The following is a 60948-nucleotide window of genomic DNA, read 5'->3' as shown; positions in this document are numbered from 1 at the left end:
CTCAGCTACAGGGGTTGTGCTCACACTATAGACTGGCAAATGCACACAGAGTAATCTGTAATTTTCCACTCACTCACAACTCACAAATAGTTCAAGTCCAGGATGTGGTATAGCAGCTATGTATTTGCATGATGTTTTTAAGCTTGAGTATTTGGTTGCTTTAAATATTTCCAGGTTACAGGTAATGAAATGATAGGATAAAACCATTCTTATATGTGTTATACAAGAACCTTACCACATAACCTGGGTGTGTTTAAAAGTGTAAAAAGCTTAGCATAAGTTGCTAACTGTGGAAGCTAACAGGTGAGTTCAAATTCGTAAGCTACAGAAAAAAAAGAGCTGACTGTTTCTGTGACCCACTGTTATCTTTGTATTCTGGTGTCTGCCTCATACTGTGTTAGCTGGCTGTAAAAGCTGTTAAAGTAGCGATTATTACCTATTGGAAATGTTAGCTACTTTAGCTACACGATGCACATTAAAGTAAAGCCTTAAATTGCATTTTAATTTTTAATTGGAGAAAACAGTAATGTTTATCTTGGCTTAATAATCTTTAGAAAAGCTGAAAATAAAAATTTGATTAATTCTACAGCCTTACTCTTAGCTTCAGAAAACAATTGTGCATTTTTCTAATATAATTATACGCAATGCAAGTGGATGAAGACTTGATATTCATTCATTTATATTAGAGCCTAAGGACCTTAGTTATTATTGTTTTCTTACTCTTGATTACACATTAAGAATGCGATTTATAAGTTCTTAGAGAATGTGTGGCTGCTCTCCTTTTCCTCTTTAATTGCTCACTGAGGTTGTTAAGTTCATTTTTCTTGCCGTCAGTTTCAGTTTTGCTGTACAAAACATACTGCAGCTCACAAAAGCTGCATTCAAACACCATCAAGTGCATCTCATATAAAAGCAATGTGTGCTCTTTTCAGCATTAACCTCCTGGCCCTTCATCATTTTCTCCACCCTGCGGCCCTCCTGACTCATCTCCACTGTGACTCCCTGTGGCATCCACGGTCAGTGTGCTTTGTATATTGCTGATCTCTGTGTTTACCAGCCATACACGCAGTGTTAGGCAGAGATGTCACTTACTGCACTCACTGAGAGATTTAACACAAGCGCAGGAACAAAGGAGGGAGAAGTCTTTTTTGGGGGGGTTTGTGTTTGATAAACAATTCAGGGGAGATAAGTAGTTGATAAGACATCACTTTCATTTAGTCAGGAGACTCGTTTGCATCTATTGCCCGTGAGCTGAGCCCGACTCACAGGCTTTGTATTACCATATGCTGAATTTTTAATCCATTAACTTCCTGAAGGAGAAATGTGAAAGTGCAGATCTGCTCCTGTGGGAATATAGGGCGCAAGGACAGTTCTCCGATATCTGCATATGGCTCATGCTTGCACTCTTATGTACTCTTACAATGTTTACTCCTATATGGCTTGAGAGACTGTCAAAAACTGCTGTCTTCTCAAATAATTAGTAGCTCTGACCACTCAGACAGCTGGCCAATTAAATGTGCTTATAGCTGCTGCTGCTGCTTGATGTCTGCTGGGCTTCACACAGAGGTGTAGATTGGAGGACAAACTCATTTCTCTGTAGTGGGGGGGGGAGAGATGCCAGGAAAGCTTGGCTGTGTCTGAGAGTGTCTGTGTGCTCCTCAGCTGGCTGTGTGAGCAGATAAGAGAGGAGGCAGAGGGAGAGCTGCTGATTCTGGGTTTATACCACCCCCCTACCTCTTCTCCCAGTCTGTCTCTCTCTGTGCAGCTGCAGGTCTGAGAGCTGACCTGCATTAAGACATCAGAAACTCCCTGACAGGCTAATGGGAACAGTTTTCTAGAGCATCTTCAAAAGCTTGTTAAAGTGTGGAGTTTTGGCAGTGATTTAAGGAAATCTGCTATTATGGTTTAAATAGTTCACCTAATCTGTGTTGGCAGATTAGAAATGCCTGGACACCACCCAAACACTTTCTTGCTAACTGATGACTCTGTCCCCACAGCAATGTATTCATTGGACATGTACAAACACACTTTATCTGTGAATGAATGAAGCTCAGAAGCTAACATTTCTTTAGCCCTATTACGTTTCATGTATTTATTTCCACCAGTGGCTATATTGTGCATAAAATCAAACCCTCTTTGTTCTTCTAACGCTTTGCTTTTTGTTGAAACATGCCCAAAGGATTTTTCCGTTTTACTGTAACTATTTGCTTTTATTGTTTTCGGTAAACCCTCTGATGCTGATGGAAAAATAGGTTTGGGGTGGAGTGGTCTAGCCAGTGGGCATCTGACAGTGATTTGCTGATCCTTTGCAATTGCATGATGGCTCTCATCCTCTAAGGCCACAGGGCCCTAAGGGCTAACCAATCACTGCCCCTCAGCTTTCTGCTGTTGGCAATTATAGGTCAGCGTGTGTCACGACATCATTGTCTTCCCTTTGAATGGCTTAGTCCGAGCTCCCGCTACAATCAGTTATATTTTTCTTTTTGCTGTTTAAAGTGAGCTAGATATCCAGTCACCACTGTGACCATGGTTTCCTGATTTATTGCAGTTTGGGTTGCTTAGCAAGTAGAAACGCCGAGCCCTTTTCAGGGCTGTCAACAAATATTTAAAATTTCATTGTATAATCAAATATTCAAAAAAATAGACGTTTGATTGTGAAAACTGCTGTTTGATTGTGAGAGAAAAAAAACATCACCTCCAGCAGCGCACTGTCTCCCAAGAAGCACAGAATGCAGGGCTGGTTTTCTGCCAGAAAAGTTGTTTAACCCTGCACTGCTGCGGGTTTAATGAAGCTCTTTCCACTCACAATACCACATACTATTTTTGTCAGAGCGAGAGCAGCTGTGCGGCATACGACTGGGGGCTCTCATTTCTTCACACGTGTAGAGAGAGTAAGGGAAGTGAATGATGTAGGCTAACATAATTAGTGGACATAAGTGGACGGATATCAGCTGAGCAGTTGAATGTAAACGGTGTTAACTCACAACATTTGTCTGGTTCCTGTTTGTTTTCCTTATTTTTAAAGTCCTTTCATTGTAATGACTCTTTCAGGCTGTTTTTACATGTGCAAGTAATGGTTAATGATAACAGAAAGCTAATTGCATACATGAGCTATCTTAATGGTTTAGCTTGTGTCTAAAAGTTTTGAAACTTCCACTGTTCTTTTTACTAGAGGACAAAATCACGTCTGTAGAACGTAAAAGTAGAAACACACACAAGGCGTGTTTTGCTAGATTTGAGCCTTTCATGATGTTTCAGTGTTCACAGAGAGCTCTGCCAGCCATCGTGTCACCCAGACATGGAAAGGCAAGATTTTATGACCCTATCATCACCTAATCTGACGTGTTTGTAAGCTAAAACTATCATGTGGTGCCATCACATCCCACCAGAACAGCTTGAATGCACATGTGCCAGTCTTCCTGGAGCTCCACTGGTTGGATGAACAGCATTCCGAATGGATAAAGGCACTGACATCCGGTAAAAAAACACTTCAGTCAATATAAAAATGTTTAATCGATGGATAAAGTTAATCAAGTTGGTTTGCTGTAGTCCTACCCTAAGGCATAAAGCGTGCCCAGATTATGCCAATAAATGACAGCCACCACATACCCTCACTGTGGGGAAGTGGTTCTCAAGCTATGGGGCAGGTCCCTGCAGGTGGGATAACCAGATAAAATAAAATGAAGTGAAAAAATTTGGGATATATCTGGATTTAGCAAAAATAAACCAAACACAGAGTTTAATAATTGTGCTATTGTGCTGAACTTTAAGTAAAATTCATCATGAATCCTTTTTTATTGTTCATGATTACTAAAATGTGTGTTTCTTAACGTGGTCATGCCAGAAAACAGTGTATAACTACTGCAGTGTTATGGCTCAGGTTTGTCCTTTAATGTGTGGGAGAGTCATAGCTAACATGTGATGTTACACGTGTGTCTGTTTCCTTTGTGGTTAGACAATCATAACAGCTACATTGGCTAAATGTGGCTATTAATGCTCAATTAGCCATCCTTCCATAAATATTATTAGCTTATTCCAACAAAGACATTCAGCATCTTCTTCAGCAGTCAGGTGCCAGATGTTGGTGTCGGTCTTTGAGCATCCATTTGGTGAGGAGATTTGGAACATCGACGCCTCGTCTGTGGTCACATGGTGGCCCATGAGGCAGAGCGATGCCTTCCTCTCAGCCTTCAGAGACCCAGCCCCTTAACTACCCCTAACAAGGTAATAACACCGCATGTATCCCCTGATCAGCAGCAAATTGTTTCTTTAACAGCGTTGAGTGAGAGGGGAAGAGGAGCGTGCTGACGTGGAACTCATCAACGATCTCTTTAAAGCCCAGGATGTGTCTTTAGATAATCTGTGCCATGTGCACAGCTGATAAACATGTTGTTTTGGGGTGACACCCGTGCGATCTGCTTACTCACATCCTGACACTGAGCACGCTGGGTGTAGTCGTGTATGTAATCTGTTTTGTTTTTTTGTTTTCTTTTTAATGGTTGCTAACACAAAGCTTCAAGGACAAATGGATGTTTTTGATTTTGGTTTGAAGCCATTGTTGTTAGAGCTATAACTTGCAGGAAGGCACGAGGAAGTTTAAAGGGTATGAGAACCCTTCCTGTAGAAAGTCACTGCTCACTGAAAACTTTCAGGGTCCTTTTAACATGAAAGCACAACACAATAGCTTCTTGCAGCTTTGCCAGGTCACATAGAGTCCTTTAAGGTGTTTACCACTTTGTACATGACAGCCAAGCTTTCACTAATGCATCTATATCGCTTCACAGACACCTTTGTGTTCATATAAGCGCCATTAAGAAAAGCTATCAGGGAGATTTGTGAAAGGTCAGGAGATGTCCTTTTGGCCCCCAAACGGGACACTAGAAGAAAGGCTTTATATCCAAAGACTGTCAGTCATCAAAGTGTAACGCTCTAATGATGGGAAAGTTATGACCCTCATTATATTACCCTATGGGCCAGTGCACTTGCTTTGTTCCTGGCTTATGAGCTAAAGATAATGTGTCTAATCTGAACAGTGTAGGTAGAATAATCCGAAATGAAGTCTTGGCTCATTGACAAAGAACTGAAGTGAAGAGAAAGGTGCAAATTCACTTGACACCGTTCCGACATCTTGTTTTCCTTGTTGAGGTTTTAAAAGAGCAGGGGAAGTTCAAAATTAGAGAAAATCCCAAACATGTGTACAGTGGAGGGGGAATTCTTGGCAGCTCGCATAGTCGATTCTTTTTTCTCTGTCACTTCCATCCCAGTCTTGCGTTTCTCTACCAGCTGCCTGCCTCCATGCCCTGTGTTTGTGCTTGCTTTGTTTTTATGACCACTCCAGTGATCCGTCGCCACTGCAGAGCTGCTGGTGTCAACACAGCTGAGGTGCATTACGCGGCCTGGAGTTCCTGCCTCTTACCTGGCTCCAGGCGTTGTTTTTGTGTGTGTTCACTTGAGAAGTAAAAGCAGTTTCATGCATGCACTTTCTCTTGGTCCACATACACAGGGTTTGGACCTGTGTATGTTTTGGGCTAGCCCCACTTCTGGCCAGCCAGTTATGGCCTTTTGAAAGGCGTCTTTTTATGACAGAATTTGTGGATATGAAAGGAAAAATTAAGCACATGTGTACATCTCACCTTGCTGTTGCTTACATAATATAAAACCTTGTTTTCATGGGTTAGTTTTTTTCATTTGTTTGTTTTTTGGGTTGAAATGGTTATAATTTTATGATGACACAACTTCTGTTAAACAATTGGAGGCTAAATTATGCATATATGTTTATGAAATCTATATGTATATATATTTTTCATATGGGGTTATGTCATGGACTGGTTTGTATGTACCTATTTTCTACTCTACCTACACGCTCAAAGTGCCTTGTACAACGTGCCTCATTCACCCATTCATGCCTATTCATACAACCACCTTTTTCTATGCTTAATTGCTTTCTAGCTAACATTCAAACTATAGTGTTTAGTATCGTGCTCAAGGATATTTTGGGATTGAACCACCAACCTTCCAATTAGTAGATGACCTGCTCTACCTGGCTACAGCCACCTCATGTGTGCAACATAACGGGCTTATTTGTGGTGGTGTAGTGCTAAGATGTCTCACCTTACAGCAAGAAAAGTGTGAGATAAAATTTACTGGAGGTCATAAGAGTTTGCTGAGCTTCTCAAGTATTTTTAAACCAAATTTAGACATGAAATATCAGCTGGCACACTGGCTTTTCTCTTTTCTCTTACATAACCCAATTTTAATGTTCTTAATTTGTGTGACAGAGTCGTCTCTTAGTTTTTGTTGAATCAGTCGTGTCACAAGAGCCTCTCTGTCCATAGCTTTCATTAAAATCAAAGGTTCTTAATACTTTGACAAAAAGCACGACTTCTTTTTGCTATTTTTGCCAGACGCCCAGAGTAATGAGTGTGTTGGTTGATAAGTGATCTTGCATCCGGTAGCACATCATTTTCCTGTCCTTTACATAGCTGGATAGCAAGTGAGCGCTTGCAGACATTTAATGCTAGCTGACAGTAAATAATAGTCCCATGGTTATACTTAAGAGCACGTCATATATCTTAATCGTCTTAATGTCCTAACATTAGCTAACATAACATGGTAGCTGAAGGGAAGACTTTGAGCTGTGGTGGTTACTTTATATTACATTTATCGTAAGCTTTGATATACGATAATTTGAATATTTAACGCTTTTGGGTAATTGTGATGGCATTTTTTGCTATGTGGTGATATTCTGTGGTGGACCAGAATGCCTGTTTTCTGGATCAGAATGGTTTTTCAGGCAAGGTTGGTCAACATAAATACTCAACACATGTTTCACATTATTAGGTACACATTGCTAGTAGTGGTTTGGGCCTCTTTTGCCTTCAGAACTACCTCAATTGTTCGTGGTGTAAATTCAACAAGGTGCTGGAAACATTCAACAGAGATTTTGCTCCATGTTGACACGTTGTAGATTTGTCAGCTCCACATGATAGGAATCACCTGATTGAATCACATCCCAAAGGTGCTTCATTGAATTGAAATTTGGTAAACATTTAGACTATTTGAGTACAGTGAACTTCTCATGATCAACAAACCAGTTTGAGATGATTTGAGCTTCGTGACATGGCATGGTATCCTCCATAACATCCAAATGTTGCAGCTGAAATCAAAACTTGTCACACCAGACAAAGTTTGTCCAATCTTCTATTGTTCAAAATCTGTTGTCTTCCCATCATCTCTTCTGGTCTCTGACACCAACATGACATTTTCACCTAGGGAACTGCTGCTCACTGGATATTTTGTCTTTTTAAGACCATCCTCTGTAAACATTAGAGATGGTTCTGTAACATTCTGATGCTTAATTTGAACTTGAACACCCGGTTGTCTTGACTGTGTCTATATGCCTGCATACATAGGTTGCCTCTGTGTGTCTGACTAATTAGATATTTACATTAATAAGCAGTTAAACCGGTATACTTAATAAAGTGTCCAGGAGTTGTCGTAAGTTAATGAGCCTGTGTTACCTTACTTAGAAGCATTTTCCTGTAACTTTTGGCTTTTTGATAATCAAAAATGTATTATACTTTAAAAATAGTTTTTTAAAAACGCTGTCCCTTTTAACAAAACATATAGTTTGGGCTGGATCAGGTGACCCTGAATCCTCCTGTAGGTATGGAACAATATGCCTAGGCTGCCGGGGGGTTCCCATGATGCACTTCTTCGCTGCATTTCTTCTTCACTCACCTTTTTTTCCACTCACTGTGTGTTTTTACACCACTCTGCATTTCATTATTACTTATTGTTAATCTTTGGGTCTCATCCACAGTGTGTCCTTGTCCTGTCTTCCTTAAAGTCATCCCCAATTGGTCGCAACAGCCTCCCTCCCTCAGCTTGGTTCTGATAACAAGAGGTTTATCCTGTTGAAATGCAGTTTATCCTTCCCAAAAAACACAAACTTGCTCCAAAGGGTGTCATCCAAATGTTGGGGTTTTTCTTTGGTCATTTTATTTTTGGCCAGGGTTTAAGTATACACTATCAAAAACACCTTGATGTGACTGTTGTTGTGATTTGGCGCTATATAAATAAAATTGGAATTGAAATGAATTGCAGACCTTTTGATTTTCCTTTGGGAAAAGGCACAATTTTTTTTAACTTTATTAATGCAGTAGCGTTGTTGATTATGACAAACTGGCATTAATTAAGTCCTATTTATTTAAATACTGCAGGACTACTCTTTGGGGATGTTGCTAACATCATTTCCGCTAACAGTACAGTTCTCAGTAGTTTTGCACGTTGTGTGCCTTTAAATAGCTTGAGGAATACCACTCCCTTAAACTCTTGGCTTAGACACTGCATACCTCCCTTTGAATCATGGAGTTATTGCTACGTAACGACAGAATAACATTTATAAAACTAATCAAAACACTTTGCAACACCTGTTTGTTACATATGTGCTTAATTTGCAATCACAGTCTGCACAGCCTCTATAATGTGAGTCTGTGGATCCAGGTGGTTGAGAGACTGCAGAGAGCTGGGTAATGTCCACCAGTGTGGGTTTGTCAGCGGTTCTGTGGGCTATGTTGGTGGTACTGTGGGAGAGCCAACTGCAATAAAGGTTTTTATGATGTGGTAGAAGTTGATGGGACTCTGCCAAGAGCGATCCAGATGTTACTTGCAAAGTCTGTTTCTATGGTATACGTACTATACATCGGGGTACAGAAGGCACAGAACACTACACATTTCCAGTATGTTTGTTATCTAGCTGAGGAGAGGCTGTCAACAATTTTAAGAACCTCACGAAAGTTTGGAACTGTGTCTGACACTCATTATCCACAGTGACTCATCCATCATTTTGAAAGTTTTATGCTTTTCTTACAACAAATCCCAACATGCAGTCTCAGTGTCTCCTTCACCCACTCTCTCTGTTCCAGCAGTGTACTGGTGGCTGGCAGGCAGTGACACACATTGAGGCAGCGTCACTGGAGCCACTCTCATTCATAGACCTTGAACTCTTTAGAGGGACGTCTGGCCTCGCTGTAATGTTGTTGTGGACCTCACTGCCCGGCTATATAAATAAAACTCTATAGCCTCATTGTCACGACCATATCCTCCTGGTTCCTTTGGGAAAAGGCCCAATTTTATACAGCTGACCCAGGCTTGATGACAAACTGGGCATTTTTTAAGTCTCTTTACTCAGTGGGGCACCCCATACTCTATCATGACATGTCTTAACATCATTTAACCAGACACTTCCCTGAGTGGTCCCAGTGGGAGTTAGGGGAGGAAGAATGGCTCCCAAGCAAAGCCCAGTGCATTTCATCAAATAGCCTCCCCAAGGAGTGTTTTTTGGATGAAATATATGATGAAAAAGCATTGTGTGTAAAAACACGTCTAAAAGTATAAACAGAAAACCAGGAATCTGAATGTTTGGAGACACTATGTCCTGAATTTTTAATTCTTACTGTCAAGAATTCAGAGCTGGAGGAGCCTCCCTTGCATGTAGATATGACATGTATGCACATTGATCTCATTGCATGTACACACATGTATACTCTCCATGCATGCTCAGCAGCTGTGCTGCATTAATGTTCTCCATGCTTAGTATGCACTATAAACTCTGGGAAGGCTACCTGTCACCAATGAAGTGTTCCTCACTGGATGAAGAGTGGATTAACATTTCCAAAGGCGTACTGTAGAGAATAAATTTCTATACAAGATTCAGCTGAAGTGAAAGGCTAATGGTCATAGCTGTCAAGAAAGCATGATGGAACTGTTTTACACTCATTATCCCGAGCTGACTCAAAACACTTGAAAAAGTTTGAGTAAATCAAATCCCAACATGCAGTCTCTGTAAATTAAGTGGGGGTTTCTCAGATTCTAGTTATGAATTAAGTTGAGGTTCAGATTCAGACTCTTACTGCGCCAAGCAAAAGGGGTTGACAGTGTCTTTGTTAAATGCAGTTTTTGCTGTTTTGTGCTGTGATTTTGAGATTTTAGTTGTAGTTAATTCTGTGTTTCCCTGTCTTCTTTTTCAGTGTTTTTTCCACATCTTTGGCATTTGTCTTTTGATTATTTCGGGTTAGTTTTCTTTTGTGTCTTGCATTAGTTTTAGTACTTGATTAATTGATTTACCTGTCTTGCTCATTACTTGCTTCCCATCTTTTATTAGAGTGGTCTCTATATATAAAGGAAGAATCTCTCTCCCACAAAGCTCTTCAGTGATATTTTCAATAAATGCCAACAGTGTTTGTGTGTGAAATATATGATGAAATAACTGCTGCTGTTGCTGGTTGCTTAAGCTGTTGTATTTATTTGCATTTTATTAATGTACCCACCCATTAGCTAAAAGAGAAACAACTGACTTCCCTGTAAACCGATGCAGTTCTGTGATACTTTGATGCTGAAAATTCATCAACTATTTAACTAAATAAATGAAATATGAGCTATTGTATGTAGGGTGTTAGAACAGACAGGCATAGAAGCACATATTACCAGAGTAATGCATGAACAGATGTGTACATATTAATCTCCAAGCTTAGTAAGCACTATAAACTCTGGGACTACTGACTTCAGGCAATGAAGTGTTGCCTGGATGTCAGTAGTACATTTTAAGGCGTACTGTACACAGCTGGATTTTTAAAGAACTGTTTGAATATTGAAAAATGTGGTTCACTATGTGAAACATACCAGTATTTATACAGACAGTGGTTAACCACTTTTTTCCCCCTCTGAACTCAAAAAGCCGAGCAGTTCTGTAAATTAAGTGGGGTTTTCAGCAGATTCTCCAGAATTACCAGGAGGTTCAGATTCTGGCATCCTGTTACATGGATAACCCTGAATTTGTTAAATGCAGTTCTTGAGTTACTCATCTGAAAATAAGATTTCAATTGTAGTAAGTTCATGCACTAGTGATTATTTTGCTGTTTTCAGTGTTTTCCACAATTTATTTGTCTTTGATCTGTTTGTCAAAGTTTTGCACTGTAAATCGAACAAGTTTTAGTACTTGATTAATTGATTTACCTGTCTCGCTCAATGCCTTCCCATCTTTTATTTTTAAGTCAAATAACTTAAAAGTTGAAGCTTATCAGAACTCCAACATTTTGATTACATTCGACATGTACCTTTTGACTAAAATAAAATAAATATAATAACTAGAACTTAAAGTTTTCAGTCATGTCTCCCATGGGAATAAGCTGACATAACTTAAAAGGAATGACTACAACAGACTGACTTTTTTAGTTTAGCAAAACTTAATGTTTATTGTACACTTTTGTAATCCTTTACAATTAAACAAATTTAAATTTTAAATTGTACATATACCACTGTTACGGTTCTGTTATTTTTCAATGCCTGCATGGTTAACATTCAAAAATGAAATAACCAACAACAACAAACAAAACAAGATACAGTGATCCAGACGCTTGAGTCTCTAAGTTAGCTAACAGTTTACCAGCATCCAGTCTAGTGTACTCTGAATGAATACAGTATTGTTCAGTCCCTTGGGATTATAGCAGTCGTAGGTCCAAACGTGACCAAGAAGTTCATCAGCAGTTCTTGGGAGACTTCCACAAAGTTCTTATGAATGATTTTCACAGACTGGTAATGAACTGAGTTGTTCATGGATTACTATAGCCAGTGCCACAGCATCTTCTCAGATCTACCCCATCAGACTCATGCTGAATGAATGGGAGCAGTAAATTCATTATTTCAAGGGTAATAAATTGTTTTTTAAATGTTTAAAATGTTGATGCAATCTTACAAATTTTTTTTTTTTAAAGTAACAAAAAGTATTTTTTGAGTATCAGGTACTTAATATGCAAAATAGTTAAAAATAATAAGTGAAACTGACTCAAATGGAAAAAAAATGTTAGCTGATCTTGTGTTATTTGAGTTAGTAGGACTATTCTTAAAAATTAAGTTTACATCACTTAATTATTTGATTACTTTGAGTGTTTGGGTTTGCAGTGTGCTTCTTCTATACTTATTTACATGATGGCTTCTGTCTGATTTTTTGCATCATGATAGCGACTGCTGGAGCTACAAAGCCAATAAACATAATTTATGTAGTGCTAGGAACCATGATTTCAGTTTGATTGTCAGTTGACCACCACTGTTATGCAGATTGAAATATCTCAATGAATACTCAATGGTATTATGTAAAAAGGGGGCTATGAAATTCATAGAAGCCTGTGTGGGTTCTCTGTAACACTTTCATCAGCTTCAGATTTTCATATTTTAAAGAAATATTTCAACTATAATTTGAAGTATTTCATTACAATTAGACAAAGGATATCCACAAGCACCAGATATGACAAGAGTCTAAAGTTTTTACTTATTTTGAAAATATTTAGCCTTACAAGATCAGTTGATGGGGACATTTTGTACAGGAGTTTAAATTTGTCAGAGGATGAAGTCTGATAATTTTGGTGATTAACTGACCTTTCAGCCAGCATCCACAGGAAGTTGAAAATCTTCACTTCTATGGAGTTGAGTTAAGAACATCCAATAACAGACATATCAGGATAACACAACTGTGTCTAAATCCATGGCTGTAGACTCTTTGTCTTATTTCTTCAATGTGAAGTTTTCCTTTAAAAAAAAGCACAGGACACAGTCTTTTTCTTAAAATAAGATTTTTAATATTACTTATTATCATAAAGATATATTTACACACTTTACAGAAATAGAAAATAAAAACACAAAGCTACGCATGAAAGGAAAAATAAAATAAGTACTCCAAGAGCTAAAGCTTATCTTTTATAAATTAGAAACCAAAAGTTCAAATATGTACACAGTATTTCAACCATTTCTGATACACTTGTTTTATTTATTTATTTATTTATGTCATTTATTTTTGCCCAGTTCAACATCAAAACAGAGACAGGGACTGTACATTTGGCCTGGTGAGTAATATGAGCACACACCATAAACAGGATATAAGTTTCAGAAGTAATACATCGTCTTTCAAATGGTATCTGCTTGAGACCTAGTAACACTGTTGCGATGGTGTGTAAGCCTACACACTGCGTTTCTCCTAAGATTGTTCTGAATGTAGCTGATTTTTGACACAGTGGTTACATAGATGGAGAACGTGTCACAATCAAGGCAGGAGGGGCCTGTGCTATTTTGGGTGTAGGAAGTCTCATTTTGAGGCTCCAAGATAATGACAGATCGTAGTCATTTCTCACGGGAGATAAAATCTAGTTATCCTTTGGATTGCCCAGCCAGTGGAAAAACTGTGAATGCATTGGATTGAATATCAGCCACTCGATCCTGCAGACACCCACTCTGAAGGCCAACATGATACAGTTTGATGGGCTAAGGTAAAATCATGGAATGTGCTGTCTGCCACTTCCACAATGAGTGAAATGTTTGGTTCAGTGTAGAGGAATCTTAAGTTTAAAAAAATAAAAAAACGTGTGTTTTTTTCCTGCAATCTTTTTGTGCGTGAGTGTGTGTGTCGGGGCAGGGCGGTTTGTGTCGATAGCTATTGGAGATCAATGGCTAAGCTCATATTTTAAAACCTGTTTCTAGCTTATTCTCATTTCCACTAGTAACACATATCTATCTCTCTGCTCATCCCCACTCCTTACACACTCCCAGCCAAATGCATTTGGACGAAAATAACTAAACACAGAGGGGGCAAGTTCTCAGAACAAACATTTTTCTACCAGGAAAACATGCTAACAAGTGCATAGGAACATTACTCAGGCCTTGTGATGGTCACAGAGAAGAGGAACTGGAGAGGAAACATTGAGAGGATAGGAATCGTTTCTCTTGTGTAAGCCTTGCTGGAAAAGACCATTAAGGAAAATGGTTTTGCTCCCCGAGCATAATGTATTGGTTTACCATTTCAGTTTGAGCCTAGACGTGCTTGTCCTTCCACACCACAAGGCCCATTAACCTGATGTGCAGGGGAGGGCTGTGGGCTATGATCTACAAGAAAAGAATGCCTGAAAGCTTTTACGTGTCCACGACATATTGTGCTGCAGACTACTTTTCTATTTTGTTACATCCACAAAAGATACAGCTTCTCACACTGTATTCAAAAAAGTAAGCTTTGGACAACCAGCTAGACAAGAATCAGACAAAAAAAAAAATAAAAATGTCACAATACACTGGAAAACCATTCCATACCAAGAGACTCTTGTTTTCAGGGTGTATTTTTCCAGCAGCATAATGGAATTGCAAAAGTGCAGCCTTGCAAACCCATGCAGAGAAGTGTTGGAGCAAAGCCACGTCTATTTGTTGGGACTCATTGACATCGGAGGCTTTGGATCAGTGGGATATTTGGCTTTTGATTTTTGTCTTTTTTGGATTCAACTGATAACCAGGCCGAGATTTAAAAAGGGTTCTGTACATAAACATAAACATTGGTTTGCTCTGGTCTCTGAAAGGGCAGCGTGGCTGGTGCGAATGGTGAGGATACATTCATGAAAAACAGTGCGGATACAGACGTCGCTCGGCTCCGTAACAATAACTTCTGAGATGGGGAAATATTGATTTGAACCCCGTGTCATGACCCAGTCTACTTCCAGCATCCCAACTCCTGTGGCTTTGAACTTTCATCCTCAGCTCATATCTCCTTACTATCATCCCCAATAATACATGAGACATCCTGAGCAAAGCTGTCTCACTCCCGAGGAGCATTAATGAAATCTACATCTCTGTCTGAGAGGGTATGAAAAAATAATGGTGGAACTGAAATTATTACACTTCACAGTGCCCTAGGATTTAATACATTTTTAATCAAGGTGAGCTTGGCTGGGTGGATTACCACTGTGATTTTAGATGCTCTCTTAATAAAAGCATCTCATGCTGGGACTGAGAAGTCTCTGCATTTTATTATAATATTTGCATGAGACATGGCGAGAGGGAAAAAGTGTTGGAAATCTAGGTTAATCAGTTGCCAGTTGCTTATGTGGTCAAAACTGATTTGAAAGAAATGAGTTTGCTGATTGAACTGGAGCGGATTAAAGAAAACAAAAGCAATTAGCAAGTTGCTCTGCACAGCTAATACACAACAACAAAGGATTGTAAGGTGTCTTTTTCTACAGGTCACAGTCCTAATATGTTACATGGTTACACACTGAATCAGCAGGGGGTTCGGAGATTGCAAAGGGGGAAGGGTGCAGTTTCTGTCTAAGCCAATTTAACAATGAGCTCAGACTAAGTGGCCCCGGCCAACCTTGGGGAGATCCATCTGAGAAAGATTAACTCTAGGATTTAATGAGTGTAATGATCAAAGCCGTGACCACCTGTGCTGTGGAAAGGCAGACCAGGAAGGCAACTGTACCCAACATAATGTAGGGAAAGGATCGTGACTAAAAATGACTGAATCGGAATAAATCATGGCTATATTGATGTATACATACGAGGGAGAGTAAAGATACAATATACGAAAATATGCTTATATACGTTTTAAATGTATTGTATGTTTGTGTCTTGTTAAATAAATGCACAAAATAGACTGCTCTAGGACAAGCCTCTATCACAGCACCCTGAGAAAAAAAGAAATCAAACTATAACACAGAAATAAACATAAACAGTAATATATTCCAGTATGATGGAAAGGCATAGCATTTTTGTCAGTGAAAGATATTGGCCAAAGGGTCAAACCAGCCATATGCTGAATGTTAAAACAGCCAGAGCACTACTGGTAGGCTGATCATGGTGGCATATTAACTGAGCTCTTTTTGGTCTAATTTAACTTGTCCTCCTCGTGTTGGATTTCTCTTTGCAGAAATTTAAAATGCATAATGTGTCAGTGTATCAAGACTTCAAACAAGAGGTAATGTGTTTCTCGTTTTCGCCCTAACCTTTCATTGCTTCGCTCCTGGCAGCATTGTGGAGAAGGTTATTATTTGGCACTTCATTAAAAGGCAAGGCGGCCTGTCGGTGGAGCAGACCGCCACTGCCAGTTAACAGTCGTGTAGAGCAGCTGCACGGGGGGCAGCAGTGTGGTGAGAAGGCTGGGGATTGGGGACAGGATTGGGATTTGGGGTCAAAGGTGGGACATGTTACAGAGCACGTCCGTAAACCCCGCCTCCCAAGGTGTTAATGAGTTCAGAAACACCAGAATAGCTTTGGATTAAAGAATCTCCTAAATGAAGGACTTATTCTGTCACTTTACTAGATTGTTTTGATAGTATGTGCTCTCTTTTTAGTCCGTCTTTGCTTTGCATGTGGACGTACTGTCATAAGGAGGTACAAAGCACCATTAATAATGATAATTAAGGGATGATAGTGATGTTATTAAGTTGTGACGCTTTTGCTCGTCCGTTTCAAACGCAAAACCTTTTTATTCCTTTTTCGCATCAGACGTTAAGAGTATCACAAGCGAACTTAATATTTGCCAACTATAAAAACTGACACTGCCCCGTCTGCATGATCAGCGCCCTCACCCGACAGTAAAGCCGTTAAATAGCTACACAGCAATGAAATCAGAGGCTGCAGGAACCTTGGATCCGAGACGTGGGAATACCGCATCGTGGAGAAGGGATGGATGCTTTAGGATTCAGATTGTTTTGACCAGGCTCCCTCTCCACCACATGTCATGCAAAGTGTGTGAGACACTCAGGGAGATTGCTATGATTGGGCTCTATTAAGCAAATAATAAGAAAATTGAAAAGAAAAAAAAAACACTTGGGAGAAGACAGAGATAGATAAGTAGTCAGGGAGAGAGAGAGAGAGGGAAAGAGAGACAGAGAAATAGAGTCTGATAGCTCGGGCTCAATACCCCCCACCCCCCTTCCCTGCCCCCAGTTCCTCCTAGAGCTGAGGGTGAGCGGCTTGTCCTGATTTTTTTTGTGGACAGAGTTGCTTGGAGAACCAGCAGGTGCTATGGACATCACTCTTCAGGCTGGGCAAGCGTAGGCCCTTCATTGCAAGGCCCCCCAAGGCAAAGGAAGAGCATAGAAATCAGAACCTGGGGGAGGGCGCTCAAAGCAGTGCCTGTAAAACAGGAAGACGACACAGAAAAGAAAGTTCATGAGCCCGTGCCATCTGTTTTTCCTAAAAATAATTCAGTCATGCAGACATTAACTTAAGACTATCGCAACATTTTGCCTCAGTTTATTCAGCCAGTGAAGATGAACGCACAAAAAATATTGAGTGATTAACCAATTTCTTTTTTAGTTTTTGTTTTATTTCGAAGGGATAATTCACTGCGACGCAGGGTTACTTCCATTTTCCACTTATTTGACATTTTCAGTTTAGTGTTTGATAGTTTACTCTTAGGCCTTTTGATTAGGATAATTTTAAGGGTGTTTGTCAGGAGTAAGATATCACACCACTTCGTGGAAGCAGTTTTCTCTCCGCCACGTTTACATTCCAGTCTCAGTAAACATGCACCAAAGACTCAACATGTCTGTTGTGTTGGGAGATTTGACCAAACTGATAATTGACTAAAATTGAATATTTTATATTGTTGTAGTCTGGTTTACACATATACAATGTCATTTAAATTACTATTTCCTCATTCAAAAACATATATTTCTAATAGATTTATAGATGCTTTGACATCTGGTTTAAATTTGTAATTTTTTCTATTTATGTTCTATGATAACGATATTTTGAACAATGCTGTTAACAGTGTGCGCTACCTGTTAAAATCATTTTTAATTTTCAGTTTTACTATTCTGTAAATGCAGGATGTATTATTATTAGCAAAATATAGGCTCAGGAATTTTGGCATTAAATCCATCCATGTATTCATCAAACCTTATCATTTTCTGTTGCTAGTACCAATATTTTGTTAGTCTTAGTTTTTGATAATTTTGCTCTTTGTGCCAGATAAACAGAGGTATCTTCATGATAAAAAATGTATTTTAGTCTTTCTGTATATATTTTTATGTACTGATATATTCCTGAGTTTAAAAAGTGTGTTTTTGGCAGTGTTGAAGGTCATCACACTCGATTTCTTACTACTTCTGAACTCACGTGAAGACATTTCAGTTTCTAAAACCTTCTCTGTGTCATACCTTGTGTTATCTTCCGCTTGATAAACTAGAATATAAGTCTGTCCCAGACATGTTTCAACCAGGTTTCACTGCCTTCGACTGGAAGATGCAGCAGGGAGTAAGAAAAACAATTGTGTATCTTGCTGTGAAACACAATCCCAACGTTATACTGCGCTCGGGGCATTGGATCACTTCTTGACAATGACGAAATCTTTGATCTTCCCACATCTTTTATCTTTTCCTGGACTGTGATAGTTTCAGAAGGCTCGGACAACGAGGTTCATTCACTGATAAGAACCTGTTTTTGTTTTGTGATAGCATTTTTCTGAGGTCATGCAATGCCTTGAGACCTGATGTATGGTATATCTAATCACCACTGAGCTGTACTGTTGTTTGTTGTTGTCGCCCCGCTTGGTGTATGGTATGATCTCAGTACAGCAGCCCTCTTGAAGTCATACTCTACCACATAGTGAGTGTATGGGAGAAGATGCAGACCTGATTTACATTGTTTTGATGGGAAACTCTTTTAAAAGATTCATTCACTGAGCTTTCTCACACTCAAGGCCACTAGGGGTTTTCACAAATTGCCTCTGGCTTTAAATCTAAAATATCCCGTCGTCTTTTAGACTGTCACTGGCATGGCTTAGATCCAAGAGTTGTAATAGCATGGTTTGATCTGAGCCTACTCAAAGAAGATGACCCAGGTCGCTCTCTTTCTTCTCAGAGTGGTTCACATCTGGAATGTGTAATGATGAGAAAATCCAGCTTTGCCTCTGGTGTCATAGATAATAAAAGATGAGCTGTTGTTGACAGTGAAATGGGGTGATGTTGCTAAATAGCTCAGAGCTGGAGGATGGATGATGCCAGGGCAATAACTGTTGTTAATCTTTGATATAAATAGTCTGGTAATGAAGTTTTGGCCAGTAATGACAAATCCATAGACAGTCTGCATGTGTAAGAGTCCTGTCCTCAGCTGGATATATCCATTGAACTCGAGCTTTGATCGAACAAACTGCAACTCCAGCTGCTGCTAGAGGTGGTTTTCCCATCATCAGCACAAACTGAAGAAGAAAGCAGGACACATGAGGAAGAGCAAAGCCTTTCAAGCTGCTTGTTGGATAGACTGATGTGAGACATCAGCTCTTGTGAAGACTTAATTCCTTCAGTCAGGCTGTGAACAAACTGGGACTGAAGAACTTCAGACTTAGAGCTCTGATTTTCTTTGGATCATTTACTCAGTGAAGGTTGGTAGTGCTATCACTAAAATGCTGGTAATGGACAGCCCGATTCCCACTGTGGGGGTGGATTGGCATGGTATGTGGGGAGCAATCTATGAATGAGGTGAACTATGAACTCCGCGAGAATGAGGGGAGCCAGAGAGGGAAGTGAACAAAAAAAGGAAATCTTCAGCTTGTTGTGGTTTAAGTGGTGTTTGCGGAGACGGCATTGTGACTCACTGAGCCGTTCACTTTTACAGAGCTTCACAACTTCCTGAAGCTCCCCTCATTATCTGGCCAGAACTCTGGCACTGAACATAAGCTCTGACCACTCAACTCACAGAGAGGATTCTCACATTTTATTGGCAGACCGAGGGAAGTTGTAAGACCCATGCTGTCCTTCAAGTGCAAACTACTTTGGCTTGGTCCTTACTCATTGTTTTCACCTTTAGAGTTCTGGAGTGAGTTCAAAGGAAGTCTAAATCTAGAAAAGTACAATGAAAAATAATCACCTATGATTCACTATAGATTGTAAAAATGGCTACTTTAAAGAAAAGAGCTTCCAAACTTCTGCAGCTTTGATCCTTTTTTTTTAAAACTGATCAACCATCCATTGACACACTCTGGCTGCAGCCTCCCCTCACTACAGATTAAATTTATGGTAGACCTCTGCAGGTCAGTGTTGTATAGTCGACACCTCCTGCAGGGATATTGTGTCTTGTCTCTCACGGCGTCTGAGGCAGCCATGTGGATGCTGTGACACGCTGACATCAGTGAATTTAAATCTGTATGTTCTGTAAATTTGATCATGTTATTTAAATGGCCGTGGTATATTTTAGTTTCCCATTGAAGCTTTATCTGGTTTTTATTGAAACACAGAGTTTGTTTTGGTTCTGATCAATGTGAAAAAGTGATAAGTATAATGTTATCTCAGATCTTGGATGAAAGCTTTTTCACACAAAGCCTTGTTTTATCTGACAGCAAGTTAAACATCCCCTCGCAAGAAAAATGGTGCCACCCACAAACCCAGCTCTACAGAGTATTATTTTTGAGGAAAATGTGTTTTAACTGACTTAACCAGGTGGACAGTAAAGATTTGTTCCAGCTGAATTCGCTCAAAGGTAAGATTTCTAAGTATATCTTTCTACTGTATGAGGAAATAAATGAGGTACACTTAAAAACCACCTTAGTCATAATAGGAAATCATGCAAGCTGGTGGGCTAAGTCTAATAATCTGCTTGCCAACAATAACATCCTTGTGTTGGAGCTCAGTCTGGCTGCCATTAACAGAGTCTTCAGTATTCCTGTAAGAGTTTAAGTTTCCCCTTCAATCCAAAACATCCAAAGGGATTCTGCCAACAAAGAATTTCAGGACTCAAAATAACATTCCCCCTAGAAATTCCTCTGTGAAGTTGGGTTTCCTCACTAGTCAGCAGTTAGAATTTAATATATCAGGTGTATTGGCTCATATTCTCTGGAGAAATGTGGAGCTCTGACTTGACAGAAAATTGGTCTAATGGGCAAACACAGCAGAGATTAGCACATTGTTTCTTTCCACAAGATATCCACAGAGAGTAGAAGCCTTTTACTGCTTGAAACTCAACTGTTTTACTATGGGTTTGTAGCAGCATTTCGTCAACAAAGCCTAATGAGTGGTCAGTTAAAAAACTCACCTTGCTCTAGAACGGCATGGGCCCCTTGTGGGAAAGACGGGGCCGTGGGCGTCTTCTCTTCGAGCTGGTTGGTCTGTGGGTCTGACCGCCCCTTGCAGAGTTTTGCTGGACCATTTTTCTCACCATAGATGCATCTTGCAGCTCTCTGCCATGCACCGTGGAGGCCATGGGACCTGGAAGACACACACAGAGAAAGGACCAATTTAACACCTGAAAATGGTCTTGATGATGGTTTTTCACAATGTTTTTTCATTCAGGATGTCTGCCAAGTCCATCAGAGCCTAAGAAAATATGTCACCGGATGCAGAGAAGAATCACATTGGTAATAGATGAGGAAAGAAGAGATAGACATAAATAAGTGTGTGAGAGAGTGTGTGTGGCCTTCTCTAAGCCCACCCAGTGTTGTAGTTCATCAACTCAGTGTGGTCCAAAGGAAAGCATAACAGATACACAGCCCTGGCAGAAGCGAAAAAACCCCTCAAACCCTCATGTCTCATGTCTCTGTCACCCTCCCTCAAGATTACAAACAAGCACCGAAACTCGTGGAGGTGCATCTCGTTGCAGTGTTTGATCCATTCTTGGGGATGGGTTTAACAGCGTTGGGTCTCACAGAGTGCGTGTGAATGTACGTTTGAGAGTGAACCCAGATGTTTTCAGTCATCTCTCAATAAGTGTGGCCTGATCCCCTTAAGCCACCCCCCCCGTGCTTCATCCCCCAACTCCATTTTTAATGGTTTGGTCCACCCTAAGTGTCTCTATGACCTTTCAACCTATTACAAACTAGCAGAGATCCCCCCATCCCCCCATCCCCAACCTCTTTTTGGGGATCAAGAGATCTTTTCTTTAAAATATTTTGCTGCATATCTTTGTGTGTAACATGATATTTATCATGGGTGATCTTTCACACCACACCCAGTTTGTTCATCCAGTAAAATTTGAGTAAAAGCAGCAAAGGGCTTTGGACATGTCAAAGTGATTAAATGTCATACCAGCAAATATTGCAGGTATTACATGCACAGTGATGCATTTTTCATTTTAACTAACAAATGGATGTGTGCAACCAACCATTAATTTCATATAATATTAAGTTACTGAAATGGAGCTGCACACTGATTGCATGGGCACTCTAGAGATTTCTGACTTGTAAAGATTGAAGGACTCACAAAAGGCAGACTCACATTTTTTTTTAGAATTGAAGCAGAAGATGAAGATATTGTGAGTTGTAGTCTGTAGTATAGGTCATACTTGAAAAACTCTAGGTCCTTCTAACCAAACACAATAGTTTCTTTCATTAAATCCCTCCCCTGCTTCAAAAATAACCATCGCTTATAAACTCTATACCACGGTGTAATCTTAAACTAAAGCAGAGATAACCCCAAAGACATCTCGGGGGTTTTAGAGTGAACCTTTCTTGCTTTAGTAAAATACTTTGTTCAGCAACCTTATCTAACCATAAGACAAAGATTTCTTCAGATCCAAACTGCCAACCTTCCTCCTTTCTTTGGGTGTCTCTCATCAAACAAGCTGATTGACATTATTCACATGAGGTCATGACATTCCCGTCTCCCCTCCTCAGAGAGACTGGCACCATTTTTAGAATTCCCCAGAGAATGACCTTCCCTGCCTTTACAAGAGCTGGGGTGAGGACGCAGCTTAAGATAAGTCAGCCAGTTGACTGCATAGGCTTGTAAAAGAAGAAAATACACTGAGGACAGCACTTGAGGAGCTTAGAAAAGCCATGATGATGCTAAGTTCCCTGCTTCCTTAAGACTGCTTCCATCGGTTTGGTTGCGGCACAGTCATGATATTAAATGAAGAAGGCACAGCTGTGACCCCGAGGATTTTGTCTGTCTGAAACTTTAAAGACTGCCTCCAGAACATCGTCTACTACATTTAAAACCCTCAAGTTTCTCTAATAGCTAAGATCAGTGTGGTTGAATAGAGGGCAACTTTCTTCAAGAGCAGCATTCAAAACAGTCTTTCTGCAGCCTTTATTAATTAATGACCTTCAGCTGTGGCTTTATGAAGACATTTTAAAAGACCAGCTTCCACTGAAAAGGAGGAAATAGAGAAGGGTTTCTAGCTTTCAGGTTTAAATAATGGTGTATAGCGTGACTAAGCCAGACAGCTTGTTGAATGTTTTTAATGTATATCCCTGAAACACCAGACATCTCAAGTTCCATTTCCATGCTAATCTTCTCCAGCAAGCATATTACACAGTATATTTGTGCGCTAACAGTGGGCTAATTCATTGGCAGCAGGGAAAGTCTTGGTTGCATATTTCCGCATCTAAAGCACATCTTTGCCCCTTGGAGCACTAATCTGCGCATTATCCTTTTGTTATTGTTCCAGACACAGTGAATGAGGAACGTTTACTCATTCTGAAGGCATTCGGTTCATTTCTCTCAAATCCAGGGGATTGAATGTTAATACTCTCTGTGTTTGAGAAGATTTTGAGGCTAACAGAAGTTTTATAGGGAGGTCCTGTTTCTCCTCATTCACCCCTGAAACACCTTCAGCATTTGGACACAGAACACACAGAAACACAATGGAGGGAGTCTTCAGCGTGCTTGAAATGAACTTGTTCGTACAGTTTTTTAGAGACAGAGTTGGTTGAAACGTGGCTGGCATTGCTGGTCATATTTGGAGGTGGAAGACATGACAACGGTTTTGAGAATGGGTAAATGGTGCATGGTTTTTGTCAGGATTTAAACATTTAAAACCCTGCCTATTTTCTGTCCTCCTGCCCGATAGCTCTGTGAAGTGAACATGATTTTCTGAGTTAAGAAGAAACATTAAATTGGGGGTTGCAACCCTCCAATCTCCAGCTTTAGAAAGGGCAGCAGGCAGTCCACTTAAAACATACTGACTTTTTATGTCTCACAGTGGTACCTGCAGTTCTGCTCAAAGCTCAACTGCAGCTGATCTTTGAGTGATGGACTACTTTAACAAGTGCTGCAAAGCACACATGGAGTCAGTCACTGTGCAGACTTACACACACTGCAGTGCAAGATGGTAAAGTAATTGTACCTCAGCTCACACAACTCATCATCCTCTCCGGGTGGCTCGGCCTGTCATAACCCAGGTCCATAATGAGACAATTTAGATGTCTCCTACCATGGCAAGCTGTCAGGCACTGCTCGGCACTGGGGTTTTGAAAGGAGAACATCTTGTGATTCTCCTGACAAATCTCAACTCATACAATGTGCCTATGGGATAGAGAAGTGTAATGAAAGCTGCTAAAAATAAGCTGGGCCTCAGTGATAACACTGGCAGTATAGATTAACTCTTGCAGCTTGTAGGGAATGCATCGAAATGTGACAGAAACAACATACATCAACAGCTAGCCTAGGATCACTGGAATACCTGCAGAATGATTATTGCAGCATCTGTTGCTTCTGCAGAAGATCCTTTGATTGTTTCCATGGCAAGTTTCTCATTGGATAACACATATTTCATCTCCATAAACAAAGATATCTCAGCTATCTTACTGCTGTGAAATTGGATCCAGCTTCTGTGGTATCACATTTGATCTTTTCCCATGAGAGATTCACGTGTTTATGTCCAGCTGGCACAACAGTAAAACGGCAGGATAGTATATGTCTTTTCGCGTGTTTATGTCCAGCTGGCACAACAGTAAAACGGCAGGATAGTATATGTCTCGCAATAAGAAGCCTCTTATCTCTACTTCTGATGACCTTGGAGCCCCAGTTTTGCCCTCAAATCTCCACACTTTGTAATTTCCGAATTAAAGTTCAATAAAGAAGGATTTTCAGGAATGACTGTTTATTGTCGGTGCTGTTGCTTAAGAAGGCCAAGCGTGAGGGTGGGTAGAGGAGAAGAAAAAGACGAATGATGAATAGCAGCTGGGCTGCTCCCTGTTTCCAAGCCCTAATTTCACCACCTCCTAAGGTGATATCTGTTATGTTGTGTTTTTTTTGTGATGGCTGGTGCTCTGTCTTATTACAGCCAGGCGAAAAGTCGAATACTGACAGCTTATCCCTGTTGATTCTGCAGCAGTCCATCAACGGAGCCTGGAGAGACATACATCTTCCAGGACTTGTCCATCTAGTCAGAAGAGAGAAGAGAAATAGCTGTCCTCTGGTTTAATGCCAAGTTCATCAGCTGCCCTCATAGCTGGCAAGAGCAACCTATATATCACAGTGCTGTGTCAGTGCAGGAACACAGCACAGCAAATGGGCCAGAGCTGCTTATTAATAGTTGTAAAGCTGATTTGTGTGCATTGACTGCCAAAACGACCACATAACAAATGTCTGCTCTTGTAAATGCAGCTACAGCGTAATGGTTTTTCTGCCACTAGGACATAAGAGATTAAACCAGCCCATGAGTCTACAGCAACAAGTATACAGGGGGGGCTGTGTTCATTAGAAACTGTTGCATCAAATGTAAACAGGCACAGTGAAGAATGGCTACTAAAATGTAATCGTAGCTGTGTTTAATTTTCTTTGTCACCTCAAATTGATTTGCTGTCCTCTTGAATCTTATTTGTTTGTTTACTCGTTGTGCCTCATCACTCACAGTCACACTGATTATGAATCAATTGTGTGCAATCTCAGAGATGCATTTTCACGGTTGGCTGGGCTTTTCAAATCTAATCTCTGCTGTGTTTTGTTTTATCGCTGTCCCTACATCACTCATCTGACACATCTGTGCCTCGTGCGCTGCAGTCTGTACCGATGTATATCAAGCTGTAAACAAATAGCTGGCAGAATGGGAATGTGAAGAGGCATTTTTCTCTGGGCATCAAAAACCTCATTAATGTCCAGGATTATCAAGTAATGTCAGCAGCTATTATAATTAACAATTTTACAGACATTCATGGCGTCCTGAGGATTAATCCTTTGAGAATCTTTCTGCTGTCCCAAAAGTGCCTTTTTGCATTCGATCACTGAAATACCACAACACGACCAAGAAGTAATGGCCTCGATTTTTGCATAAGACTTTTATTATTTGTAAGTTGAAATGTTTGATCCCATGTGAGGATGAGTCCTTAAAGTGAACATATTATGTCATTTTCAGTTCTATATGTTTATTTTTGGACTCTCCTAGCGCAGCTTTGCATGATTCACAGTTCAAAATAATCCTTATTTTTGTCATACTAAACACCGGTTCCAACCCTGCAGTCTGAAACAAGCTTCTCGACACCAGTTCCTCTTTATAGTAACTTTCGTCTGATTGGGTGCCCCCTGCAAACATAAGGTTTAAACAGCAGGTGGGTGGGGCAGAGCTGTGCACTTGACATACTCATATTAAGAATATTTTTTTTCTTGCAGTGCCAGAAGCAGAAATAAAGCCTGTCTATCTTGAAGCCTGAGATTTTTCCCCAAAGGATGCTCAGAGTGTATATGTAACAGAAATTAAAGAAATCTTAACAGGTTGTCTTTAACTTTCCATGTAAGCCCCTTCACAAAATTATTTACACTCCCATCATTCTCAGTTGTACTTCATGTAAAGTGCTTAAATCCTGTTACCTTAAAGAAGTGCGGTTGCTTTTCTTTCCAACCTCCTTAGATTACTATGACCTGGGTGACTGAGAACCCACACAGACTTAAATCCTGTTAAATGTTACAATAATGACTAGTTAAAGTAAGATAAACATTATATGCTAATTATCCCTGAATGTTAGTGTTATCGTTTAAAGCACATTAGATGCTACAAGTAGTATTTTGCTCAAAGTACAGCCTCAATGAGCAGCTAGCACAGCTGGAGACTCTTAGTCTTATTTCTTGTGTCTCTCGGGGTTAAAAGCCTGTTTGCATCATTATTGGATTAAATGAGAGACACAGAACTAAAGCTCTTGTCCTCTTTGCACAATTATAAAAGTCTTATAAACTTCACTTGAACATTAATAATATAAAAGTATTCCTCATTGCTTAACAACATTTTTTCATTTAGGCTCAAATGAAACAGGGACTAGTATTATAGTATTTGTTTGTTGTATACACAATAATGTAAGGACGGTATCATTATTTTTTTCTGTAAGGGAGATAGTTGTTGCTTATTATGGGACTGTGTAATTCTTACGGGTAACAAAACAATATTTGCGTTAGTGGGAGAGAGGAAGAATAAATACCCTGGTGTGTGTAGCCATGGTTATTACATGACGTTGGAGGCCTGCTGTCTCCATCGTGTGCCTCTCTCCTTCATTCACTAAAAGGAGAGGAGCAGTCGCTTAAGCTAATGAATCCCTCTGTAGCACGCCTTTGCCACAGACATACTAACCCACACTGCCAGACACAGACATGTCATCGGCAGAGATGCTCCCACTACATAAGCACATTAGGGGATCAGGGTTATTAAGCTAAGGATGAAATGTGCTAATTGTGCCAGATACAAGCCAAACATTTTCTTTAACCTAGAATAAGCCTCAGCTCTGCTACAGCATCACACAGCGGATTTGCTCGCTGCCTGACAGCCTCCCCACACATTCATCCTGCACATATGGAATGGTGCCTAACTAAGGAGGACGTCCCTTGTCGTTTATCCTGTACAATCCAGCATTTAGTGTCGGAAATGCTGCATATTGCATTCCTACCAGTAAGTCTGGGCTTTGGCAGAAACTGGTACCAATTGCTTCCCGACTTTCAGACCACGTTACCATGGCAGCCACCATGAAAGGCGCTCAGTTTGGAGCAAAAAGAATGACATTGTCAACCGACCAGGTTCTCAATTTACAAATTTCACTGCACTGAGTCTGAATGCCAGATCAGCCCTCTGGCTGAGTCTGTGGTGTTTTTAACCTCCTCTGTGGGCCACTGCACTTGGAGTGTTCCTCTCGGAGGAGAAGAGGGGGGGTTTGTTTTGGTCGTGAGCACTTTCTTTTATTTCTGTCGGGGGCTGTTTGATATGCAGCATTGTTGTACTGTGATAATACTAGGCTTGTGGCTGAGCTAAAGGCTGGCTTTGTCCACACAAACTCCACCGAGGAAACAAAAGTGCATGAAAAGTTGCTCCTATTACTGCAGCTTTCAAACTTAACCCTGTGTCCAGCTTACTCTGAAAGTTACCCCCAAAACTCTGAACTAAAGGTTCAGAAGTGATTAAAAACAAACCGTGCAGCTCTCTGGTTTCTGGCTTTTTTACAGATGTGCCTTCAGCTGCCTGTGAAGTGTGATGCTGTATATACTCCTGAATTAGAGAGCGTATGAAATGATGAGGTGTGAGACTGGTGGTCTGCTATGATCAGAGCACTATGAGTTCAAAGGGCCAGGAGCAGCAGCAGCAGCGTTGAGCCAGCTAATGAAGCCACTGCCTCTCCCCACCACTTGACTGCATGTTGGTTTATTCACAGCCCGCACTACAGCTGAAGAGGTGAATTTGTGGCTACAAGGTTACTGCAGGTTGGAAGCTGCTGCATGAACTAAGTAGTCCGAAAAGGAAACATAAAATAAACTCAAGAGGAGATTTCTTTTTACAACTTTCCACTAGGTGTGCCCAAACAGCTGAGGGCAGGAACAGGAGAGATGCTTGCTGCAGCTGCTGCTGCTGCTGTTTCCGCTAACATCAGCGGGGGTAAATCTCTGCGCATGGCAGCTACAGTAGGTAGGTAAGGATACCAACCATTGCCCTGATCTCTAGAGATTGCACGTCAAGGGCAAAGGGATCCTCCAACCATCCGTTTCCATGGGCACACTAATCAGATGTGAAACACAGCCCCTCCCTCTCCTGTGTCATCACCCCCCCATGCTGTGAACCTGCGTTCTGCGTTCCCATTTGAGATGTGGGAAAAAGAGAGAAACAGAAAGAGGGAGAGAAACATCGCTGCAAAGGGTTCACTGCAGCTTTTAATCCAAAGGAGACCATTGCCTTTCCCCATTGCATATACAGAGCTATTAAAGGAAAATAGCACCTACATTGCATCAGACAGTGTTACCTGTCAACCAAACTACAAGGAATAGTATAGAAACCTGAAGCTTAATGCTAAAGAGTAGTTCACAATAAGGTATTCCTATATATAGAAATAATCTGTAGGAGTAAATCTTGCATTTCTGCTTTAATGTTTTCCACTTCTGTACATCTATAATCCAAAGTGTCTCCCCTATAAAAATGATATACTGTGTATGTGGCGTGCAGAGAAATGACATTTGGTTAAGGGCAGTGCAATGAAATTTAATAAGCAATTTCATCACACAGATTTAGCAAAGAAATAAAATTGTAAAGACTTTTACTGACAGATTTAGCTGCACAGTGCTGCAGGTGAGCTGAACTTCTGTGTTTATTGGCCTTCTGCGTCAGCGAGGTTTCCGTCTGCTCTTAGGATAAACTGTTTGCCTGATGTGCATGCATGTTTATGAATTCCATATATTGTTTTGCTTTCCTTTTTTTTTTTGTCAAAAACATCTGTTCATGTTCAGGGGCTCTGAGTACTGCAGAGTGGGCTGTCTTCATCAATGAATGAGGCAGAGGCACACAGTGAGGGGCCAGGCCCTTATCCATGGTATTCAGTCAGTGGCGGATCATTTCATTGACCAGCGTTTAAATGTATGTGTAGGTGTGAAATAGTCTCCCAGGGAAAATAACATTTGTGATCAAAGACTGCACAATTGTGATGAATAATGCATGATTTCATAAATGAGTGAGTTCTCAGTCACTGAAGGTACCCAGTTGTGTGGAGGTTGTACATTTCCCATTTCCAAGGACTTAATTTAAGTCGAGAACATAAGGTACATGACAGTCTGAAACCACATGAGGTATACCACAACATCCTATAATTCCCTGAGTATAAGTGAGACATGCACATCGTGTTGCCTGAGGCTTTGAGTTTAAGCAGATCCCAGTGGGGGAGTCACTAAATGAACCCAAAATCTAAGCAGTGCGGCTACACTTCCATAGCCCCAATCCACACTGCCATCTTCACAGCACTGAAATCCCTCATCTGAGGTAGAACTGCCAAACATCAGCCAGCTGTGCAGCACTTTTAGCCATAGATGAAATCTCACTATCTAAAATGCCATCCATAGAGATTTGATGTTAGAGGCGACAGTACCCTAAGCAGTATTTATTAAATTCTGTTTTTGCATAACTGTTTGGTCCTTAAATATGTACTTCTTCCACAAATGATGTCTTTAAAGTAATACACAAAAGTCATATTTTCCTTTTCTGGCTTTTTACAAATCGAGTATGAAAGTAATTAAGGCACCTGCTTTCCCAAAGACCACAGTATTTATTCTGCGGTCTTGCAGGCTGTTAATAAAAATGTCCACTCAGATCTCGATCAGGAATCTGATCTGCTGCTACAACCACTATAAATGTAGCACTTAATGTTCAAAAAGAGAGCCATAAATCAATTTAATATTGGACACTGGAGGAAAAAGGGGCCGATTTTGAAAATATCTGGCTCTAATTAAGTTGTAAGGAGTGCCCCGGGCCTGATGATAGGGTCTGGTGATCACATGAGCTCTGGTTAACACAGGAGCCCCTTAAACTAACGCTTATCCGAAGCTAAAGGGCTGTGTTCTCAAAACTCAAAGGAGATCTGGTCTCCAATAAGAAAAGGAAAGAAAATGTAGCTTAACAGAAGACTTATTTACATAAAAAAAATGCCATTATTATCCATTACTGCAGGCTGAAACATCCACTTTGAAATTTAAGGTGTAGCTGTAGCTGTCTCTTCACAATCCAGGTAACATCTCTTCCTGCCCATCCTTCTCTTTTGTGTCTCTTGGACGTTCTTTAACTCCTCCCTTTGCTTTTCTACCCCCTTCACTGGATTAACTCTCAAGGGAAGATCTAAGTGAGTAGATTTATTCATTCAGTGGGTTCTGAATCACATTACAGCAGCACAGCAGTCACATATGCCAAAGTCTTCAACAGCTGACCTCTCTGGGGAGTGTTCACCCAAAGGTTAGCCTTATATCCCTACCAAATGAGTTATGATTTTTCACTAAATCTCTTCCTCAACTTCCACTCCAGAGCAATTATTTGTGAGTGCCAGAATGCCATTTTCAAAGCTCATGTTGGGTGACATTATACAGGTCTCAGAAAGTTTTTTTATGTGCTTCTCACAGAAACTTCAAGGAACACTGAATCTCACATCATAAACCCAAGCATGTTTGGGTGATATTGAATGAAAATAGTATTGTTTAATTAACAAACAGATTAGAATACCAGCGTATTTTAATCTATGCAGTAAAGCAGCGCTGTCTATGTGCTGTTAAATACAGACCGCAGTGGTTTAACGCCTTATTTATGCAATGTCAACACAGAAGACGTGAGAACCTCATGTATAATAAACTATGGGTTTGTAGCTGTTAACAAGCAAATCCAGATACCTGCAAACTGTGTTTACACTAAAGTGATGGTATTACTGTTTATATTGGATAGATTTTTTTTTCACCAAGTAAGAAATATTGTCTCTGTCAGAAATTCCTGATGCAATTTCCCTCTTGGCTGTCCATAATTACAGTCTAAAGAACATGATATACAGTGCAATATATCAGCACATCCATACAGTATAAGTAGGAAAGAAAAATAGCTGACAGCTGACAAATTTATTTTCATCCTATGTCCCAAAGTCAACCAGAGTGCATATATATAATCATAAAAACATTGTTCTGGTGCTTCTATTTAAGCCAACAGAGAAGTCAACAAGAGGAAAACAAATCACTCTTTACTGAGACTCCAAACTCTGCTTAGATTGGTCAATGTCTGCGTTTGTGTCTGCAGAAGAGAAACTACAGTGATGCTGCAGGTCGTTGGATCTATTTCACTCTTAGGCTGCATCAAGAGGAAATCCAGGTTCTTCATGAAACAGATTTTATCTGACCCTGTGGATGCGATATAAACCCAACTGGTCCTCACAAGCTTCTGTGCCTTAAAAAGGCTTTGTGATTCTCTGTAATCCTGTAATAACCTTTCCACTGCTCCCCTTTTGACACAACTGTTTGCCCGCTATTATTATATTATCCCTGGACATCTGGAAAAGTTTACCTGCTTTTCTTTTCTCCACCGTAATAACGTCCACAGGCACAAACACCTTCATTACTTTAGAAAACTGGGGGATTATGATTTAAAGCTTCCTGGTCACGGTAGGTTTACATCTATAGATGTTGTTTAACAAAATAATCACACCTAACTAGCCAGTTTTTATGCCTCTATGTGACTTAATGAGTGGCTGCATGTACTTTGACCCGTAACACTTGGCTGAGCATCTGAGCGAGGCTGGAAAGAGTACAGTATGTAGATGCATGCTGGTAGCACTGAGCAGCCAGCCCCAACAATACATCAAAGTTTAATATGGAATAATAGCACTGCTGACAGCTCTCATAAAATCGCCCCCTTCCTAAGCAGACGGTTTCTCTACCAGATAATGGCTCTAATCTGGTCCTCGTGCCCCGCTCACACTTACCACAGCCTCACCTGTTCATCCCAGGCTTCACAATTGACCCTGTGTGTGTGTGTTTGTGTGTGTCTGTGCATGTGCATATGCTTGTCTGAACCAGCTGCTATTGTTTTTACCCCAGGTGAAGATTGGCAGGGTGTTTCCATGGCACAGAAAAATTAAGCTTTGATATTTTCTAAGAGGCTGTGACAGACGCGAGACTGAACACTGTTTATACCCCAGTTTTTAAAGTTCCTCAGACGCAGGAAGAGTGATCGGCCTCGGGATGAATTATGGATACCACATGTCCAAAGCTGGAGCCTACTCTTGTGCCAGAGTGCTTTTCAAGGATGGGTAATTGAAGTGCGCTGCTAAAGGATGCTAATATTACATAGAGAAGGCCACAGCAGCTCTTTTAGCGTGCTGGATGAATATCGTAAGTAGCTTTAGGTTGTCTAGGTGAATTGCCTGTTGCGCGAGGAGTTTTTGCTAATATGCATCTGCACCCATAAATGCAATCAAGGCATCAAAGCTCACACTTCCCCACCCTATATCAGTCAGATCCAGATCTATATTCACTGCTTCCTGCAAGCGCACACACAAACACACACACATACACACACACACACAAACATGCTTTCTCTGCCTTACTCTCTATGTATCTCTTCTTTCTTAGACACACATGTACACACGCACAGATGCCTGAGAAAGCGAAAGCCCACTGAACTGGAAAAGCATTTGTCTCAAGATGAAAGGCTTCACACCCACTGCCTACATGCAGAGCCTTTTCCGACACCTTCCCGCGACAGCGCATACTGTAGCAGAGGCTTGTGCTACGCAGGCACACTCCAGCTAGCATCCCTCCCCACACCCATCAACGCTGCAACACACTTGCATCCCTTCCTCTCTCTTCGCTCCATTTCTCTCTCTTCCTCTCTGTCAATGGAGCTCTGGTACTACAGGAGCGGCCAGGGAACAGAGAGGCGCATAGGCGGCATGACTTGAACGATGAGACGGATAAGCTGCCATGAAAGCCCGAGGCACAGCAGCCTTCTTTTCCCTGTCGCTGGTGTAGCACGGTGGGCTCTCAGGCGTGGAACATGCTTAGCCACACGCAGGGCGTGAAAAACGACACTGACCATGATGCAAGATAATTGCTTCCCATTTTACTCATGTGCTGAGAGCCTCAGACAAAAATAGCATGTCGCTGTAATGAATGTGCTGGGAAGCATGGGAACCGTGAGTGCTGTGGCCACGGATCGATACGGAGTGGACAGCATCTTGAAAGCATAAAGTCTACACAGTATCTCAAAACACAGTCTGTACAGGACCTAGCAGCATAAAGAGTCTTACAGTGAATATGCTTAGGCCTTTATGCTTCATAATGTAGTCCAAATAGCATGCCAGTAGGCTAAATGTTATAATAAATGGTCTATATCCAGCAATATGGATCTTACATATGTATTAAATATCAGCACAACCTGCCTATGTGTTTTTCTAAGCAGCTGTACTTGGTGGGTAGGTGATAAACCCAAGAATAGTCTAGACATTTACACAGGCCTAACTGTTGTTTTTTCACACCATAATGTTACCTGCATCAAATCTGCAGATTGTCTAAACTGCGCCCCTCAGGATCAATTTACTTCCATGAACTACCAGAGTGGATATGCCCTCTCGCTGTTTAAATGTCCCAAGTCAGTGTTTTTGTTCCAAATTGCACACATTTGAGGTCCACAGTAGAACTGATATGTTGTTTAACAATGGCTCCAGAGACGCAACAGCACTTTACGGAATTTTACTGTGACAAGGCATCAAGCCCGAGCCCCTCCAGAGACAATCCACGCATCTGGGATCTGAGTTCCCCTCATTGATGCGTATAACAATTACAGTCCTCATTATCATCACCACGGGAGGTACGCGTGCATATATATATATGTAGGGTGCTCTAATAATTATATAGGACTTGGTTCAGATGGAATACATCAAGCAATAAATGAACCACTCCACCTTACAGAACATGTGCCATGCATATCTTATATTTCATAACAGCCACAAACATCCATACATCCAGGATATGCATCACTCAGCAGCAGCTCAACACATGAATGCCCATCAATAAAAAGCTCTTCACATTTCATCTCTTACAAGCACACATCAAGGTGAGGCAGGGAGGAAAACGATCAATCCAGGCTAGAACCCACATTCAACTTTATCTTAAAAGCCATGGCAGTACAATAGCAGACAGTATAACCACTGCAGTGCAGTACTGTATACAACCAGGTGCTGATATTTATTCCTGCCTTTCAGAGCCCACACAAGGCTAACCATGCTGGGTAACTGATCAACTACAGCTGCCTGCACAAGCCCAAGGCACACAGAGAGAGAAATATAAAGCAAAGGGAGACGACCAGCGACAAGACTGGCCGCTCCTGTACTCACCAGCACTGGCAGAACACAGCAGAGACACCAAGAGCACAATCACCAGCGTCAGGATCTTCACATTCATTTCTGCACTCCCCTCTGGCTCTCCGCTAGTCACTCACTGATATACTGTAGTGGTGTGTGTGTGTGGATGGGAGGGAGTGAGAGAGAGAGAGGGAGAGCAGCTGAGCGAGCAAGAAAGAGAGAGAGAGAGACTGTTTGCTCCCCTGTGTGTGTGTGTGTGTGTGTGTGTGTGTGTGTATGAGAGAAGTGAGTGTGTCAGTTTGTGGGAATGCGTGTGCGTGCGTGTGGTGGCTCCCTGACTGTGCCTGTGTATTTGTCTAAATACGTATTTGTGTATCAGTGTGTGACAGCGCCACTCCAAGACTGAAGGCGCGTCTTTATCTGAGCTCTCCCACGGAGGTGTGTGAACGTGAATCTCTTCTTTTCTTCTGTCAAAGAAACGCCAACGTGAGTTCAGCGGAGCTGTGAATGTGCTGAAAGTCAGCCTGCGGGTCTGCCTGTCGGTGTGCCTCTGTGCGTGTCTGTGTGTGTGTGTCACTCCTGTTTGCCTTGGATAAGGAGACTAGTTGGTCATGTGGCTTATGTATCATTGACTCTGTGGGTCACGGAAAAGCCCCCCTTGCCCCATCATCACCCACCATCTCCACCCCTTTTCCTCAAACATGCAAGTGCACACGGCTGATGAAGGAGAAGGAGAGAGAGAGAGAGAGAGGAAAGGGAAGAAGGAGAGGGAGGAGTAGGGAGGTGAAGGGTGTGTGGTGGGGGGCACATGCAGGTTTATGATAATACCCAAACAGATGCTCTTGTTGAAAAGTCTTTGAATTTCAAAAAGGGCTGCTTGCCAGGAATCCACAAATCAAAATACCAGCTTATAAGGGGAAGTAGATGAAAGAAGGGAAGGTGTGAGATGAGGTTCATGCTTTCCTGCTTTTGTATCTCCGCCAGCTGTATAGCCCTTTCTTCCTCATACTATTCTTTGCCCTGGCAGTCGTGTCTCGCCAAAGGTACGACTTAAATCATCTGTGCCGTTTGAAGTTAGCGTCCGTGACACTTTGGAGTAAATGCAGGAAAAAACTTATCAGACTCTGCCTGATTCTATCTCTTGCATTTGTTTCACTACCCCTGAAGTCATTTGTTTTATTTTGTCACACAGATTATATTCTTTCTATGAACAAAAGCTGCACGAGAGCCAACGCCCTGCATGGCTAGAAAATAACTCAACTTATTTTTTTTTCATCTGTTTATCAGACAATAAACAGGAAAGGTTGCATTTCTTGCTGTGAATTGTGAGAACTGTAAGCAAGCACTAGAACTTTTCTTATCGCTTTTAGCCATTGAGCAACATGAAGGCGACATGTTCTCCATAGACTCTTGGGAATAAAATCATTCAGGAAGGGCCATAAATTTTGTATGTATTATATTATACATACAGAATATTTAAACGCTACAGTAATGCTGAACTCCACCCTATAACAATCTTTTATACTGCGCCCTGGTACAAGGAGCAAAACGATCGGATCCAATTAACGCTCAGTAGATTTGCAGCCTTTAAATGATAAAATACTTATTAGTGAATGAAGCTAATTTTTAATCTCGAACATGATTTTTTTTGTAAAATATTGTTTATGTGGTGTGAGTTTCCAATAAGCCCCCAAAGGACTGCACTTGCACGTGATAGATGGACCTACTTTGCTCACGACTTACAGAGACAACCCCTCACCCACCATAATCCTCCACACGACTTCTTTTCTATGTGTTGTCACTAAACAGTCACTTTGGTGGTGTAGACCTGAGAAAAGGGGCCCCGTGACCCTCAACTCCACATCTCCCGCTTCGCACAGCCTGGCCATTGTCTTCCCGAGGCCCCGGGTCCCAGAGGGCAGCATGTCCGTGCCACCCACTTGAGATCCAACAACAAGAGCACCTTCCATTTTTACATGCAGCACTTGAAGCCTTCACTTCATGTGAAGCAATCCTCTCACCTCGGGGGGTGGCCGAGCCCCTGGGGCTAAAGATGCTTATCCAAGCCTGTCCTTTTTTTAGCTGAAAGATAATTCGCCCAAGTGCCTTTAAAAGAATCTGTTCACAGCATTTTCTCAGAAGTGCTCACTGATCATTGACAGAAAGAATGGGCAATTCTTTCCAATTGTACATAATGAGAGATACTGGGGATTATAGCGCCATTACCAGCCCACTTAGTAGTTAGGAGTAGTTAGGAGTAATTCAGAATTCGATTTAATACAACATTCGAGGATAATTTCAAATCTATGCAGGATAACCGCCTGCGGAGTTCTTTCAAATTAACAGCTAAGATAGGTATCAAGGCTGAAACCGAAGCAGATATCCAGAATGTGCAGAATCCAGATGCTAGTCATCATAATTCATGACTGTGGATTTACTTGTCATTAAAACGCAGGTTGGATAGTAATAAGAATGTGCGAGACATTATAAAGTTGGCAGCATGGCCTCAAACATTTGCACTCTATTAGCTTTAATTGTCTTAGCTTGAAGCAAAGCCTGTAATGAAAATGTAACAGATGGTGTTTCCTTAGAGTGTATCAGTGGACTGTGTGCCAGTGGAGGATTGCCGCCTCACATCCAGGGATATAGAGCGAGTCCTGGCATCACGGCGCTGGCAACAACAGTCTGAGGGCAGCAACGCTTCCACATGTGCCTCAACACAGGAAACACTTGGCTGTTTACAGGAAGCTTTTGTTGAAGGAATGCTGTGGATGGCTGGATTCGGTCACTGCTGACGACTTTTCCTGATTCCTGAGTTTTTAATAACAGATAGACATTCCTAAGATAAGTGTTCCATGGATGATGGAGAAGGGATCTTTCAAAGATAAGTCAGCGTGTGCCGCAGGAACTGTCAACAGGTGGCCTCTCAGCTGTGGCTAAACTGGTCGCCTGATCTCAGAGAAGATTTGTTGCATTATTTGCTGTATTCACAATTAATGTGTTTCCTGTTTACCATCCGCTGCTAAATAAAGCCCCCAGATATCTGAAATGCTAATGAATTTTGCGGATGTTTGTTTGCATTGTTGTTGTTTTTTTGATGATTGAATAAAGTGAACCGAACACTTCCGCTTCCATTTCTAGAGCATCTTATCAGATGCAGCGCACCTTTACTGAAAAGGAAAACAAATCAAACCCCCATCATAACAAGCGTCACAGTCACCGTCCTGACTGAATGTCAATGTGAGATCAGGTTCTGTTTGCTAATTGGCTTCTTGGGAGCAATCAGCGAGGAGGGAAGAAAGTGTGACATCTTCATTAGGACGTTTCAAAGATGAGATGCGAGCTGTAAGAGCCTAAGCTCTGTTTTGCTCGTTTTGTGATCCTTCCCTCAAGCAGCCTGCGCGCCGTATCATCAAATGTCAAGAATCACAGGCTCGGTGGATTAACTTATCTGCCTTTATTTGTCACATTGACATTTCACTAAGAAATGTTCAGGGTTCACTGAAGCCCCGTGAAAGATAGGGCAGCAATTTTCCCCCAATTTCAGGTTCTCATTCTTCTGACTTTCACACATTTTCACACATTTTCATACTTGCAGGAATTGAGTTCCTCGCACTCATTAAACAACTATAAAGAACTGCTGTAACGATGAAACATAGCATCTGCTTAACTTGTGTTTTTCATGCAGATAACACAGTGAAACATCAAGTGGCTGTCTCTTTATAAAGAAATTCAAACAGACAGGAGGTCTGTTTATCACGAAATTTGGACACCAGCTGAGGTTTATCTCCTCTAATGTTGGTCAGAATCTGAGCACACTTACGAGAACAATCAAAAACCCATGAGAATAAAGCAATTACACAAACGTAATCATATAAATACAAATTAACTTCTCATCTTCCTCCTCTTTTTCTACTTTTAAATCCAAAATAAGCAAAATAAATAATAGGAACGATAACATTTTTCATCGGGAGATTCCAAATTGTTTTCACTTGTGCTCCTTTGTGTGTGTTGACCATGCAGGTTATCCCCTTGTATCTAATGCTGCGGCGTTGCGTGACTTTCAGACAGTTGTCTCTATAATCAGTCTGATATGGCTCATCAGTCTACAACTAAAGTTGCCAACAGATCGAAGAAGGATATGTTGTGAGTCCCTTGAGCTGCCTGCAGACAAAAAGGCAACTTTTCATTCCCAGGGAGCACTTTTCACCGACGCTTTTATTAATCACATTAATCCTGTCAGCTGACTTCCATCTCTGTGGATTTGCAGGTTGGGAGGGCAGATTTTTATCCTGTGATATTGCACCTGCGTAATGTCTATTTTTAAAGAAATCTGTTCACGCCGCAGACGGGTTCTTCAAATCATGAGAAAATTATACGTGGATTTGCCACTCTGGTTTGCAGTATCGAACTCAAAGCATGTACAAAACAGGCTTTGCACCCTCATGGTCCTGTCAGGCACAGATTCCTCAGAGATATGGTTAAAAAAATAAAAACAAACAAGGGAAGTCTTTTGAATGGTCTGCACTCTCCCCCAGCTAATCAGCAATAAAAATCTACTGAGGGTTTTTCTCCAGGTGGCAGGTGATACCAGCCTGTCTGACATCACCCTCAGGGCAGATGTTTCACTGCTTCTGCTGAATGCCTCTTCAGCACAGAAACTTTCTTAAGTATTGACTCCTCACCTTTACCTTTACTGTACGTCTTTGCTGTTGATGTGTACCGGTATGTGCTGTACAGAGGGGGACTTGATGGCAGTACGCCAGACTTTTACACGCTCCCATGATCTTCAGCATACCAATCTTCTGGCTCCTGAGTGCACCATTCTTCAGCAGTGTTGTTTTTCTCCGTACACAGAAGATATAGCAATCATCCACCCGTCCTTCATTGTAGCAGACGATCAAACTGAGTCAAAACACGCTAAATGGAGAGGGTGTTGAATCTAAAGTGGGTAACTGCCCTCTTCCTCTGCAATATTGTTGCAGCTATCAGAAGTTTGATCTGTCTGAACAGTGGCATGCAGTTTGGAAATGGCCGATTTGTTTCTTATGGACGATGTTTTTTTCTTCTTCTATTTTTTTTTCTTTAACTGTCAGGGACGGAGCATGCCACGGCTTGGTCTCGCTCAAGACAGAGAAATGTGACTTGACAGATGAGCGATAAGGAAATGTTCTTGCGGAGGAGAAGACAGACTCTGAAAACAGACATTAGGTGTCTTTGAAAGCTCACAAAGCTTTAGTCTGTACTGCGAATTGACGGAGCTAAAGATCAACTCTTGTCGGAACTTGGCTCATTGAACCTTTCACTAAACGTATTTCTTCTTCCGTGATACAGGTCATGGGATGTTTTAAGGAATAAGAAAAGTGCACTTTTGATAGCATCTAACTGGTGTTATAAGGGCATTACTCTTTAGGCTGCCTGAAAATCAAAAGAAACTGCACTAAACCTCTTTACAGATGAAATATGTGTTCATTAGTGCAGCTGTTGAGGCTGTCTCATTCTATATTTTAGTTATTGCTGGTAAATTAACACTAAACTGACTGGTTGCTAATGAAGATGGTAATGTTTAAGAACTGCAACATGTCTTTCCTTTACTTTAATTGTAAAAAAATAAAAAAAATCGTATTGTTTATTTTAGTTTTGGATCTTTGTGTAGCTTCCCAGTTTTCTGTCTGAAACTTTTTAATTCAATTCAGTTCAATTCAGCTTTACTTAGATAGTGCGAAATCACAACAAAAGTTACCTCAGGAACTTTATAGTCTAAGGTAAAGACCCTACAATAATACAGAAAAAAAACCCTAACAATCAGATAATACCCTATGAGTAAGCACTTAGCGACAGTGGGAAGGAAAAACTCACTTTTAACAGGAAGAAACCTCTGGCATGGACCAGGCTCAGGGAGGAGCAGCCATCAGCCACAATTGGCTGGGGGGAGGACGGGACAGGACAAACACACTGTGGAAGAAACAAGATATCTTATTTCCTTTCCCTTTGAGACACTTTTCTTGTGAAAGGCTGCCGCTTCTGATGTCGCTTCTAAGACGGACATATTGGGGACATCTGCCCTAAGTGACATCACACAGAGTAGGGGAAAAAAAACCTCAAAACAGAGCATTTAGCACGTCCCTGAGCTCTTAACTGTTGGAATGGTTGTGTTTGGCTTCCACGTAGAGCCCATGCACACAGCTTTGCACACTGTTGTGTACAATTACCAGGGGGCAGTGTCAAAAATATGTTCTCCTTTAGACTTCCACGGAGAAGTTGTAGTATACAAAGAGCTGAAGTGAAACTTATGGGGTTTTATTTAATCTTTGCTGTTCTATCACCCATCTCTATGTGGTGAACTCTCTTGTCCCTCTGTTTCTTGTCCATACCCATTAGTAATATCTATATATAAGGTTTTTCTCTTTTCGGGGAGCATTCATTAAATGAAAGCTTAATGAGTGCATAGATGGATCGAGAGATACTTTATTAATCCAACTGGGAAATTTCATGGAAATTCAGGTGTCTTGTTGCTGACACTTTCAAGACATAAAATAAATAAGTAGAGACAAAACATTAAATATAAGCGGTACATAAAATGCAATGGAGTATCTATCGATCACTGTCATAAAATATATACTATAGGTAGGAAGTAAGCAGGCCTTAGACAGAAAATAGAGAGGAGCTCAGAAGGAATTATTAGTTGATCGTTGTAGCCTGACTACTGATTTAACTGCAACTCACCATCTTGTTTTCTGAGTGAACACAATCGACAGTAGGAGATGGTGACAGATGATGCCAGCCATGGTTTTGTGAAGTGAATATTTAGACAGGAGGTTGAAGTGCTAACTCATCAGTTAATGCTAATAAACCTTTTATAGCATGGTGAACTGTTGGACTGTGTGCTACGTGCATCACATAGAAACACCTGCTCATTATAAATAAGATGCTAGAATTTTACTCACCAACACTGAAAGCGAGTGTACAGTCTGTTAGTACAATGAACTGCATTAAAAAGCACCAACACAAGCACAGCACTGAATCAAATTATTGAGGTGATTTGCGGGTAACAAGGCTACATTCCCTGCTCCTAATAATACAAAACAAACTTTAAGGACCAGATTTTCTAAACGCTGCAATGGACGCAATGCTGCAGTGGAAAGTTGTGTGGATGATCGACTAATGGTGCAGGAATTTATTAAGAAGTATGCAGTTAGTTTATGTGAAATGTGAGCAGCACTTTACCAAGCACAGCATATATTAATGGATCAAAAATAGAACACCTGATGAGTGTGATTACTATGTACAAACCAAATTAATGGATTTACATATGTGCTTCTCTCTTAAAACAATAAAGACATTCAGACCAATGAGAGGCAGCTGAAGGAGAATTAGTTTGTTAGTGATATAAAAAATTGCTGGGGGCTATTCCACTGTCTAAACTTGAAATTTCTATGTAACAGCTGGCCTGTGTAATGTGCAGAAGACCACAAAATATTATTCACTGTATCGTCCAATGAAGCCATCCTTGTGTTAATGAGGATATTTCTACTATGCTTAAATGCCTAGATCGCTCTCTTTTTTCTGCTGCCAACTTTAGTGCCAAGTCAATATTCAAATTCACTCATTCATTTAAAACACTAACACAACCTCATTAAAAGCTAGATTTTGAGAGACATTAATATGGTATGGAACAGTTCCAATAGAAAGAGGGAAACTCAATGAAAGTGTCTGCGCACTGCTGAGAAAAAAAAAACACAGAATGTTTTCATTGCGTACTGATCTCTGTGTAGAAATGAAACACCACCAATGTAAAAAGTAACAGAGCTGCCTGTAAAAAAGGCACCAAACTGGCCCCAAACATTTAAAATTTAAGCAACTGAAAAAACCTCAAACATTGCACACTATACAGACGTAATCATGGAGGTCGGCCACAGAAATCAGATCAGCTTTTTGTACCTGAGTGTAAATAAAAAGTGTTGGACATTTTAACATGTAAGTCTATGGAGACTGACTCATGTGGTCATTAGGGGACCTTCAGTTTTTGGCTCTGGCTTCATATTTTTAGATCCAGATGTGACCTCTGGAATATTCACATTTATATTTGACTGTATCAGGTTTTGGATGTTGTTCTTTTATGCATTAAGATGCTGAATTAATCTTTATACACTCAGACAGGAAGACTACTGGGTGATGGTATGGGAATAATGGGAATTTTTCATATCATTAGTACAATAGTTTGATATATTATTGTAATAACTGAAGGACATTAAGCTGCTAAATGTCCTATGCATTGATTTCTTTTTTTCATTACTTAATTTAAGTAAAGGTGTCCTAAATTTTAAATAAGTGGAGGAAAAATAACTTATCAACTTGTGGAAGTGAAGAAAAGTGGGGGGTATAAAGAGCAAAGCCTAGAAACTGGCAGTGTTTTGAAGTCTTTTGTCTCTTATCTGTGTATAAGACTTGTCTTTGATGTCTTGTCACCTTCCCCCATTCTGAATTCTCTTTGCTCTTTTCAACAAAAAAATAAAAAAAAGCGACAACCCTTCATTTAAAAAAGAAAAAGCTCCTTTTTTATTTTTCCGATACGTGCAATCAAAGTAAATTATTCATGGTTGCGCAGACTTTAAAGCATGAGCAGATCTGGTGACTGTTTCCCCAGCTGCTATTGTTATGAACAAAAAAAGAAAAAGGGGGCAAGAAAAGGCAACTTCATTAATGGCACATTATGTTTTATGGCGGACTAAAACTTCAAGTGTCCCGAGCTGAATTTGTTTCTGTTTTATGTGAGCCACCCCAGTCCCCACCTGCCTCAAGAGGGGTAGATGAAGGGCATTTCTCGACATGAGCTTAGACTCCCCTTAAACAGGCTTTTTATATGTACCCCAATGAAATGCAGATGGAGAGCACCTGACAGATGAATGAAAGCTTGCGTATATTCCTTAAATGATTTTTTTCAATGTTTTTGGTTTAATTAGCTGCCAAATAGTAGGACGCAGTTTTTATGGGCCTTATCCTAAATTTGATTGGACAAGAAAAACAGTTGCTCATGCATCTCTGCTGACAAAGTCTTCCTGCCTTTAAAAGGAAAGAAATATGGTCGTTTCTCTGTGTTGTGGCTATTATAAAGAAGTTAAATACGACTCTGAAAAGAGTTTAAAAGAAGAAAAGAGCCAGGAAAGACAAACAAAAAGGGAAATGGAGTCAACAAAAGATATGCTGTGCTTTGTACTTTTGGCACGGTGGCAGCACTTGATGAATGGACGTCTCTGAAGAAACAGCGTCTCTTCACAGGGAACGCCTGACCTCCCTGAGTTACATGGCAACTAGGCTTTTGGTATTAGGAATTGTATTTCACATCATTTTTATCTATGAATGCACACAGCCCCATAAATTTAAAGCAGACGTGTGCTCTATTAAAGAGAGAGGTTTCTACTTATTCACTCATAACTCCTCAGCTTATGTCGGGGGTCAATCAAATAGTTCCTGCTATTCGGTTTCACTAACTGGCAGACTTTGTTTTTTTGGCATCAGATCTGACAAAACACAACAAATGGCTAATGCCTCTGAATCAACTCTCTACACCATCACGCAAAAACACATGTACACACACAACCACTCCAACATATTGAGACTGGATGGCTTGAATCATTCACACCAGAGCTCAGAGTTTTAGCCCTGTGATGTCAACACATAGCCAGATACAGTTAACATATTTTCACCATCATATGTGACTTTTGTACATGATTTATCTTAAACAGTAATCTAAAATGAAATATACAAATGGCTACATTTTACACAGTGGTTCTAGGCTTGTTAGTGTTTATCACGTCTACTCTTACCGGCCACTTTATTAGAGCTAGACCTTAATACTGTTTTTTTGGTCCATGTTGACACGATAGCATTACACACTTGCTGCAGATTTTTCGCATAACCATGATGCACATTTTCTGTTACATCACATCCTAATTGTGCTCTGTTGGATTGTGATCTGGTGACTGTGGAGCCTATTTGAGTACAGTGAAATAATTTTCATGTTCAAGACACCAGTTTGAATTGATGTGAGCTTTGTGACGTGCTGCATTCTGTGCCAGATAGGTGGCCTGCGCAGGGTGTACTGTACAGCAGCAGTCCCCAATCCCTGGGCCACGGACCGGTACCGGTCTGTGAGTCGTTTGGTACCGGGCCACGAGAGTTGAGGCCCGGGTGTGAAATTTATGGTTTTATCGTTATTTTTTTTATCATTAACTCAATTTCCCTGGGTCTTTTGTTCATGTGTTATGAATAAATTTTCTTTTTTTTGGTACTGGTACGGGTTTTATTTTGTTGTATTTATCCATGACACCTTAAAGGCCGGTCCATGAAAATATTGTCGGACATAAACCGGTCCATGGTGCAAAAAAGGTTGGGGACCGCTGCTGTACAGCACCTCTCGCTCTGTGGTAGCTTGCATAGATTCTGGCCTCCCAGCGACCCTGAATTAGCAGAAGAGAATGGATAGATGGATGGATGGATGGATGGAGTTACTTTTGCCTCCCTATTAGCTTTAAGCATTCTGACCATTCTCCTCTGACCTTTGGTATCAGTATCTTCTCCCAGAGAACTTCCACTCACTGAATAGTTTATCTTTTTTCAGAGCATTTTCTGTAAAACCTCTACATGATTTTTCAGGAAAATTCCAGTAGATCAATCACAGTAGATGCTCGGACCAGCCCACCTGGCACCAAGAACCATACTACTGTCACTTAAATTCTTCCTTTTCTATCTTCCTCATCCTGATTGTAAGTTTGAACTTCAGCAGGTCATCGTGACCATGTCTTCATGCCTAAATGCATCAAGTTGTTGATATGTAATTGACTAGAGAATAGAGAAAAGATTGAAAAATGCAATGATTTTAAGGACATCGAAGTAGCTGAATCATATTTGAGAGCTACATTAAAAGGAATTCAGTGCACCAAATTAGAAGCACACAACTTCAGCACAGACTGTGCTTCTAAGACGGTCATTCAGCTCTTTGATGTGATGGCACTGATGACCACACTGGTATGTCATGGGTCTGGCTGTATTATAAGTTGGCACCGGTTTCTCTTGCTTCAGATTTCAGCTACTAGAGATGAGTAACATACTTGCAAAACCATTACAGAAGAGTACCAACGCTGCAGATGAACCAGTAGACATATACCACACTTCAAACCCATAGTCATTTAGTTTGAGGATTATATGATAATATTTTAAGAAAAAAGTTTTTAACTAACAACTTGTCAGTCACAAGATATTAATCAATGAGCGTGTACAGTCCACCCCACCCCCTCTCTCCCCACAAGCAATTCCAAAACACCAAGATGGCAGTGGCGACCAATGAGTGTCTTTTATACTGATGGTGCAAGGAACTAGTGATTGCTGTAAACTTTGTGCTGGCTGAATGATGCAACGTGGTTCAAGCTCAATGCTTCTGCCTTTTTCAGATGCTCCCTGGAAGTCTCATTATGACCACTTGCACATCAGTTTCTTGTTTATTTTTGTTTACTGTTTGCTTTTTTCCTGAGCAATCTTGTTGTACTTCAACACTCATTTTGACTTTCTCCTTTTCCTCAAATAAGATTAAAGTTGAAGGCCATATTAACAATCACTTTGCAGGTGGTTTTCCACCAGCACTGCATTTCTGTTGTTTTCTCTCCTGCTCTCTGTGATTTCTTGTGTTTGCAACTTGATCCACAGTAGCCAATCTTTCTGGAGAAGAACAGACTTCACCATTTAGCAGACGTAGCTTTATTTCAAATGACAGGCCCTTCTGGATCTCACATCTGCTCAATTGGAGCAGATGTGCTAGATTTAAGGTAGTTTTTGAAGTCTGTTGATAGTGGTTGATTAAACTTTTTGTCAATTTATGTAGTGCCATCTGCCTGCTGTAATGCTAACTGTTTAACTCAGTGCTAACTGTTAACTGATTGTTGATTGCTAATTGTGTGGTGGCATAGCGCTGAACAGCACAGGGACATAAAGCCACACCATGGAGTTAGTTCCTATTTTCCGAATGTAGAGAAAGTAGCCTAACAGAGACATAATGCTGTCAGCGTTAATCTCGTTAAAATGACGTTAACGCCATAACTGCATTAACGCGGCAAATCATCGTTAGCGAGTTACCGCGGGCTGCACAACGTCAACGCGTTAGCGCGGTTAGCTCATTAACGCGTTGACGCCATGCAGCACCTCGCATGGGGCGATCCGTGGTAACTCGCTAATGATAACGTCATTTTAACGAGATTAACACTGAAAGCACTAATATATATATATATGTGTGTGTGTGTAGACATCCACCAACGAGCATTTAAATGTCTTTAAATGTCCTTTAAGCTCCCTGGAGAACTATTTCTGAAGACTACTTAAAGAAAGCTTTACCTAAGAGACATAAGGCAGTTGAAAATGTCAAATATTGACTTTCAAGCTTGTTACAACTGCACAAACTCTGTATTTGCCTTATTATGTTTACACATGTTTCAATAAGTTGCTGCACCCATTTCACATTTCCCTAGCAAAATCTAACAAAATGAAGGGTGGCTCCAGACTTTTAAACAGTAGTCAATGGTAGTCTGTGCTAGCAGTTGCACAACTTATTTAACTAAGGCAAAAGGTTATCTGAAAGCAATCTGTTGGATTTAAGTAAGAAGTTATATTTTAGCTTTGCAGGGTCAAAAAGGAAAAAAGGTCAGTGGAAACGTAACACACAAACAGTAGGATTTCCTGTGGTTATTGCTGTGAATTCTCAAGCTAAACAGACACGTCATCCAACCAGTATAGTGTAACTTAAGGTGCACCACAAGCCTCTTTAGTCAACCTTTAGACAATATGTTTAAACATTCATTCAAAAAAAATTCTGGTGTTTGGAACCATGTAGTACTCAGCAAATACTCAGATTTGCTTATTCCAGTGCATCTTGTGTCAACATTTCTCTTGTCAAAAGTAAATCAAAGCCAAAAGGTCCTGAAGAGATTGGAAAAATTGCAATATGATCTCCCAGTGTTTGCCCTTATTCTGTAACTTATTTCTTTTAGAGTACTGTTTTGTGGCTTCAGGCCACTTCAGCTCTTTGCATGTCTGAATTTCAGTACCAACTGCTCTCTGATATTTCTGCCTGAACAATCAGAGGAGGTGGTGAGGTGACTCAGTTACCATGGGAAAACAGCGGATGATGCTTGGTGGGTTGAGGTGTCCAATATGGCAGCCCATTCCCCTCTCTGATCACCCCTCCAGCTGGTTTAAATGAGAGTTGGCTGCTGAAGCATTTTGCCCCACTTGTCCTGATGTGTTTGTGATCAAATGAGCAGTCAGGCCCCTGAGTGCTCACTCATTATCTGGACATTGAGCCTGAACTCGATGTGGGAGGCTCCTCTGCTCAGATAAGCCTGGAATGCTCCTTGTTTAGTGTCACTTCAAAGCATACAGTCCAATGAAATTGATGCTGCTGTTGTTTGAAAATCACATTTTCAATTTTTGAGAGGTTTGTGAAACCGTGCATGAAAAGTCAACATTTTGGGGATGCGTGGTTTTACCCCCAGTGGGGGATATCTATAGCTTTGAGGTTCTTTCTAAACAGCAAAGATTTACCTTAAAGGAAAACAGCTCTGGGCAGAGGAATAAAAGGCCTCTTTTCAAGATTTTGGGAAAAACATCCTCGTCCGATATCACTCAAAGCTCAATTTTATGGTTTTGTGGCGCGTTTTCAAGCCATATAAAGTCATTTTCACACTCTGCCTCCCCTGGCAGCAGTCGCATTGTGCCTCTGTGGGTTGCTGGAATGGTTTGTTTGCTGCACATGAAAGAAATGAGTCTGAGCTGTTTTATGCAGCTGTTTATTCACCATGGCACTGCTTCAGAAAAAGTCAGAGAGAGACCGATTTCTTTGTGGTTGGCAGTTTGTAAATTAATTGGTTTATTTGGTTTTGGAAGATTGCATGCACCACATATTTGGAGCAATCAAATAGCCAATTATGTGGTTTCAGATTTCATGTTTAGGTCCAGCTGTGACAAGCTCAACTATCCACAGACAAGCATGGCTGGATTTAATGTCTGTTAAAAATGGCAGATTGCTTGGCATCATGACTAAAGACAATGCAAAACAATAATTTGATTGCAGAAATGTATAGCGGTAGTACAAAAATGACTACAGTATCATCTTTCATGTATTAAACCCTTATTATTTCAAGAGTTTTATCACTTCATCTTGGGTAATGTCATTACTGGAAATCAAGTTATAAATCTGATATTCCCTTACAGGGTTAGTAAGTAAAGATTTGACATTTTGGGGAAAACATCCAAACACCTGTGTGGAGAAAATCTACAAAACTGCAGGAGATATTATAAATTTTCTCTATTAAATTACATGTATATTTTTCTTACTGTATAACTTGGACAGTGAAATACAGACATTCATATAAAGAAGGCTTGCTGACAACAGAAACATGAAATAGGATCCATCCGTCCTGCAGTTTACTGTTGGCGAAAAAGGTATTTTTGTTCACCAATCAATTACAACATTAAATCTACTGACAGGTGAAGTGAAAAACCTGTCATTTTAAACAATGTAATGTTCTGCTTGGCATTCATGTGGATGTTATCTTGACGTCCACCTGAACGTTATTTCAAGTCAATTTGACTCCCCAATGGCACCAGCCTTCCCCCAGCAGGTTGAAACAGCCCCACCAGATCCAAAAATGTGCTCAGAAGCAGCTTGAGAAATACCACAAAATCACTATAGAGCTATAGAGGAGTACAGACACTTCACCCGTTGCCTACTGGTGGTGGTCAGAGGGCCCGGTGGCGCCAGTGTCCGGCAGCCTCGCCTCTGTCAGTGCGCCCCAGGGTGGCTGTGGCTACAACGTAGCTTGCCATCACCAGTGTGCGAATGTGTGCGTGAATGGGTGAATGACTGGATATGTAAAGCGCTTTGGGGTCCTTAGGGACCAGAAAAGCACTATATAAATACAGGCCATTTACCATTTACCATATATGGTCCTGGCTATAGTTTGAAGATACTCTGCTCTTCACCAGTTACCAAAAAGGTAAAAATGTTAAAAAGAAGAAATAGGTTAGAAAGTAAGCAGAACAAATTTTAGTCATTCTCATTTTCTGGGCTTCAATTAAGACTGTTTAGTTAAAGCCACTAACAAGAACAGAAGGTGCAAAGCCTGGGGAGGGATGAGATTGATGAAAGGCATCTGGAAATCATCCCAGTACAATCTCAGCACCAAACTGAAACTCTACAGGAGCTGTTTCCTGTCGACTCTTCTGTGCGGATCAGTACGCTGGCACATGGCCAAGTGCATGGCTGACAAGTTGTCATCTTTCTGCACAACATGCCTGAGAAAAATCTGGTGCATCTTTTGGCCAAAGAAAATCACCAACAGCGACCTTCACCATCAGTGTAACGACATGGAGACCGTGGTCATCAGGCTGAGATGGAGATCGATTGGCCATGTCCTCAGATTGAACAGTGATGCAGGTGCAAATAATCCAGTGTTTCACTATAGGGAACCAAAGAAAAGGAACCAGACATGGACAAGGACAGCTGAGGAGGAGACAAAGCACTTGGGTCATACAGTCCTGATCAAAGGTTTAAGGCCACTTGAAATATGGCAAAAAAGCATATTTTGCATGGTTGGATCTTAACAAGGTTCCAAGTAGAGCTTCAACATGCAACAAGAAGAAGTTTTGAGCATGCAATTTATTGAAAACAATGTTTAAACTGAAACAGGCTGTTTTACACCTGATCAAAAGTTTAGGGCCACATGCCTTTTAAAGGCTAAATGGATTCATTCCATTTTTGAACGTGGTGGGGTTGTGGAACTTCACAAGCAGGGTCTCTCGCAACGTGCCATCACTGCTGAGGTGGGACCCAGTAAGACAGTCATTTGGAATTTCTTAAATGATCCTGAGGGTTACGGAACAAAAGAGTCAAGTGGAAGATCGCCAAAAATTTCACAAGTACTGAGCCGGAGGATCCATTTGGCTGTCCGTCAAGACACTGGACGATCCCTGACCCAAATTAAGGACGTTACTGGTGCTGACTGCAACCCCATAGCCATCAGATGGCATCCGAGACTGGAGGACTTCAAAAACAAAGAATGTCTTCAAACATCTCGTGTCCTTGAACGCCACTGAACTTTCCGTTTGGACTTTGCAAGAGAGCACCAAACATGGGATATTGAAAGGTAGAAGAAAGTTTCAATCTTTGATGAGAAAAAATTGAACCTTGATGGTCCTGATGGTTTCCAACGTTACTGGCATGACAAGCAGATCCCACCTGAGCTATTTTCTAAGTGCCACAGTGGAGGGGGCGCCATAATGGTCTGGGGTGCTTTTTCCTTCAGTAGAACAATGGAGCTTCAGGAGGTGCAGGTGCATCTAACGGCCGCTGGCTATGTCCAGATGTTGCATGACTGAGGGCCCTCGTCTGTGTGGTAATGACTGGGTTTTTCAACAGGACAACGCTACAGTACACAATGGCCACAGGACAAGGGACTTCTTCCAGGACAATAACATCACTCTTTTGGACCATCCTGCGTGTTCCCCTGATCTAAATCCAATTGAGAACCTTTGGGGATGGATGGACAACAGATCCAGACAGTAGATGCCTGTCGTGGGGCCGTCTTCACCACTTGGAGAAATGTTCCCACTCACCTCATGGAAACACTTGCATCAAGCATGCCGCAACAAATTTTTGAAGTGATCAACAATAACGGTGGAGCTACTCTTTACTGAGTTCTTGTTTGGAACTTTGGGAGGTTTGGGAGGGGGGTTTACTGTTTTTTTGGAGGTGTGGTCCTGAACTTTTGATCAGGTGTAAAACAACCAGTTTCAGTTTAAGCATTGTTTCCAATAAATTGCATCCTCAAAAAAATGTTTTGTCTCACTCCCATTTCTTCTTGTAGCACGTTAAAACTCTACTTGGAACCTTGTTAAGATTTAACCATGCAAAATTTGACTTTTTGCCATCCTTCAAGTAGTTGTAAACTTTTGATCGGGACTGTATGTGGACATTCATTCAGAGGATGGCTAAAAAAAAAAAAAGTCAAAATCTGAAACACTTTGTTGCCGGGAGTTGCACCAGTGGGTGTAACAGGTGTATATGACTTCACTCAGTCATAGCCAATAGGATGGCTTATTTAATGATACTTTTGGTGGCAGAGCTGGACACACAGAATCAAGGCGTTTGTGCGATTGAACTGTTGCCCCCAACTCATTATTTTTAAACTGTATTATTACTCTTGTGAAGGGATATATGTTAATACAAGCCATGATGTTTTCATTAACCTAATCATGTAATTTTTGTACCTAAACCTAATCAGGAGGTGAAAGCAAGTTTTTAGCTGCTCCCTAATCTGCAAGGGTTTAAAAGTGAGCAAGTGAGAAAAAAGCAAAAATAAACTGCAAAACACAAAATTACCAAAGGTCTTGAACCACAATACCAATTTGTTAAAGCCACTAGGATGGCTAATTTACACACGAACTATGTGCGTGTTGTAAAGCAGAGTGAACTGTGACTTCTAACACATCATTCGTCAGTGAGCAGGGTTACTGTTGTGTGACTCTAACCTTAACCTAGTTTTAAGTAGCACCTGAACCCAATAGACCAGGGGTCTGCAACCTTTTACACCCAAAGAGCCATTTGGACCCGGTTTCCACGCGAAAGAAAACACTGGGAGCCGCAAATACTTTTTGACATCTAAAATGAAGATAACATTGTATATATTGTTTTTTATCTTTATGCTTTGTGTGAACAACTAAGGTGTGCTGCTTATGAAATCCATGAAGTGCTACAGAGAAAATTAAATTATATTTATGTAATCAACACATTTTGAACTCTTAAAGAAATATAACAAAAGGAAAGACACCCAGCTGAACTAAAATGATCCATGTAGCAAACAAAACTGTTGTCAGTCCGCCACCCTTATATCGCTTTGGGCTGTTGGAGCCTTGACCTGACTCTTAAAAAATAATTGGAAAAAAGCTCTATGCTGCTGAAAAATGAAAAATAGATATTTGCAAAATTCTGCCTAAATATGTATTTTACCTGGTTAATGCGTGGGGCGGGCGTGGTTTGCAGCGCCGCTGCAGGGGAGGCGGACGCACCTGCGACACCCGCAATCACGCCTCGCTGCCTTTACGCCTGCGCTATCTGTGCTGTTGTGCTGTTGGTGGTGATGTCGGGCTGTGAGCTGAAAAGCTACAGCCGGCTGTATGCGCACAGCAACCGTGTGTGAAAAGTGCTCAATAAAGAGATGCTCAAACGCATGCTCATGGAAACATCGTCGGGTCTGCCGTGATTTGTTTACAATGGGACTTCTGCTCCTGAACCTCTGCGCACAGAGTCCGCAAATCGGGCTATACTGAAGTCAGTTTACGCAGGACTGTAAGCTGTCATCTGTCAGGCGTGAGCGGTGTTTGTCTTTAACATAGTTCACGGTGGAGAACAGCTGCTGACATAATGTGGATCCGAAGATCCATAATTGGCCTACCTGGGGTTGAAAGTCTCGATAAATGCACGCGCGTTTAGGCGGGTATACCAAGCTTCGCGCGAGTGTGACTCTTATTTTGAGCGATGAATAAATAATAGAATATAATTTTATTTTTATATTTCAATGTCACAATAATCTTCCAATTTAGAACTACGAGTTAAAAAGAACTAACATAAATAAAATACACTTCAGCTAAATACTTCTAATTTATTTGCCCAAACCACGCGGAGCCGCAGTATAAGGACTAAAGAGCCGCATGCGGCTCCAGAGCCGCAGGTTGCCGACCCCTGCAATAGACACTAAAAAGTGAGCATATAGTATGCAAGTGCAAAACACAAAAATCCCAATGGGGCCTGAACCAGGGTGTCCTGACTATCAACACTTGAAAGTGTGACACCATCACCTCAACCTCTTCATGAGGACTTTGCACATTTGTTAGACATGGATGTTACCTGTCAACGGCTAAAATATAGCTGCAGCTGGAGTGTTAGAGCACCTAACATGCTGGCTTAAAATCTGACAAAAATCTGGCACGTAAACAGTTCAAAATGTGTTTAAACAAAAAGGAAAATACACTGAAGATGTGCGTGCGCATGCTTGTTCATGAAGTATAACACAGTCTAATTCGGCGACCACTGAAAAAGCTTCCTAAAACTTATCCATAAACTACAGTTCAATTTAAACTCGCATCCATCACCGCTGATAGAAATCTGCGCCGAAGTTTCCCTGCTCATTTCAAATCCTTGGCTTCTTTAGTGCTCAAGCAGGTATGGCATCACGTGCTACAGCCCAAGGGCAAACAATGATGGGGGTGGGTGGACAGAACTTTGGTGTGGGCCATCTGTGTGCTATTTAGTCCAGTCCCAGCAGTCATGGTTGCTTAATTCAAAAGCTGTCAGAGAGTGTCATTAGGTGCAACCATTTAAAAGCTTCAGATTTCATTAGCCACAGGAAGGGCCACATTACCCTCAGGATTAATGTCAGGTTTTGCGGTTCAATGCTACATCAGTGGCTAGCATTAATCTGATTGGGTTGACCCTCTTGTTTAAATACACCCCAGCTCATTAAACATTATGTAGACTAAGAGCAGCGCTTGAGCAGTCAGTGAATTATAGACATGTTGTACAGGCAGCATTCCTTTTACACCTCAAAAATCTGAACAATCGCCCACCACTTCCTGCAAAGCTTAAGATTCAGTCTCTAAATATTCAGCTGAGGGGAGTTACACACAGCCAAATGTTTTGTTTATACTCTTAAAGGCAGTGTTGCTCCCAGTGTTGCATCATCATGGCTGTTTCATAACAAGTTGTGCTTCCTGGTGTCTTGATGATGTGGGGTGGGGGGTGGCGGTGACGCCATAGTGAACATGCCAGGATCTGTCCCATCAGGAAGCCTGAGCCACAAGCTCGCTATCTAGAGGAAAACATGGAGAGCTGAGTCATCCAATAGTGAAACGTCCAGAATATGATAACTCACTGAGGATAAACCGAGTCATCACTCTTCTTGCTTTAATTAGGTAACACGGGCCCTTCGGCGGCCAGCGACTGTAGATAGGGAGTTGTGTTTGTCAGGCAGTGAAAGCGTCTTGAATTTCAGCAGCTCAGTTCTGTTTTCTTCAGTGTTATATCCAACATCCTTTGCTTAATAACAAACATGAAACTGTCAGCACTGGTAAAGCAAATAAGACTTAATCTAGCAATGTGCAACACTCTCTGCAGTTTGGCTACATTGTGTTGACATCTTTCCAAGGCTGAAGGTTGTGAAGGTAATGCATTCAGTCCTCCTGAGGGGGCGGCAGCACTGTTTGTTGTGGGGTCAGGGAGTCTCTGTGTTTCATCACTTACCAATACATCACACTGTCACCCCAGCGCCTTCGTGTCAGGACTCTCAGCATGCCTTACCAGGTGTGAGAGGGGTCTGAATTCTGGGGGCTCCTAATCAGGAAATGATCACAACCAGCCGAGATGCACGGTGTGGTCTGGTTGTCATGCCATATATGCTGAGCTGCAGAAGCAGCATCTTAAGGTTGAAATTTACCGTGCGCTTATGGTCCTGGGAGCTTTACCTGCACCGACGGGATCAGTTTTCTCTGCAGAGCCGAGGCCTCATCTCACTTTCCAGAGTTTTGACAGATCTCTAGAGGTAGAACAATATAAATGTTTGAAAAGCAGTTTGGACTCGATTCCCTTTCATCTTTTTCCTTGACACAAAACCTGAAGTCTGTTTTCTGTGTCAGCCAGAGGGGGTTAGACCTCTGTGGAGGAGTAGCAGGAGCACATCCATACTGCTGACTTGGCAGTGAATCCATTTTTTGCAATTAACATGTTGTTTATGCTCTCACTTTGTTGCCCAGTAGGCTCTGAAGTAAGCACATAATCCTTAAAGTGGAAAAGGGGGCATCACCGTTTAATGCCCTGTATTACTCAAGTGCTGCTCAGTCAGTAACCCCTCTGCAGCAGAGCATGTCAGACAAGTATGCAGTTGATGTTAAACTTTAAACACATCATTGTTATTGCCAAAGAAGTGGAAGTGGAAATAAACAGAATGGCAGAAATAATGTGTTTTTTGTTGCAAATGATTGTCCTCCTCTGTTTGATGTAAATGTGTATAAATGACTGTAGACTGGGGAAAAGACAATGTCGTGGCTTGAAAGAACCTTGACCCACTTTTAAAAAGACAAATCCCTGAAATAGGAAATGAATGAAGACACTTTTAAAATAGAGAAACGATGAAAGAAATACACCCAAAAGCAAACAATGCGAATGCTTCCTTACTTTTGCCTACGTGTTGGTGATGCCAACAAGTCTTGTACTGTTCACTAAAGTGGAAAAATCCTAATGATGACTACACTTAAGTGTGAAGAGCTTATTGAGTTTTCCCTGGGAAGTCTCCCCAGTGCATCGTTTGGAGCTGTGCTGTAGGCAGTCACTGCAGAGACTCCAATTACTGACCAAGTCCCACTTGGCTGGCTTCTAACTGTGACCAGCAAATTAGAAAGAGAGAGATAGAGAGAAATGGCATTTAAAAGGCAAGGTGAAAGTTTTTGGTTGCAGTGCGATAATGGGCAACAAGAAGCCAAAAACGACAAACGTCAAGCAGAGTTTAACAAGTGCATTGCCTGAGCAGAGGGAGAGATAGGCCGCTCTTTGCTCATGAGTTGGAAAAGCGCCAAATGCCTGCTTCTTAGGATGTTGTCCGATAATCCAGCAGCGAGCAGCTGATGTATGACCAGCATTAATGTTCTGCCTGAATTTCCTGAGCAGAATCTTCCAAAACACATGGAGAGCAAGTAAAATGACAACTAACCAGAATGTTTGCAATTTATTCAAAAGCATGGGTGTCGGTGTGTTAAGTAACACCTGTGGCAGTGAGTCAAAGTGAGATTTGAATGCTTCTTATTTTTTGTGTATGAAAATATAAAGTTTAGCATTATAACAGCTTCTTCACACATTTTACATTTTCCTCAATGTATGCATTTTTTTGGTGTGTTTTTATTGTTGCGTCATTTTAAGCTATGTCATGTCGAGTGATGTTACCATGCTGACCGACTGGCCCATCAAAGACTCCGATTTGGCCCACTGGGCAGCTTTGGAAAATGTGAAGAAGGCCATTCATGCTATAACAAAGTAATTAAGTAACAGATAAACAATAAATTGGCAGAAAGTGCTGTTTTTTCACTACTGCACAACACATATAGTTTTTTACAATAGTTTCACATTAAAAAATTGTAATCTACACAATGAGCTAACAAAAAGTTTTACACATTTATTACATGTGTTACAACTTAACACCAAAGTGCTGTGCTGACAGAGTTTTTTCCACCCCCCACCCAACCCTCACAACCCTGAATTAGATAAGCAGAACAAGATGGATGGATGGATGGATGGATGGATGGATGGATGGATGACCAAGCATCAACCTCAGAAACTCAGAAAAAGCCACCATACTCGTTTTTTTGGTCTCTTTTTAAGGTTTCAATTCTCAGAGACAGTGGCAGCATATATGTGCAAGTGTTGCAGTGTTGTGTCTTTACATGCTAAAGCAGAAGAAAGACACGTACAAGCAATGTACGTTTTAATGAAGGAGTTTAAGGGATCAACACATTGGGTAATTCCAAATCAACTACAAACTTTGTTGAAACCTCTGATCTATCTAAGAGAGCTGAATAAGGTGTCAGCACCATAAAATGAATATGAAAGATGGACATTACCCATTTATTTTGGATTTTGCAAAAATCTGAATTTTCAGCGTTACCTTGTAGCTGCCACCATGTTGGTTTTTTGGAACCAGAGGTTAAGATAGTTGGAGGATAGACAAATCTGGTAATTAGTGCCAAGAATGACAAACTTCTTGGATGGTTTGTACAACACAGTTAGTGGGAAGAAGACATTAGTAAAACCTTTCTGGGGGCTTTTTGCCTTTATTAGACACTGCAGTGAAGGGAAGTCAGGAAAACAGGAGAGAAAGTGGGGAAAGACAAGCACCGGAAAATCTTACTTTGGGGTTGAACCAGGGCCACTGCATTGAGCCCTGCGGCATATGGGCACCTGCTCAATGCTCGACCTGGCGCCCAACATCTGTAAAACTTTTGACACTAGATCTCCAGCAGCAAACAAGGTTAGTTTTTATTCCTTTATTATGATTTATTTTCAGTGTATGGAAGTTTTACGATTTTTAAAGCCCCTCCAGCTTATAAAAGCGAATTACATCATAATGTAACAGCTCACTCGGCACGTGAGGTATTTTTCGTGAAAGCGAGCAGGACCATCCCATCTTAAGCCATGGCTTAGGATTAGATGGGAAACACATTAGCAGGATGTCTGTTAGAAATGTCTGCTCTTAGATATTAAAGCAGCATGAATTTTATATACTGCTTTCGCAAATATAAGATTGTATTTGTATTATAAGATTCTTTAAAGTACACAAATGTTTTTCCTTCCTCGTATGAAAAGTGAAATTATAACTTCAGAACAGATTTATGCCTGCTGTAGTAATGACAGCAGGAGGTCAGTGTAAGATTTCACTCATTGACTACGTGCAGCTCAGTGCATGGTGTGGTGCACAGCCAAAACTAGGAGTCTGTGAGATAATACTTCCCGTCTGTTAAAACACCTCATGTGTTTGCAACATGTAGGAGGCACCATGTTGAAGTGGAGTATTAAGCCACAGTTGTGGTGAAAAATTGGATGGAAGAATGATTCAGCCTCTGCAAACAAAACCAATTATCTTGAGTTTCATGGGCCAAGACCAGCTGCCTGTTGTATTGCAAATGAAAGCAGAGGACTGTCATCCTTTTTTGTGACACTGAGCACTTTCAAGGGATCCCAGGCTCTTTCAGCCTATAACTTATTTCTGTTTCTCCACTGTTTTGACGTGATATCATGTTTCCCAAGACAGGAGCTTGTACACTTGGGAGTGGAGGTGGATAAGAGTGGATGTGCTGCGTTTTGACACCGAAGTAAGATTACTCTGTTCTCTGCAAGCAGACACATTAACCAAGTGAGAGATCAGGGGAGCAGAAAGACACATGAGAGGTAGATGTGTGCTTGTGCACTTCCACATTGGGCTTAAGAGGCAGAAAGGACAGCTGGTTCACTCATCCACGTTCAATCTAAAGTCCCCGGACGGATTGTTTCTACTAGAAAACTGATGCGCAACTGTTTAAAAATGAAAAACATGATTTTCTAAAGTACCTCAGGGGGTTTTCTATTTTGGTAGTAAAATGGTTTAATTAACAAAGTGATGTTAGCCTCAAGATGTTAATCATTATGTGTGTAGCTTGTGTGTGTATCTCAGCTGTGGATGGGCTTAAAATTCCTTGTAATTTTTTAAATCAGACTTAAACTTTAGCAGATTTGATCAACTCTAGCTGAAAGCTGCATTTTGTTGTAGTTCTCTGTCTTTCAAATAAAGAAATTGCAGTTGCTCTGGTATTATACTGTAGAGGTGGTATAATACTTAGACCAGATAAACAAGTTTAACTTTATTATAGGACAAAGTCAAATGCATATTGCAATAGATATAGAATAATGGCATCATTAATATTTAAAATAGCATATAAACATAGCTTTTTAATCTTGGAGGTCTGTCTACCCCCAGCTATGAAACCTTCTGGGAGACCAGAGGTTTCACTGTGCAACTAAAATGCAACAAGGTTACTGCTTTTGTTTTCTCTGGTATTAATGATAGCTTTCCCCAGCTACCTGAAGGGACGGACATGGAGTTTCTGTGGAAAGAGACTCTTTGTCAGAGGAAGCAAAAAAGGTGGCTACAGAAAGTCACAGAGGCCAAAAACAAGACTGGACTTTCAGCGGAGGGAGCTCCAGCAGCAGAAGAGGAAAACAAACTACATCCAGTAAGTAGTATTTAAATTAAATGTGTAAAAAATAAAACCAGCCTTCCCATCGCAGTAGAACTTAGTCTTAAAACAGTTAAAATACAGTCACAAACAGGGGGCTTAGAAAGAGAGCTAAAGAGCATGACAGCACAGAGTTGCTGCTTTAATACCCTCCAGGACCAGCAATCAAGCAGTGCACGTGCTATTTTTGAAGACGCCTTACATAGCAGAAGAGGGCAGGATCTCAGGTAAACAAAGGTAGCAATGCACCTCCATTTTCATAAAATCATACTGTGACTGGCCGGTTTTAAGTCTACATTTGATGGCCATGGAACTCGGACACATCACCACCATCCAGCATTACAACAGTGCAAAACGCTGGTTAAACATTAGTCATGCAAACAAAGGTTCTTAATATTAGTTTAATAAAATGGAGCAAAACAGAAAATATGTGACAGTGAAGTCTACTTTTTTAAAAACTGTATGTGACAGAGGAAGTGCAACAAAAAACAAAAACAGATTGTCAGTGACGTAGTAGCTTATTTGGCTCATGATCCATCACAATTCACAGGTTATTCTAATGTGTGAAGTACACAATGAAAGTGATAAGTTTTCGTCACTGACTGACTGTATTGCACAAAATGATGAGGAATAAAATTCAATGAGAGTGACAAATACGACCTTGAACTTCTGCACAGTGAAGATGCTTTAAATAGTCATTGGATGAAAGTTTGACTAAAATCTGACTAATACTCCAGGGAGAAGCAGCGATTCTTGCGAAAATTAAACTGCCTGTAAAACATTAAATATGAGTTTGACCTTGAGTGCAATTCAGGTGACTAATACTGTCGGAGGTGTAGCAGTTATTGTGACCTGTGGACGGATGGACAGATGACAGATGCCTCGCTATGGCATAAGCTTGCTAGTCCTTTGCTTGGATTAGCTAAAAATATATTCCCAGAGATAAAACAAAGACACTGAAACAGGATTTAAAGAAATAAAGGCATACAAAAATGATGATGCTGCATTGGCATGCATTATCAAACTGTCTGAATATTATTTTATATCACTTTATAGTTCCTGTTAGTCAAGAAAATGCAAACTGAATAAGTCTATGAAGGTGTGTCCAGTTTATTCAGCTCATTAGAGTCTAGCTAGCTAACTGCAGTAGGGACTAAGGCAGCTGGACAGCAAATGATACTGCTTATCGTGTGTGGAGTTCAAATTTAGTGAAGCATTGATTATAATCTTTAGTACATAATGCATGTCTGTTGTCTAACAGACCTTATAATGAACTCAGACCTTATAATGACCTTATAATTTTCGTAAGCCTTTTTAGAGACTTATTAAAATACTTTCTGATAATCATTTTCTATATTGCTTTGTGTAAACTGTGATTCTTCATAACTGCAAAATGCTTCAAACAAGTCTAAGTTTCATGAAGGCCTTTTGGACGAAGGATGACATATTTTCGTATTTCTCCTGCTTATATTCCACCTGCATCCACTCTTCGTACA

The 60948-nt window shown here is 40.9% G+C and overlaps 1 protein-coding gene and 1 long non-coding RNA gene across 2 annotated transcripts; one reads left to right on the top strand and one right to left on the bottom strand.

Moving 5' to 3' along the window:
* Window positions 1–215: 215 nt before the first annotated feature.
* LOC120442803 lies at window positions 216–37265 on the top strand. The gene is made up of 3 exons (XR_005614939.1): window positions 216–303; window positions 933–1016; window positions 37186–37265. It is a non-coding gene; the product is annotated as an uncharacterized LOC120442803 (long non-coding RNA).
* apln (apelin) lies at window positions 12619–35173 on the bottom strand. The gene is made up of 3 exons (XM_031736378.2): window positions 34628–35173; window positions 20848–21020; window positions 12619–16950 (listed from the first exon to the last, which is right to left on the bottom strand). Exons 1-2 carry the CDS (start codon window positions 34692–34694, stop codon window positions 20854–20856), a joined length of 234 nt encoding a protein of 77 aa, XP_031592238.1. The 5' UTR covers window positions 34695–35173; the 3' UTR covers window positions 12619–16950; window positions 20848–20853.
* Window positions 37266–60948: the final 23683 nt, after the last annotated feature.

Source organism: Oreochromis aureus, linkage group 2 (assembly GCF_013358895.1).
Source record: "Oreochromis aureus strain Israel breed Guangdong linkage group 2, ZZ_aureus, whole genome shotgun sequence".
In the NCBI taxonomy this organism is placed as follows: Eukaryota; Metazoa; Chordata; class Actinopteri; order Cichliformes; family Cichlidae; genus Oreochromis; species Oreochromis aureus.
Note: the sequence above shows the minus strand (reverse complement) of the source record. Positions and strands in the feature narration are given on the sequence as shown.

Coding starts and splice junctions, on each gene's coding strand:
- apln (XM_031736378.2), bottom strand. CDS start 34,694: ATGAATGTGAAGATCCTGACGCTGGTGATTGTGCTCTTGGTGTCTCTG. Junction 21,021..34,627: donor GCTGTGTTCTGCCAGTGCTG/GTGAGTACAGGA, acceptor TGTGTCTTCCAG/GTCCCATGGCCTCCACGGTG.